The sequence below is a fragment of the Camellia sinensis genome, chromosome 7 (assembly GCF_055761805.1).
Source record: "Camellia sinensis isolate YWXY chromosome 7, ASM5576180v1, whole genome shotgun sequence".
Lineage (NCBI taxonomy): Eukaryota > Viridiplantae > Streptophyta > Magnoliopsida > Ericales > Theaceae > Camellia > Camellia sinensis.
In genome coordinates this window covers 114,093,850-114,165,938 of record NC_138967.1, presented here as the reverse complement: position 1 = coordinate 114,165,938, position 72,089 = coordinate 114,093,850, and the positions used below count along the sequence as shown (strand labels likewise).

The 72,089-nt window shown below is 39.2% G+C and overlaps 1 protein-coding gene, 1 long non-coding RNA gene and 1 pseudogene across 2 annotated transcripts; all 3 read left to right on the top strand.

Moving 5' to 3' along the window:
* Positions 1-22,760: 22,760 nt before the first annotated feature.
* On the top strand, positions 22,761-33,051 carry LOC114296773 (pentatricopeptide repeat-containing protein At4g35850, mitochondrial-like; annotated as a pseudogene).
* A 1,036-nt stretch (positions 33,052-34,087) lies between these two features.
* LOC114296777 (uncharacterized) lies at positions 34,088-40,785 on the top strand. The gene is made up of 5 exons (XR_003641286.2): positions 34,088-34,390; positions 36,566-36,832; positions 37,027-37,090; positions 39,715-40,269; positions 40,370-40,785. It is a non-coding gene; the product is annotated as an uncharacterized LOC114296777 (long non-coding RNA).
* Positions 40,786-60,378: 19,593 nt separating this feature from the next.
* LOC145794747 (uncharacterized) lies at positions 60,379-62,097 on the top strand. The gene is made up of 4 exons (XM_082877117.1): positions 60,379-60,486; positions 60,574-61,140; positions 61,234-61,332; positions 61,626-62,097. Exons 2-3 carry the CDS (start codon positions 60,763-60,765, stop codon positions 61,294-61,296), a joined length of 441 nt encoding a protein of 146 aa, XP_082733243.1. The 5' UTR covers positions 60,379-60,486; positions 60,574-60,762; the 3' UTR covers positions 61,297-61,332; positions 61,626-62,097.
* The last annotated feature ends 9,992 nt before the right edge of the window (positions 62,098-72,089 follow it).

Here is a 72,089-nt window from a genome sequence, read left to right as displayed (position 1 = left end):
TGATGTCCCATATAGGGTGAGCCAATGCCCAGTAGAGATATACTAAACCAAGTACGAGAAATAACTAAAACAATAGTATTTGATGTATGGTTGACACTTATGAACCGTCTTACAACACTTTTCAATTCAATATCAAGTACATCAATTTTTCATTTCAGTTTTCTTCACTTATACAGTTTCGATTCATAATTATGGCTCAGAACCTAGCCAAACAATTCAATGAGACTGTAACACATATTAAAACACTTCCATACTTCACAATTCACATGAGAATATAACTCATATTAAAACGCTTCCATACTTCAACACTTCCATATTTCAAGTGATACATAGATTTGCTGTATCAGTGGAGTCCATCCCCTATCTCCTCCCAAACAGGTTTAAGAGTCCATCCCCTATCTCCTCTCAAACTATGGAGTACATCCCCTATCTCCTTCCAAACAATATACATATACAATGTATTTAAACACATATCATATATAATGATCAATCAATATACACATTTGCTGTATTATTCCAACCGTCAAATTCAATGACATATTTAATGTGATTAGTTTCAGTTTTCCCTAATTCTCATACAATGTCTACAACAATCAAGACTATCCTCCACCGATAGCCCAAAGCAATTATCTCTAAATAGATAATAAATTTATAAACAGATAAAATATCGACATTTTCATAGGTGAGTGATTAAATTATCCAACTACACCATTTACTCCCACAATTTTCCAATTTCATGAATTTCACTTCAATTTCACATTTCCCCAAATTAATTATTCAGCATAATTAGGGCATTTTTTTCCCCTTTTCTCAATATTAGGCCAAAGGCTCAATTTCATTGATTTAACAACAACAATTTCATTTTTCAATGTCTCATACACACATAGGTTTTAACATTTTAAAACCCCCCTTTTTATAACCTCAAACCAAACCCTAACTTTCTCATAATGACTAAGCAACACCATCTAATCAAATGACCAAAATTTATGTTAAAACTCATAGAATAGAGTAGGTTATCCCTACCTTAATTTTCGGAGCTCAAAGGAGAAGAGAGGTGAAACTCAAAGTGCTCCAAATCCCCAACTTTTCAGATTAAAGCGAAGCCCTCGCGATGCTCTACCTTTCTTCCAAAGGGACTAGGGTAGAAACACACTAGAACTAGATGAATTTGTAGAGAGAAGTGGTGGTTTAGAGAGAGAGGTAGCTGTTCTAGGGTTTGAGAGAAAAAATGAGATGAAAAAGTGAAGAAGAAAAAGCTGCTGCCAACTGATATATTCGAGGCTCGCTCGAGCAAAGGAGTGGTCACCCGAGTGACCAAACACAAAGAAACATCGCTCGAGCACAGAAAGTCTCGCTCGAGCCAACAAATCAAAACTTCAGCTCTGCAACCCAGAAGCATGCTCGAGCGAAGAAAAGCATGCTCGAGCGAAGAAACCCAAAACATAGACCTTGCTAGCTCTAGCGAAGGAAAGCTAGCTTGAGCGAAGAATTGCAACCTTCAGGTCCAGAACCAGATGCAGACGTAAGCTCGAGCGCAAGACTTCTCGCTCGAGCCACCAGACACATCACCCAATTCTCGCTCGAGCGAAGGAACCCTGGCTTGAGCGACAAAAGTCTTGCTCGAGCGAAGACACCAAAATCTGGGCAGCAACCATTTGTTTCAAAACACTCCCAACTAGGTACAAACCTACCCAACACATCCTAAAATTCAAATATAAGGAATTAAAGGACGGAAATGAAACAAATGCAACAATACTCAACCGCGGAACCTAAGTCCAGAATACTGTTGTAGACGCGTCCGCGAGGGACCCCGCTACTACAGTTCGGACTCGATTTTGTTTTTGGTTCTTAATCTGAACCAAAGAGTCCAAATCCGGCAAATCGTTTTGAGAAACAGATTTTTTGAAAAGAAGTGCCAAACATGGACTGCTTTGCCAGATACAGAGTCGCCACCTAAATATTTTTAAATGGGGGAATTTAGGAAACCCTGACTCGGTGCCGAAGGCCACATGTCCGTCATCACCGGAGTTGTCTCGGCTCGGGAGCTAGGGTACGATTGGGGAAGGTCAGCTATGAGCACCCCCTCTCGCCCGATCCGAAGATCGGCCTCTACTAACCGTGATATCCGTTTTTGAAAACGTTATGTGTTCTTATTCCAGTTATTAGCCTAGAATTACTATGTTATGCGCACAGCAAACAAGTATAGACTAGATTGCCTAATTTGGAAATAAGCATTGCATATCCGTTTGTTTTGAAAAACATTTTGGAATTTGCTACTCGCAAGTAGGCTAGAATACGGATTTCAACGAGTTTTTCCAACTCAGACAAGCCAACCTTCACCCACAGGCATTCAAACAGTTTAACACATAAGCATCTAGCCACATGGTAAGCATACTGTCATGGTAGCATTCACACGCATGCGATATGCTAAAGCATTAAAATACTTACATAGTACTCCATGCCAAAACAATAAACTTGTTAGCAAATGTGCATGGTCCTAGTTCATGTCAATTTGACTAATGCAACACATACATGGTGCAATTTAGAGTAGGCTCGGCTAACCTAAACATGGCATGTGAAATGCAACCAATTGATGCACGTATTCAATTTGGAATTGAAGTACAAATGCAGTTAGCATGATGTACCGAGCCCGGTGCATGCAATACTGATGAATGATGCACGCATGCATAGCATAAGGTATGCTAAATTAAACATGGCCTATTACTAACCATCATAAGCAAGTAACTAAAAGGGAGAAAGAAGTGGGGGTTGGAAGACATGCACACACTCACCCACACTTATTACAGATTCGCCCTCGTTCGGAGGGACCAAATAAATATTACAGATAATTAACCTACAAGCTAATTAATTATTACAAATCATCTAATTAATTAATAAATTAACTAAGCATAAGAAAAGCAATAACAGGGGCCTCGGGAAGAGGGTTCGATGCGCGGATGCTCGGGTCTTGCTCGGAAGTGCACTGCCATGCATAGACTGTCTCTGTTTTCCCTGCTCTGCCTCTTTGAAGACTGCCAAAGTCTCAGAATTTCTTCCCTGGACATAGGGAGACACCACCGGCTGAGTAGAATGGCCACCGGCAGTGGTGTGTGATCACCGGCCGTTGGCGAAGCTATCGGCCCAGGAAGGATTGCCGGTCGGCACTGGACACTGCCAGTCAGCAGAAAGTTCCTGCAGAATCTGCAATTGACAGCAACAGAAGGCAAGGCACAGCATGGCAATGCAATTCAAGCAATGTATGCAGCAATCCTATCCCTTATCATGTTAGTGACTCAAAGGGATACGCTCCTTGGTTCTCGGACCATCAATTGCGCATTTCAATGCGTGATGGCCCAAAGAATCAAGTGTGCATTTTTGATATGGAATGCAATGCACATAAGCAAACCAATGGGACTCAACCTCTATCATACTCAAGTCAAGAGGCCAAGCATGCATGCCAATGCAATGCATCCTAGGCATGTGAGATAGTATGCAACATGGCAATGCAAACAAGCAAACAACGAACAAGCATGCAAGCTAGTGGTCATGCAAGACATGATGCAATCGAAGCATGCAAAGTGTAAGGCATGTAACAACATGTAAAGAGTGGACTTAAGCTAATTTGGGCAGCCCTATACTAGGCCTAAAATAGTGGCCAAATGCCATGGAAATGAGGGCCAAAACACATACAAGCATGCATGCACACAAGGTCCAACACTTAGGCACCAAAGAGCAACTTTTAAGCACACTTAAAAGATGATAAACATGGATACATAGCATGCATAGAAAGCTCCGAAATCATGTTATAGAAGGTGCAAAACCAAGTAAACAAGACAAGCCAAGCATGCAACAATGGTCTAAAACTCAAGGCAAGCCAAGGGGGGTTGCATGGTAGCTATACAAAGCAAAGCATGGATGATCCGAATGACCCAAAACAGACCTCAAGCACACTAAAACATGCATAAAAGCTTCACAAAGCTAAGCCAAAACAAGTAAGCATAGTGGTCTAAATGCTAGATACATGTTAAGGCAATTTCATGGCATTACAAGACAAGTATGCAAGGCAAGCATGGTGTGTCTAAACCAAGTAAAAACAGTGCTATATCATGGAAAAATAAGCACAAATAACACTTAAGCCATGGCCAACATGAACTTAAAAAATGTGCTCACACATGAGGCTAAAATGGCACTTTTTGAAGACAACAAGGAGAGGGGATGGCCCTCTCCTTCTTAAGACCTTAAACCACCATCCTCACCACTAAAATCCCTCAAGATTTCAGTGGTGAGGAGGCCCAAACAAGGTGGTTCCGAAACTCACCAAAAATAGCACAAAATGGGGCCAAACAAGGCCTGAGAGGGGGTAAACGACCCCAAACACAAAAGTGGTCTTAATGAAGTATCTTAAACAGAAAAAAACAGAACTTTTTTATGTTATACACAAAGCTCAAATCCGAAAGCAAGACAGGCTAAAAGGGTGTGCAAAAATGGGGAATAAAGAGGGTAAGAATTTACCTTTGAAAACCAGCAAGAACCAGCAGCCTTTAGGTCTCAAAAACCAGTCCTCAACCTCTGAAAACAAGCTCCAAGAACCTCCAAGTGATGATGGAGGTGTGTGGCTATGAGTTGTAGTTCAAATGGCCAAAAACTAGACCCTTTTGGACCCCCTAACCCACCCAAATGTAGAGAGAGAGGGAGATATAGAGAGGGAGTGATATATATGTGATATATATCAGATTTTTCTAACCTCAATAAGGGGAGGAGAGGCTCTCTTTTTATAGAGAAACCAAGGGGGCAAAGCTTCTCTTAGAAGCTTTGAGCAAAAAGGCCAAGCTTCTTGGAGAAGCTAAAAAGGGTCAAGCTTCTTAGAGAAGCTAAAAAAAGGTCAAGCTTCTTGGAGAAGCTAAAAAGGGTCAAGCTTCTTGGAGAAGCTAAAAAAAGGTCAAACCGGCCAGCAAAAAAAAAGGTCACCGGCCAAAACAAAGTGCCGGTCGGCAAAATATAGTGCCGACCGGCCATTGGTTTTAAGAAACCACTGCCGGTGGCACCAATAAACGACCGGTGATGTGAGGGGACAGCCGGTGGGGTGTAGGAATGGCCAACAAGCCATTCCCTGCCTTTCAAGCCAAAAAAAAAACACAAGTGTTTGGTGCAAAACCAGACACCGAAAAGTCGAGTCGAGAGATCCTGAGGCAGGGCGCGTAGCCGAGACATCCGGGAACTCACGATGAACACGAACAAGGATGATCATCGAGTGTTCAAACGATGACGTCCAAGTCTTGAGGACGGGCAAAAATGGGGTGTCTACAACTGTACATAAAGGGCAAAACCCAGGATCGTTATAATTTCAGATTTTTGTTTTTATAAGCAAACTTCTTTCAAATTCTCTACTTCTCTATACAGGTTTATATTCATAAGAGAGGTTCATAAGTTTTTTTTTTTATATGAGCTTATGATTGGCCATCGTGAATGAAGCCTGATAATCCCTCCTTCAAGTTGTGTCCTACACTATGAAGCACGGACACGAACACGCATACGGATAAAGACAGGAACACGAGACATAGCAATTTCTAAACAATAGAGACACGGACACGGCAGGGGACATGACAATTTTTTTTAATTTTCTTATAAATATTTTTATTTTACTACACATTAATTATTTTATTTATTTATTTATTATATTTTTTAAATAATGTGTTTTAATTAATTTTTTTATTTTTTTATTTTTTAATATATATAAGTATATATTATCTTATAATTATATTTATGTTCTACAATAACTATGATATAATATATAATAATAGTGTAACTATTATATAATATATAATAACAGTAGCTATTATATAATAGTTATATATATTATATATGAATTTAGAAGACAAGGACCAAGGACGAGTGTCAAAACAGAAGCGACAGAGAGGGAGACCGAAGCGAGACGAGAGAGAAGTGAGATAGAGGGAGACGAAAGTGAGAGCGATCGCGAGGGAGAGAGAGCTTTGAGAAGGTGACGGCGGGAGAGAGAGCTTTGAGAAGGCGACGGCGAGAGAGAGAGCTCTAAGAAGTCGAAGGCTCTGGATCATCGAAGTCAAAGGGGGCTGTGGATCGTCGAAGTCCGTCGAAGTCGAAGGGGGCTCTGGATCGTCAAAGTCAAACTCGAAGGGCTCTGAGAAGTCGCCGACCAGGTTTTACACCATTTCTCTCTCATATACTCTTCTCATCGTGTCCCATGGCGTGTCCGCGACGTGTCTCCGTTGTGTCCCTACAAAAAAAATAAATTAAATTAACGGGACATGCCAGATGCCGTGTCCCGTACGTGTCCCCGGCATGTCCCCGTGTCCGACACCGCCACGGCTTCCATTTTGGTGTGTCCAAGCTTCATAGATGTTTACTAAATGATGAAAACTATGGTCATTTTGATTGCTAGCTAATAATCTTGTGTGATAAATTTGTTTAATTATTTTTATCTGATTTGGATCTATATATCTGATTTTGGAGTTACTTATAGGCCTACGTCCATTATCATTTCAGATTTTTGTTTTTATAAACAAACTACTTTCTAGTTCTCTACTTCTCTATACAGGTTTATATTCTTAAGAGAGGTTCATAAGGTTTTTTTTTTGTATGAGCTTATGATTGGCCTTCGTGAATGAAGCTTGATAATTCGTCCTTCAAGTTGTGTCCTACACTATGAAGCACGGACACGGACACGGGACACGGTAATTTCTAAAAAATGGGGACACGGACACGGGAGGGGACACGGCAATTTTTTAAATTTTTTTATAAATATTTTTATTTTAATACATATTAATTATTTTATGTATTTATTAATTTTATTTTTTGAGTAATGTGTTTTAATTAATTTTTTTATTTTATTATTTTTTAATATATATAGGTATATATATTTTCTTATAATTATATTTATGTTCTATAATAACTATGATATAATATATAATAATAGTAGTTATTACATAATAGTCATATATATTATATATGAATCTAGAAGATAAGGACCAAGGACGGGTGTCAAAACAGAAGCGACAAAGAGGGTGACCGAAGCGAGATGAGAGAGAAGCAAGATAGAGGGAGATGGTAGTGAGAGCGATCGTGAGGAAGAGAGTGCTTTTAGAAGGCGAAGGGGAGAGAGAGAGCTCTGAGAAGTCGAAGGCTCTGGATCATCGAAGTCGAAGGGGGCTGTGGATCGTCAAAGTCGAAGTCGATGGGCTCTGAGAAGTCACCGACCAGGTTTGTACACCATTTCTCTCTCATTTACACTTCTCGTCGTGTCTCATGGCATGTCCCTGCAGTGTCTCCGCTGTGTCTCTGCAAAAAAAATGAATTAAATTAACGGGACACACCAGATGTCGTGTCCCGTACGTGTCCCCGGCGTGTCCCCGGCTTGTCCCCGTATCCCACACCGCCACGGCTTCCATTTTGGCATTTCCATGCTTCATAGATATTTAATATATGATGGAAACTGTGGTCATTTTCATTGCTAGCTAATAATCTTGTGTGATAAATTTGTTTAATTATTTTTGTCTGATTTGGATCTATATATCTTATTTTGAAGTTACTTATAGGCCTACGTGCATTATCATTTCAGATTTTTGTTTTTGTAAACAAACTACTTTCAAATTCTCTACTTCTCTATACAGGTTTATATTCTTAAGAGAGGTTCATAAGGTTTTTTTATTTTTATTTTTTTTTGTACGAGCTTATGATTGGCCTTCGTGAATGAAGCCTGATAATCCCACCTTCAAGTTGTGTCCTACACTATGACGCACGGACACGGACACGGGACACGGCAATTTCTAAAAAATAGGGACACAGACACGGCAGGGGGCACTGCAATTTTTTTAATTTTTTTATAAAATTTTTTATTTTTTATTTTTATACACATTAATTATTTTATTTATTTATTTATTATATTTTTTAAATAATGTGTTATAATTAATTTTTTTATTTTATTATTTTTTAATGTATATAAGTATATATTATCTTATAATTATATTTATGTTCTATAATAACTATGATATATCATAATAATGTAACTATTATATAATATATAATAATAGTTGTTATTATATAATAGTTATATGTATATTATATATGAATCTAGAAGGTAAGGACCAAGGACGGGTGTCAAAACAGAAGCGATAGAGAGGGAGACCAAAGCGAGACGAGAGAGAAGCGAGATAAAGTGAGACGGAAGTTAGAGCGATCGCGAGGGAGAGAGAGCTTTGAGAAGGCGAAGGTGAGAGAGAGAGCTCTGAGAAGTCGAAGGCTCTGGATCATCAAAGTCGAAGGGGGCTGTGGATCGTCGAAGTTTGTTGAAGTGGAAGGGGGCTCTAGATCGTCAAAGTCGAAGTCGAAGGGCTCTGAGAAGTCGCCGACCAGGTTTGTACACCATTTCTCTCATTTACTCTTCTCGTCGTGTCCCATGGAGTGTCCCTGCCGTGTCTCCGCTATGTCCCTGTAAAAAAAATATATAAAATTAAGGGGACACGCCAGATGCCTTGTCCCGTACGTGTCCCGGTATCCGACACCGCCACGGCTTCCATTATGGCGTGTCCATGTTTCATAGATGTTTACTATATGATGAAAATCGTGGTCATTTTGATTGCTAGCTAATAATCTTGTGTGATAAATTTGTTTAATTATTTTTATCTGATTGGGATCTATATATCTTATTTTGGAGTTACTTATAGGCCTACGTCCATTATCATTTCAGATTTTTGTTTTTGTAAACAAACTACTTTCAAATTCTCTACTTCTCTATACAGGTTAATATTCTTAGGAGAGGTTCATAAGGATTTTTTTGGTATGAGCTTATGATTGGCCTTCGTGAATGAAGCCTGATAATCCCTCCTTCAAGTTGTGTCCTACACTATGAAGCACGGACACGGGACACGGCAATTTCTAAAAAATAGGGGCACGGACACGGCAGGGGACGCGACAATTTTTTTTAATTTTTTTATAAATATTTGTTTTTTAATACACATTTATTATTTTATTTATTTTATTATTATATTTTTTAAATAATGTGTTTTAATTAATTTTATTATTTTATTATTTTTTAATATATATATATATATATATGTATATATTATCTTATAATTATATTTATGTTCTATAATAACTATGATATAATATATAATAATAGTGTAACTATTATATAGTATATAATAATAGTTGTTATTATATAATAGTTATATATATTATATATGAATCTAGAAGATAAGGACCAAGGACAGGTGTCAAAACTGAAGCGACAGAGAGGGTGACCGAAGCGAGACGAGACAGAAGGAAGATAGAGGGAGATGGTAGTGAGAGCGATCGCGAGGGAGAGAGAGCTTTGAGAAGGCGAAGGCGAGAGAGAGAGCTCTGAGAAGTCGAAGGCTCTGGATCATCGAAGTCGAAGGGGGCTGTGGATCGTCGAAGTTCGTCGAAGTCGAAGGGGGCTCTGGATCGTCAAAGTCGAAGTCGATGGGCACTGAGAAGTCACCGACCAGGTTTGTACACCATTTCTCTCTGATTTACACTTCTCGTCGTGTCCCATGGCGTGTCCCTGCAGTGTCTCCGCTGTGTCCCTGCAAAAAAAATAAATTAAATTAAGGGGACACATCAGATGCCGTGTCCCTTACGTGTCCCCGGCTTTTCCCCGTATCCGACACCGCCACGGCTTCCATTTTGGCATTTCCATGCTTCATAGATGTTTAATATATGATGGAAACTGTGGTCATTTTCCTTGCTAGCTAATAATCTAGTGTGATAAATTTTCTTAATTATTTTTATCTGATTTCGATCTATATTTCTTATTTTGAAGTTACTTATAGGCCTACGTACATTATCATTTTAGATTTTTGTTTTTATAAACAAACTACTTTCAAATTCTCTACTTCTCTATACAGGTTTATATTCTTAAGAGAGGTTCATAATGTTTTTTTTTTTTTTTTTTTTGTACGAGCTTATGATTGGCCTTCGTGAATGAAGCCTGATAATCCCACCTTGAAGTTGTCTCCTACACTATGAAGCACGGACACGGACACGGGCACGGGCACGGGCACGGGCACGGACACGAGACAAGGCAATTTCTAAAAAATAGGGACACGGACACGGCAGGGGGCACTGCAATTTTTTTAATTTTTTTCTAAAATTTTTTATTTTTATACACATTAATTATTTTATTTATTTATTTATTATATTTTTTTAAATAATGTGTTATAATTAATTTTTTTATTTTTTTATTTTTTAATGTATATAAGTATATATTATCTTATAATTATATTTATGTTCTATAATAACTATAATATAATATATCATAATAATGTAACTATTATATAATATATAATAATAGTTGTTATTATATGAATCTAGAAGATAAGGACCAAGGACGGGTGTCAAAACAGAAACGACAGAGAGGGAGACCGAAGCGAGACGAGAGAGAAGCGAGATAGAGTGAGACGGAAGTTAGAGCGATCGCGAGGGAGAGAGAGCTTTGAGAAGGCGAAGGCGAGAGAGAGAGCTCTGAGAAGTCGAAGGCTCTGGATTATCAAAGTCGAAGGGGGCTGTGGATCGTCGAAGTCCGTCGAAGTGGAAGGGGGCTCTAGTTCGTCAAAGTCGAAGTCGAAGGGCTCTGAGAAGTCGCCAACCAGGTTTGTACGCCATTTCTCTCATTTACTCTTCTCGTCGTGTCCCATGGAGTGTCCCCGCCGTGTCTCCGTTGTGTCCCTGTAAAAAAAATAAATTAAATTAAGGGGACACGCCAGATGCCTTGTCCCGTACGTGTCCCCATATCCGACACCGCCACGACTTCCATTATGGCGTGTCCATGTTTCATAGATGTTTACTATATGATGAAAATCATGGTCATTTTGATTGCTAGCTAATAATCTTGTGTGATAAATATGTTTAATTATTTTTGTCTGATTTGGATCTATATATCTTATATTGGAGTTACTTATAGGCCTACGTCCATTATCATTTCAGATTTTTGTTTTTATAAACAAACTACTTTCAATTTCTCTACTTCTCTATATAGGTTAATATTCTTAGGAGAGGTTCATAAGGATTTTTTTGGTATGAGCTTATGATTGGCCGTCGTGAATGAAGACTGATAATCCCTCCTTCAAGTTGTGTCCTACACTATGAAGCACGGACACGAACACGGACACGGGACACGGCAATTTCTAAAAAATAGGGGCACGGACACAGCAGGGGACACGACAATCTTTTAAAAAAAATTATAAATATTTTTATTTTAATACACATTTATTATTTTATTTATTTAATTATTATATTTTTTAAATAATGTGTTTTAATTAATTTTATTATTTTATTATTTTTTAATATATATATATGTATATATTATCTTATAACTATCTTTATGTTCTATAATAACTATGATATAATATATAATAATAGTGTAACTATTATATAGTATATAATAATAGTTGTTATTATATAATAGTTATATATATTATATATGAATCTAGAAGATAAGTACCAAGGACAGGTGTCAAAACTGAAGCGACAGAGAGGGAGACTGAAGCGAGATGAGAGAGAAGCGAAATAGAGGGAGACGGAAGTGAGAGCGATCGCGAGGGAGAGAAAACTTTGAGAAGGCGAAGGTAAGAGAGGGAGCTCTGAGAAGTCGAAGGCTCTACATCATCGAAGTCGAAGGGGGCTGTGGATCGTCGAAGTCCGTTGAAGTCAAAGGGGGCTCTGGATCCTCAAAGTCAGAGTCGAAGGGCTCTGAGTAGTCGCCGACCAGGTTTGTACACCATTTCTCTCTCATTTACTCTTCTCGTCGTCTCCGATGGCGTGTCCCCGTCGTGTCTCCACTATGTCCCTGCAAAAAAAATAAATTAAATTAAGGGGACACGCCAGATGCCGTGTCCCGTACGTGTCCCCGGCGTGTCCACGTATCCGACACCGCCACGGCTTCTATTTTGGTGTGTCCCTGCTTCATAGATGTTTACTATATGATGAAAACTGTGGTCATTTTGATTGCTAGCTAATAATCTTGTGTGATAAATTTGTTTAATTATTTTTATCTGATTCGGATCAATATATCTTATTTTTGTGTTACTTATAGGCCTACGTCCATTATCCTTTCAGATTTTTGTTTTTATAAACAAACTACTTTCAAATTCTTTACTTCTCTATATAGGTTTATATTCTTAAGAGAGGTTCATAAGGTTTTTTTTTTGTATGAGCTTATGATTGGCCTTCGTGAATGAAGCTTGATAATCTCTCCTTCAAGTTGTGTCCCACGCTATGAAGAACGGACACGGACACGCATACAGACACGGACACGGACACGGGACACGGCAATTTTTTTTTTTTTTTATTATAAATATGTTTATTTTAATAGAAATTAATTATTTTATTTATTTATTTATTTATTATATTTTTTAAATAATGTGTTTTAATTAATTTTTTATTTTATTATTTTTTAATAAATATAAGTATATATTATCTTATAATTATATTTATGTTCTATAATAACTATGATATAATATATAATAATAGTGTAACTATTATATAATAGATAACAATACTAGTTATTATATAATAGTTATATATATTATATATGAATCTAGAATATAAGGACCAAGGACGGGTGTCAAAACAGAAGCGATAGAGAGGGAGACCGAAGCGAGACGAGAGAGAAGCGAGATAGAGGGAGACGAAAGTGAGAGCAATCACGAGGGAGAGAGAGCTTTGAGAAGGCGAAGGTGAGAGAGAGAGAGCTCTGAGAAGTTGAAGGCTCTGGATCATCGAAGTCGAAGGGGGCTGTGGATCGTCGAAGTCCGTCGAAGTCGATGGGGGCTCTAGATCGTCAAAGTCGAAGTCGAAGGGCTCTGAGAAGTCGCCGACCAGGTTTGTACACCATTTCTCTCTCATTTACTCTTCTCATCGTGTCCCACAGTGTCTCCCCACCGTGTCTCCCCACCGTGTCTCCGCTATGTCCCTACAAAAAAAATAAATTAAATTAATGGGACATGCCAGATGTCGTCTCCTCGGCGTGTTCCCGTATCTGACACCGCCACGGCTTCCATTTTGGCGTGTCCATGCTTCATAGATGTTTACTATACGATGAAAACGATGGTCATTTTGATTGCTAGCTAATAATCTTGTGTGATAAATTTGTTTAATTATTTTTATCTGATTTGGATCTATATATCTTGTTTTGGAGTTACTTATAGGCCTACGTCCATTATCATTTCAAATTTTTGTTTTTATAAACAAACTACATAATTTGCAAACTGAAAACAATGTTATAAAGTTACGGAGAAAGCTAATTTCTTGAGGAAGGAATGCTCACAATTTTTCTAACTCTGCCTTATTCTTCACTGAAGAGGCCCTTTTATAATCAAAAGAGACCACTGTTAGCCTTGTGAGTGAATACTGTGAGCCTTGTGAGTGAATAGTCTTGAGTTAAAAGGATCATCAGAAGCGCATGGGAGTTGTCTGCTGCTTTCAGTGAATGACTGAAGCTTTTGCTTTGCTGAATTTGTCGGTGGGATGAATCATGATGAATGATGAATTGTAATGTTGACTTTTTGATGAATAGTGAACAGTAAAGTTGACTTTTTTTCTATTCATTGCTTGGAGGCATGTGACTGAGGGAATCAATATAGATATATATATCAGCAACTTTTCTCAAAACACGAGTATTGATTGAAGCTGATAGTTATAGCTATATAGAATCCAATGACTAAATTAAGCATATGGGTCCTGAGCATGTTGAAACTCGGGTCCATATGAATTTTGAGTAGTTGATTCTTCAGAAGAGTTTGAACTGTCTGAACCATCTTCTGAACTGCTGTTATCCGAGTCTGACTTGGCTTGGGCCATGAGGAGATGAGCCATTTGGAGAAGCTCATCTTTGGATGACTTGGACTTGGGCTTAACCTTTGATTTAGACTTATCCTTTGACTTGGGCTGGTTAGTACTGGGCTTTGCTGACTTGGATTTAATCTTTGATTTGGATGACTTGGGCTTGGAAGAATTGGATGATGGGCTTCCACGATTGACTGGAGGAAGTTGGCTTTCTTGTGTTAATGGAGCAGTTGGGTTCTGCTGAGCTTTAATCATGGTAGGTGTAGGGGCATGAATGTTGATTGGAAATTCAGTTTGAACAATTTCAACAATTCATGGAATCTTGAAATTATCCACCACTTAACCATGTGTTGCTGGTAAATAACATCATCAGAAATACCATATTGCCATTTGAATATCCAAGGGATTTTATATTTGGATATAAAAATAAGTAATGGAGGGAATTTCCTTTGCTGAGGAGTGAATGAGAAAATAGTGGAAAAATAGTTGACTTGATCCATAATGACTGATGGGAAGATTGCTGAAATGGCGCCATACTGAGTCCACCATCGCAGAAACCAGGTAGGTAATTTGGATTTGAACTTTTGATCAAATTGAAGAAACCAAGAGTGATTGTTTGACTCATTTTGATACAAGAGGACTTTGAACCAAGCATCAATGTAATCATAGTAATTGTATTGAATAGAATGATCAGGCAGATCTCGTAGTTGATAAGGAGAACCCCAATCAACCAAAGAAACAAAGTTGTGAATATAAAATGAATGGTACACAATTTTACTTGTATAAGTGCGATCATAAATGGGTTTAATCACAATTGACTGATGGCTGAACAAGATGTCTTTGTACAAAGTAATTGTTTTTTCTGGATGGAAAGGAATAAAATGCCATCCAGGAGGAAAATAAGATTTAATCAAATCATGAACAATATGACTCATTGGGTGACTAGGTTCTTTGAAAAAGATGTTAGTAGTGGTGGATTTAACATAATCAGATCGGGCTGATTTAATAGGATTAGGAGGGTATGGAGTAATTGCTTGACTAGATGAAGCAAAAGGATCAGTAGCCAATGAAGATGTATAACTAGGTTTAGGAATGTTACCAAGAATTTGGTAACAGTTAACCAATTCAGCAGGATGGTACTTCGTTACTAACTCCATGGGAGGCGGAACAAAAGGATGACTAGAAGGGACCAAGGCTTTGGAAGGAGGCCGTGGACGAGACATCTGTGAAATAGAGGAGATAAATTAGCATCCACTGAGGATATCTAATTGATCAGTATGTTCATGTAAACAGTTAATATAATGAGAAAGTTGTTGTTTCTGAGCTTTAATCCGATGAAATTGTATGTACTAGGCTCTTTTAGTAGATAAATGGGTTAATTTGAGAAAGGCAAGGCGACGAGCAGTACGTCTGACTAAGGTTTTATAGTGTTTAATCTTGGTGTTTATGGTAAGGAATAGAGGGAATGGACATGATGTAACTCACTATCCACCCTGTAAAAATTCTTGGGTAAGAAAATCAAGAATAGAATTTTGACAACCAGGTATATATTCAATTTCAAAATCAAAAATACTTAAAATAGATTGCCAACGAGCAAAAAATTGCTTACTAGTTAGATTTTGAACATCTTTTTCTAAAACATATTTAGTAGATTTGCAATCAACACGAAGTAAAATTTTTTGATTTAAAATATCATCTTGAAATTTACTAATACATAAAATAGTAGATAAAATTTCTTGTTTAATAGTACTATTATTCTTTTGTGCTTTATTCCAAACACCAGAATGATAACGAACAATTTGTTCAGATGACTGAGGAGTAATTTTTTGGAGAAGGATGCCACAATAACCAATATCAGAGGCATCAGTTTGAATAATTTTGAATGAATTTTCAGTAGAAATACCAAGACAAGGAAGAGTCTTGACATAGTCTTGACAAATCAGGAATAAAATTTTGACAAAGAAGTATATATTCAATTTCAAAATAAAAAATACTTAAAATAGATTGCCAACGATCAAAAATTTGCTTACTAGCAAGATTTTGAACATCTTTTTCTAAAACGTATTTAGCAGATTTGCAATCAACACGAAGTAAAAAATTTTGATTTAAAATATTATCTTGAAATTTACTAATACATAAAATAGTAGATAAAATTTCTTGTTTAATAGTACTATAATTCTTTTGTGCTTTATTCCAGACACCAGAATGATAACGAACAATTTGTTCAGATGACTGAGGAGTAATTTTCTGGAGAACGATTCCACCATAACCAATATCAGAGGCATCAGTTTGAATAATTTTGAATGAATTTTCAGTAGGAATACCAAGACAAGGAAGAGTCTTGACATATTGTTTAACATGTTTAACAATAGTAGTATGAGTAGAAGACCAAGGAGGAGGATTGTCTTTTAACTGATCAAACAGAGGTTGACAAGTTTTCCTAAGGTCTTTGTAAAATTCAACAATATAATTCAGTGATCCTAAAAAACGTTGTAGTTGAGTTTTATCTAAGATTTCATCAGGAAATTTAGACGCAAATTCAATGGAACGACTAATAGGTAAAATAGTATTCTGGTGAATATCATAACCTAAAAATCTAACTTTGGTTTGAAACAATTTAATCTTAGGAGCAGAAATGACTAAACCATGACTCTTAATGGTATAAAAGAATGTAGTAAGATGTTTCCAGTGTTCACTAATTGATTTTGAAAAAATATGAATATCATCTATATAAACTATGGGAAAATGACTAAATGGATTGAAAATATCATTCATTATACTTTGAAATTCACTAGGAGCATTTTTTAACCCAAATGGCATAACATTCCATTCACAGTGACCAAAAGGTGTAGTAAAAGCAGTTTTATATCTATCTTTAGGATGAATTTATATTTGCCAAAAACCACTTTTTAAATCAAACTTACTAAAAATAACAGCTTGACTAAGTCTTTTAATCAAATCTTTTTTATTGGGAATAGGATATCAAATCCATTCTAAAACTTTATTTAATGGTTTATAATTGATGACTAAGCGAGGGACACCTCGTTCTAATTCAGCATTTTTATTCACATAAAAAGTTGGACATGACCAAGGTGATTTACTTGGACTACTTATTCAATTTTTTAATAATTCATTGATTTCTTTTTTACACATTTCAAGTAATTCATGATTCATTTGAATAGGTTTAGATTTAGTAGGAGTTTGATTTTCATGAAAATTCTTAATATATGGTAATGTGACTAATGTGACTACAGTAGGTAAAGTAGAACAAACAGTAGTTTCTAATTTTAATTTAAATTCATTAATTTGAGAAATAATAACTGGATTAGTTAATTGTTGATCAATTCTTTTGTAATTAATTTCTTCTTTAAGATATCTTAAATGACGGGTTAATCGATTAATTGTTTGAGAAATAGAACAATCTTTTAATTGATTTAATTCTAATATTTCAGGAGGAGATAAGAATTTAAAAGTAACAAGTTGACCTAAAACATGAGTAGTTATTCCTTCACTAGAGGTGGTAAATGGGTATAGTAAAAATATAAATGGTGTTCCTAAAATAACTTTATCAGTCATATTTTTAAGCAAAACAAAGGAAGTTTTAAAGCAAACATTATTTTGACATATATGAACTTTAGGTATTTTATATTTAATATGCATTTTACTACCATTAGCAGAAGTTAATATTTCACGACATTTTTCATAATATTTAGTAGGGAGTAATCCTTCTTGAATACAATTACGATCGGCACCAGTATCAATTAAAGCGATAACATCTAATTCAAAATCATTAATAACTATTTTAATTTTAGAATACCATTTTTGAATATGGATTTTATTAAGGAGATTTAATCTATTATCTTCATGATTATGAGATTGAGATTGATGTGATCGATTATCAAATAAAAGATTATCAGGGTTCGTAGGTTCATCAGATTCATGTTCAGATTCATTATTGGTTTGGAAAATATCTAAACTTTTATTAAGTTTTAATGTAATAATTTCATCTTCTAAATGTTGATCTTTATTTTGTAAATCTTTAATGGTTTGTTTAATTTGATTGATTTCTTGCTGTAAATCTTGTAAGGTAACTTCTATGTGTTTATTTTTCAATCTTTCTAAGGTTTCAGATAGACTAATAATGGGCTTATCAAACTTAGGTTTATGATTAGTATTGATTAACAAAGACTTTAATTTATCAATATATTTCTTTTTTAATTCAGAATCTTCAAGTCTACTAATTAATTCAATAAGAGCAGTTTCTTTTTGATTTTGGAGTAACTTATAGGCCTACGTCCATTATCATTTCAATTTTTTATTTTTATAAACAAACTATTTTCAAATTCTCTACTTCTCTATATAGGTTTATATTCTTAAGAGAGATTCATAAGGTTTTTTTTTGTATGAGCTTACGATTGGCCTTCGTGGATGAAGCCTGATAATCCCTCATTCAAGTTGTGTCCTACACTATGAAGCACGGACACAGACACAGACACAGACACGCATACGGACACGGACACAGACACAGACACGGATACGGGACACGACAATTTCTAAAAAATAGGGACACGGACACGGACACGGACACGGCAGGGGACACGACAATTTTTTTAATTTTTTTATAAATATTTTTATTTTAATACACATTAATTATTTTGTTTATTTATTTATTATATTTTCTGAAAAATGTGTTTTAATTAATTTTATTATTTTATTATTTTTGAATATATATAAGTATATATTATCTTATAATTATATTTATGTTCTATAATAACTATGATATAATATATAATAATAGTGTAACTATTATATAATATATAATAATGGTAGTTATTATATAATAGTTATACATATTCTATATGAATCTAGAAGATAAGGACCAAGGATGGGTGTCAAAACAGAAGCGACAGAGAGGGAGACCGAAGCGAGACGAGAGAGAAGCGAGATAGAGGGAGACGGAAGTGAGAGCGATCGCGAGGAAGAGAGAGCTTTGAGAAGGCGAAGGCGAGAGAGAGAGCTCTGAGAAGTCGAAGGCTCTGGATCATCGAAGTCGAAGGGGGCCGTGGATCGTCGAAGTCGAAGGGGGCTCTAGATCGTCAAAGTCGAAGTCGAAGGGCTCTGAGAAGTCGCCAGCCAGGTTTGTACACCATTTCTCTCTCATTTACTCTTCTCGTCGTGTCCCATGGCGTGTCCTCGCCGTGTCTCCGCTGTGTCCCTGCAAAAAAAATAAATTAAATTATGGGGACACGCCAGATGCCGTGTCCCGTACGTGTCCCCGGCGTGTCTCCGTATCCGACACCGTCACGGCTTCCATTTTGGCGTGTCCATGCTTCATAGATGTTTACTATATGACAAAAACTGTGTTAATTTTGATTGCTAGCTAATAATCTTGTGTGATAAATTTGTTTAATTAATTTTATCTAATTTGGATCTATATATATTATTTTGGAGTTACTTATAGGCCTACGTCCATTATCATTTCAGATTTTTGTTTTTATAAACAAACTACTTTCAAATTCTCTACTTCTCTATACAGGTTTATATTCTTAAGAGAGGTTCATAAGGTTTTTTTTTTTTTGTATGAGCTTATGATTGGCCTTCGTGAATGAAGCCTGATAATCCCTCCTTCAAGTTGTGTCCTACACTATGAAGCACGGACACAGACATGGACACGCATACGGACACGGACACGGACACGGACACGGGACACGGCAATTTCTAAAAAATAGGGACACGGGCACGACAAGGGACACGACAATTTTTTTAATTTTTTTATAATTGTTTTTATTTTAATACACGTTATTTATTTTATTTATTTATTTAATATATTTTTTAAATAATGAATTTTAATTAATTTTTTTATTTTATTATTTTTCAATATATATAAGTATATATTATCTTATAATTATATTTATGTTCTATAGTAACAATCATATAATATATAATAATAGTGTAACTATTATATAATATATAATAATGGTAGTTATCATATAATAGTTATATATATTATATATGAATCTAGAAGATAAGGACCAAGGACGGGTGTCAAAACAGAAGCGACAGAGCGGGAGACCGAAGCGAGACGAGAGAGGAGCGAGATAGAGGGAGACGGAAGTGAGAGCGATTGCGGGGGAGAGAGAGCTTTGAGACGGCGAAGGCGAGAAGGAGAGCTCTGAGAAGTCGAAGGCTCTGGGTCATCGAAGTCAAAGGGGGCTATGGATCGTCGAAGTCCGTCGACGTTGAAGGGGGCTCTAGATCCTCAAAGTCGAAGTCAAAGGGCTCTGAGAAGTCGCCAACCATATTTGTACACCATTTCTCTCTCATTTACTCTTCTCGTCATGTCCCATGTCGTGTCTCTGCCGTGTCTCCGCTGTGTCCCGGCAAAAAAAATAAATTAAATTAAGGGGACACACCAGATGCCGTGTCCTGTACGTGTTCCGAGCTTGTCCCCGTGTCCCCGGCGTGTCCCCTTATCCGACACCACCACGACTTCCATTTTGGCATGTCCATGCTTCATAGATGGTTACTATATGATGAAAACTGTCGTCATTTTGATTGCTAGCTAATAATCTTGAGTGATAAATTTGTTTAATTATTTTTATCTGATTTGGATCTATATATCTTATTTTGGTGTTACTTATAGGCCTATGTCCATTATCATTTCAAATTTTTGTTTTTATAAACAAACTTCTTTCAAATTCTCTACTTCTCTATACAGGTTTATATTCTTAAGAGAGGTTCATAAGGTTTTTTTTTTGTACGCGCTTATGATTGGCCTTCATGAATGAAGCCTGATAATCCCTCCTTCAAGTTGTGTCCTACACTATGAAGCACGGACACGGACACGGACACGGGACACGAGACACGGCAATTTCTAAAAAGTAGGGACACGGACACGGCAAGGGACACGACAATTTTTTCAATTTTTTATTAATATTTTTATTTTAATACACATTAATTATTTTATTTATTTATTATTTTATTTTTTTTAAATAATGTGTTTTAATTTATTTTTTTATTTTATTATTTTTTAATATATATAAGTATATATTATCTTATAATTATATTTATGTGCTATATTAACTATGATATAATATATAATAATAGTGTAACTATTATGTAATATATAATAATAGTAGTTCTAATATAATAGTTATGTATATTATATATGAATCTAGAAGATAAGGACCAAGTACGGGTGTCAAAACAGAAGCGATAGAGAGGGAGACCGAAGCGATACAAGAGAGAAGCGGGATAGAGGGTGATGGAAGTGAGAGCGATCGCGAGGGAGAGAGAGCTTGGAGAAGGCGCAGGCGAGAGAGGGAGCTCTGAGAAGTCGAAGGCTCTAGATCATCAAAGTCGAAGGGGGCTATGGATCGTCGAAGTCTGTCGAAGTCGAAGGGGGCTCTGGATCGTCAAAGTTGAAGTCGAATGGCTCTAAGAAGTCGCTGACCAGGTTTGTACACCATTTCTCTCTCATTTACTCTTCTTGTCGTGTCCCGTGGCGTGTCCTCGCCGTGTCTTCGCTGTGTCCCTGCAAAAAAAATAAATTAAATTAAGGGGACACGCCAGATGTTGTGTCCCGTACGTTTCCCTGGCGTGTCCCCGTATCCGACACCGCCATGGCTTCCATTTTGGCGTGTCCATGCTTCATAGATGTTTACTATATGATGAAAATTGTGGTCATTTTGATTGCTAGCAAATAATCTTGTGTGATAAATTTGTTTAATTATTTTTATCTGATTTGGATCTATATATCCTATTTTGGAGTTACTTATTGGCCTACGTCCATTATCATTTCAGATTTTTTTTTTTTTTATAAACAAACTACTTTCAAATTCTCTACTTCTCTATACATGTTTATATTCTTAAGAGAGGTTCATAAGGTTTTTTTTTTGTATGAGCTAATGATTGGCCTTCGTGAATGAAGCCTGATAATCCCTCCTTCAAGTTGTGTCCTACACTATGAAGCACGGTCACGGACACGGACACGCATACGGACACAGACACGGACACGGACACGGGATACGGCAATTTCTAAAAAATAGGGACATGGACACAGCACGGGACACGGCAATTTTTTTAATTTTTTTGTAAATATTTTTATTTTAATACACATTAATTATTTTATTTCTTTATTTATTATATTTTTTTAAATAATGTGTTTTAATTAATTTTTTTATTTTATTATTTTTTTAATATGTATAAGTATATATTATCGTATAATTATATTTATGTTCTATAATAACTATGTTATAATATATAATAATAGTGTGACTATTATATAATATGTAATAATAGTAGTTATTATATAATAGTTATATATATTATATATGAATCTAAAAGATAAGGACCAAGGGCGGGTGTCAAAACAGAAGCGACAGAGAGGGAGACCGAAGCGAGACGAGAGAGAAACGAGATAGAGGGAGACGGAAGTGAGAGCGATCGCGAGGGAGAGAGAGCTTTGAGAAGGCGAAGGCGAGAGAGAGAGCTCTGAGAAGGCGAAGGCGAGAGAGAGAGCTCTGAGAAGTCGAAGGGGGCTGTGGATCATCGAAGTCCGTCGAAGTCGAAGGGGGCTCTGGATCGTCAAATTCGAAGTCGAAGGGCTCTAAGAAGTCGCTGACCAGGTTTGTACACCATTTCTCTCTCATTTACTCTTCTCGCCGTGACCCATGGCGTGTCCCCACCGTGTTTCCGCTGTGTCCCTGCAAAAAAAATAAATTAAATTGAGGGGACACGCCTGATGCCTTGTCCCGTACGTGTCCCCGGCGTGTCATCGTATCCGACCCCGCCACGGCTTCCATTTTGGCATGTCCATGCTTCATAGGTCCTACATATAATTTGGCCTGTGGACAGTGGATTTTCCCTAAGTTTATCCTGCCTTAAATAGTAGCCAGATTGACCTATCTTGATATTACATGTATGCAATTGTTCGTGATATGATTGCAGCTGGTCTTGGTTTAAATAAGTTTTGCTATGCTGGACTTATTGCTGCACATAAGAATAAGACTCCAATAACTGATGATACAGCTACCAAAGTAATTACCAATTTTATTTTCGTATATATATATGTATATATTTTTGTGTCCGTTAGATAATTATTTCTTTAGTTCCTAAATCATTTATTGTTTTCCCCTTTCTGGAAAAGATTATCGAGCTTGTTGAGCAATCCAAGGGGTGGTCTTCAGTTGAAGGATCAAGAGACAATGCTGAAAACTTTATGATGGGTATTTCTGAAGAAGAGTTATATAATACCCCCACTGCTGAATACGTCCATAGGCGTTCTGGATTCCTGCATAGGGAGTTAACTGTTTATCATGTTGCATTTTATGCCTGCGCAAACCTCAGAAATGTAGAGGTACCATCTCAAATTTTATGCTCTTGAATTGAGACTTTATTACATCATCACCAAATGATTTTTAGCCCTGTTAGAAATTGGGCGCCCATGTGGCTTGACCCTTCTTTGAACCTTTTGAACCTTATCCAAATAAGTTTAATTTGAATTCAAAACCTATTTGGATAACCACTAAGGATATCCATATCTATCATATCAGCTGATATGGATAAATGTGATATTATCCTATATATCTTATATGATATGGGATATGGGTGATTAAGAGAAAAATAACGTATGTCGTAGGTTTTACCCATATACTGACTCTCTCCCAAAATACAACGATCAAGAGCCATTTTGCACTCTGACTTGTGTGGGTGATACTCATTCTATAATATCACTCCATTGCTGGGTTGATTGATCAAATTCAGGAAGCACGTGATTTACCCACGAGATCCTTCAATTCAAACTCTGCAGATAAAGGTATGACCATAATTTTTCATCCGCAGCGTTTACCTTTGATTTACATTGGTATCAGAGCATGAATTGGTATTTTCGTGTTTTCTCTAATCATGTGTATATTTTATATATATATATATATATATATGTACACATTATATATCAACTTCCATTAGATTGAGAGCGTGGTACACCTCATTTTTATGTTCATTAAATGTGATTTTTGATGTCATAAATGTTTTTGTTGTGAAAAATGGAGTTTGGGAGTACCGAAATCGGACAAGAAAACACCCCGGAAGGCAGCGCGTGTGCCTCACGCGCCAAAAGACGCCGTCAGCGGCGGGCACGCGCTGCCACGCGCTCTCATGCGTTGCCACGCGCTTCCACACACCAAGCGCACAATACACGGGCCTAGATGCGCGTCAGTCGGGCTGTCCACTCGCGTGCCATCCGCGCCACACACGCACGCCGTGCGCTAAGCCGCTCGCTGGGCCGTTCTTTGAGCCGCCCACTGAGCCGGCTTCTGAGCCGCCTGCTGGGCCTCGCGCTGAGCTGCAGATGAGCCGCGCACTGAGCCGCACCGCGCCGTTTTTCTCCACCAGCTTGGCTGCTGAAGTTAAGGCTTTGTTTGTTTTGTTTTTAATTCTAAATCGCGTTAAATGGTCATAATTAATTCATTATAGCTTTGTTTTAAGAGTGGTTGGGACCATTAGACTCAAAATTAAATTTTCTATATTCTGTAAAATTTTCAAAATTTTATGAAAATAAAAAATATTTTTCTGAAATAATAATTCATTATTTCTGCTTTAAAATACATCTGATGTTGCATGATTAAGTTTCTGGGGATGAATCTTTTATTGTAGACTATTATTGTAGTTTACTATTTATTGGTACGGTTATTTCATTTTACCAAATTCTAAAATATTTATTTCTAATTTTATGTGTGTTTATTAGTTATTTAAAATTCCAGAAAATACTAGAAAATTCCAAAAATTTTCAAAAGTGATATAGTTTCTGTTATGGCATAATTTGAATATTAAATACAGCATATTTTTTGGGTTTGTAATATGTTGCAATTAAAGAAGCATGATTAGTTTTTTTTTATATTTATTCATTTGAATTCCATTATTAAATGAATATAGCATGAGTTATTTGTAAATTTACATTAAGATGCTATTGTATGGAATTTATCATGCTTTGACATGCCATAGTCAGTGCGAGGTTGTTCGGTTAAGAGAAATCTTTGTAGATTTACTCCCGAAAACCAATATTTTGCGCATAAATTAAATTAAATTTTGGATAATTGTCACCTGTGACGCAAGAGATGATTACGAGCATAGCGGATTTTCGATCTTGCGACTTGTGTAATATTGTCACTATTTAATTTAAATTTTTGCGGCAAAATTATATTATGCTAATCAAAATTAATCCCAATACAAATTTCTCTCTAAATTGACTTAGCTTATGGAAGTTAATTTGGTTGACCTAGACTTCGTAGAGATGTTCAAATGTGAACAATGTAATCCTATTCTTTAGATGAGCAAAAGTCTTGGAGACTTAAAGTCAGACCTTAATTGAGCCAAAGTAAGGAAACATGACTCAAAGTCGCCTTGGTTTTGTTGCCTTGCTTGGCACAACAAAATTTGATGTGTGCGCTATGGTTAGCGACACACTACGTAGTATTGATTGGCGAGTTTTGGAGTTATGAAATTAGTAAGCCCTCAATAGATCTGTATATGATCTTGACTATTAAGCTGCGCGGATTGACTTTGTAATTTGACTTGTAAATAATGTTACATCATTGGATGAAGTAACATTCAAGAGTCACGTCATCCAAGTAATGCGAGCTTAAATAAATTAGTCATTAAGCGTAAGACGAGTAGCCAGTATGAGCAGTGTTTTGCTCTCTACCCAATTATTGGGAGTGGATGGAGCAAAATTTCATGCACTATAATAGTGTGCGTTGAAATATCACGTGAAGTTAAAAGATTAGCGCTTAGAAGCTGCAAAAGCTATTAACACTAAGTGAAAAGATTAGCACTTAGAAGCTGCAAAATCAATTAACACTAAGTGAAAAGATTAGCGCTTAGTGGCTACAAAATCTATTAGCATTGCCGACTTGTCTTAGTCTGGACACTTACTTTTTCCACACTTGTGTGTGAGACATGAGGAGGGGCTTCTTTGTATGATTCCTTAGCTAGGCTAATGTTTTTTGAATAACGTTTACCACTAAGCGCAAACATTGCAGCATAGTAATGAAAAGGTCAAGGCTGACAAGGTTGTTATGACTCTAAGAATTTGATGCATCGCTTGTAAAAGCATTGTGTTGAATTAGACTTTTTAGCCTAATTCGCGCTTAAATTACTTCAGGAGCTGTCATAGTTGATAGCTTATTCTCTCCTTCTTGTGGATAGTAGAATTAATTGCAAGTAACTATGAAGCGAGAAATAGCTATGGCAGGAGGAGTATCATCTTCTTTCAACTAGATACATTAAAGTGTATGGAGAATAAAATTGACTTGAAGGTGCAAGGGATTAGCACTTACTAGTTAAATTTGCAGCTTAGGCGCACTTAATATCTCCATGACATCCTTTTATGATCTAGTAAATATGAATTAGTTGTGAGTCATTACCTAGTTGGGCCTAAACCTTTAAAACTTGTCTTCGAGAACTCACACATTAAGATGATTGGAATTAGTTTATGACATTGGTCATGAACCTGTGGCTTATTATACTTAATCACATTAATGAGATGATGACACGATGGTTTGAGTAGGCCTTCTTGGGCCCACTCGCTTATGACATCCTGTTCTCATTTGAATGTGTAACTTTGTTCGCAATGGTTGCGCACAGGTAAGTATGATTTTTGTGACTAGATATGTGTAAGGGTATGATAGCTACGCCTCAATCTCGACACATTTATAGATTACGATACGCATCTGAGTAAAGACTATTTGATCTCCCATAAGTCAAAAGTTTTGAGATGATTTTTGACATTGCACATATGAGGTCGAGATCAATTAGATAAGAGCTTTTGTGTTTTTAGTTTTGACCAAGGTGGCGAGTATCTATTTGTGTTATTTTTTAGAAAGCTCTGTGAAGAGAAATGGATGCTTAGAAAATTGATTATTCCTAGTACTCAACAACACAAATGGTGTAGTAGAGATAAGGAATTAGTATTGTTAATGTTAGGTGAATGATGGCGCAAAATGTTTCCTAATTGGGAATTGCACTAGTTTGTTGCCTATATCCCTAACTAAGTGCCCTTCATATCAGATTTTACACTCCATTTGAGTAATGGGTTAGCGGAGAGTCATCTATGGGCGATCTGTAACTGTTAAGCAGCTTCTCTTTATTTTACTTCTCATAAGTTTGCGAAGTTAAGACCTAGGGTTCTATAGCGCATTATTGTATGCTGTCATGTAAACCCTCTGGGTCATGTGTATATAGCTAAGTAGCTTTGTGGGAGTGTAACTAAGTCACATAAAGTTTTATTAGTAAAGGTGACGTGAATAGAGTTTTTGGAACTTTATAAGATAGAGAATTCTAAGCATAGCGCTCTATGTAGCCTAGTTGAGAATGGAAACAAATTTCCAATATCCTAGGGACAGTGGGAGCGATGTGCCTACTAATAGATTACTCCATTAGAGAAGAATACTCTACATTCTTAGTTGCATGGTAGCAAATGTGAAAATTTTTCACGTCATCACTGGGTGATTGAGAGGGAAACATTCATGATTGCTCCACAAGATGATAAAGAGCCTAGGATAATGCCAAAGACTCTAGTCCCCTGTTTTTAGAAAGTGGATTAATGTTGCGCAGTTTAAGACAAAGTCTTTGAGGATTAACCATTTCTATAATTTGGTTGACTTTCCATTATGACGCAAAACTGTTCTAAAGTTATGCGTAATTTGGATAGTCATTGTTGAGGCATAAGGCTCGCTAGATACCGAAAAGTCGCACCATTGAGGAAAATGTAGACCATGAGAAGACTTCCTCCTAGGGAGTGAAGTTATTTTGACTTAGGCTATGATTGACATAAGTTCGGAACATTGATTTGTGGACATTATGACCCAACTTTCTCGTTAGAGAATTGGATAAATAGATCCGTAGGGATTTACCTTCTGCTTTTATGGTAAAAAGTTAGGAGCGCAAAAAGGTTGCTTGTTCCAATAAATCTTTTACAGCCTAAAACAGTTATCCAAATAGTGGTTCTTAGATTTCATCAAGCCATGATAGGCCAACGATGATCGATGAAGATCACTGAGGCATAATTAATGGTCCAAAAGAAGTTTTTCCTTACTTAGTCATTATAAGCCAAGAATTTATAAGGTTGTCGACACCTAGGGTGGGCAGTCCTCTGTTTTAGATGTGATGGACATGGGTGATGTAATTTATATGCTTGGATGTACGATCCTTAGGGATTGTTTTAGGAGAATTCATGTTTTGTCTTCGATGACTTACATAAGGAATATCCTAGAACGATTCTAGATGCAAAATTGCAAACCCATTGACTTACCTATCGGTAAAAGCCAGAGCCTTAGCTATTGAGTGAATCCTCGGATTGTCTTTGGGAGAAACAGATGACCTATATTCCTTGATCTTTTCTTTGTTGTGGGAGCCTAAAGTACACTATGTGGGCGTATTCGGCATGATAAGTGTTATCTTTGATAAATGGTCAACTGCGTTGTTTCGACATTGACCTTGCTTATTAGACTATGGATAAAATGCTTTACTAGTAGTATATTAATTTGCTCCTTGTAAGATTCAATGCGCTAGTTGGGCGCATCTTTGCTAGTTGGGCGCATTAAGAATGAACACAAATTGGTCACCAAAATATCTTTAGAGAGGTTATTGCGCAAGAGGTAGTGATCTTAAATCACTTCATGTGAGGCGCACATGGTTGATTCCGTTGTATATACTTATCGCAAGAGGTGTTGATAAAGTTTATGTTTGGAATCTAGAATTGCGCAAGCTGTGGTCAAATTTTTTTTAGAATCGATCACTTATTTTGAGATGATGGGATGTTGACACTATTATGGTTTGTGTCATAATGATTAGCAGATGATGATGTCAGCAGGCAAGATTGGCTCACTCACACGAGCAATCGCCCTTGGCGCTTGGGAACGAGCAAGGATGAGACTAGTGGTTTATTTTTATATGGAGCCAAGAGAGGCTTAAATAATCCACTATGTATGTCGCCTTGGTTACAACCAAGATGAGGTCGTGTTAAGGATCAAACATGGATATTAGTACCCACTTTCCATGTTGTACCTATTATGATTAGCCAGATGCGAGATCTCATTTGGCGCCCAGAGGGCGAGCAAATAGAGAATTCGGGTTAGGCGCTAGAAAGCGACTAGACTAATATCTGTACGGTGTATCGAGTATGACGTCACTCTTTTGGAAGAGTTACTCCACCGTAGCATGTATTCATATTATATGTGCTTGGCAACTGAGTAATGAGGTGAGAGAATGGATCCCTGTTTCCTCACCGTGTGAGTCTTATGTGTCATTACTGATATGACTTTCATTTATGTACCATTTTGTGACTTTTGACTATGTCAGAAGGTAAGGGGTTAATGTTCTGCTACTTTGGTATGTTACCTGCGGTCATGTATGATTCGGCTTTAAGGGACATTACTGGGAAAGCGGTCAATCCTAAACTAAATGACATGAGGGCAAAGGGAAGATCATCTAGTATTACACCACTATTGTATATTCACTGTCGGCAACTCACATCGCTCTGTATGAGAGGCGGATTGAGTGTGAATATATTGCAAAAATTGAAAGGGTCAAACATGCTCTTTTTGAGGGATTAGAGATGTTTTTTGGACCGGTGTAATTAGATGGGTCTGGGGTATATGAGACACTATTTCTATTCTTTTTGGGTTGATGTCTCTATGCTGGCTCATTTTGAGTTTCTAGTATAGAGCTCCCACATTCAGGTGTTCTCAGTAGTCGCACGGTGCATTGGCTAGTATGAGATTGTTCATTTTTGGGGAGATTGAGATAGAGATGTGGCAGTGTCATGCCAACTCATGTGCGAGTGGGAGATGTTAGAAATTGGGCGCCCATGTGGCTTGACCCTTCTTTGAACCTTTTGAACCTTATCCAAATAAGTTTGAATTTGAATTCAAAACCTATTTGGATAACCACTTAGGATATCCATATCTATCATATTAGCTGATATGGATAGATGTGATATTATCCTATATATCTGATATGATATGGGATATGGGTGATTAAGAGAAAAACAACGTATGTCGTAGGTTTTACCCATATACTGACTCTCTCCGAAAATACAACGATCAAGAGCCATTTTGCATTGTGACTTGTGTGGGTGATATTCATTCGGTAATAGGTTGATTGATCAGATTCAGGTAGCACGTGATTTACCCACAAGATCCTTCAATTCAGACTCTGCAGATAAAGGTATGACCATAATTTTTCATCCGTTGCGTTTACCTTTGATTTACAAGCCCAAACTAAGAAACCCCAAACGTGGGGACAAATGTAGGGCTAGAGTCCCAGATATAGTTCCCTGTGCTTTCAATCTGTTCAGAAATATGCGGTGGCATGGCTCAACTAGATGCAGGAGATATGGGTAGACTGTGAAGCACCATGGTTCACTACCTTACTTAGAACCCGTTCCATGTTTGACTCTAGAACAACCCCTTTTATGCCGTCAGGCTGGGTTAACTTCATGCCTTGAAAGATAGCTGACCACTCCCCAAGGTCACTGATACCATTTTGAAGTCTAGCACAGCATGTTCAAAGAATTAGATGAAATGGAAGAATCACATCTAGAAAGTTGGCTGAGGATGCTGAATGTTTAATTTTTTGAACATTGATTATTGAAATGGGACTTATTTTAAACTATCTATTGTAGCATTTGTTGTCTCCTTTTCTGATTTTAGATTTATAATTTGACGAAACAATCGAATCATCATTTTTGTTTTAATTTTTTCTCCATTAATTATGTGCTAACTTTTGATATTTGTTCATCATAATAGGTAATGGAAACAATTTTGGAGATGGTCAGAAGGGACAATAAAACTCCTGATGTCTTTATTCTGATGCAAGTTATAAGGTACATATTGTTAATCATTATTTTCAGCATTTTGATTAATATGTATCTTTTATGCTTGCTTGTTTTCAAGCGTAGTTCGGTTGCCAATGTTATTTGTGAACCTATGTTGTGTGCTCTATCTAGTGCTTTTGTTCTATACTTCCTCTGTGAAAGTTTTCTATATTTTCCTGTGAGTAATATGATCATTCACCGGAAGAATACTGAACCTCATGAGTGTCAACTGCCATTTTCCACAGGTGTTATCTACATTCTGGAGATATTGAACGTGCCCAGAAAATTTTTGAAGAATACATGAAATTAGTCAGGGAAGCAAGCTATGGTGGAACTATATGTGGTGAGTTCTATATTATCTGATATGCCAACTCATAATTAATTGTCATTGCCTTGTGTTTGTGCAATTTGAGGATTATCAATGCACCTCTTTCACAGAGGCTGAATGTGCTATCGTATTGCTTTTCCATAGGAGCCATCATCGAAGCTTGTTTACAAATCAGATTTGGTTTTTAAAATTACAGAAGGGTCTCCCTAAACCTTTCCTGCCTTTAGAACGAACTTACTTTTGTTGTTTAATAAGCTCAGTACATTGGCTAGATATGCATGTACCTGGAACCACTACCAATCTGTAAGTGCCTGTAAATAGAAATTATTAGTTACCCTTTAAAATGTCTTGCTAACCGCTTGTGTTGTGTTCCTCAACTTCATTTTTACTTATTTTATTACTCTGTAAGCTATGTTTTTTTATTGTTGTTATTTGGACTTCAACACTTCATAAAAACAAGATTTGGTTGTGGACTTTAACTTGCATGGCTGTAGACTCTCGCATAGGGTGCAATGGTGGGGTATATTCCCAAGGGAATGCAACTTGCTCTTGAGACGCTGGTAAGTTTGGGTTTGCTATTGATTTGGTATGAACTACTCAATATTTTGATTATTTTTTTGATCTACACTCATGATATGATACCCCTGCCTTCTCCAGGAAAATATGACCTCGAGGGACTTTTTTTTTAGCCCCAAAATGGGAAATGATCTCCTGCTTGTAGCTGCCGGTGAAAAGGTAGTTTTTCAAAAGAAAAAGCATTAATTTCTTGCAGTGCTATGTATTCAAACTTGTTTTTATTATCCCTAATAGGTTGGTCAGTTTATTTGAGATTTACATATTTGTTGTAGACTGGTGGATATACCATGGCCAATTATGTATAGGACCTGATGCAAGCTCGTAAAATTATCCCTTCACCCCCTGCTGTTGAAGCATACTACAATGGCTTAAAAGTGAGTCTCCTTGCCTTATTAATAAACTTATTTTATTTTAATCTTGTAAATTTTCAATTTGTAATATACCGGAAAAGAAAACATCGTTCACAAGATTTTCAATTTAGCCAAATGCTTCCGTATCCACAGAGTGGGGATCTTTCCGGAAAATCATTATCATTAAACATGTCTGAATAGGGATTTGGATAAGGTTGAGAACTTTATTTAGTATTTCATCATAGAATTAACATTTTTTTTAGTTGTGCATGAGGAGCACACAATAGGGCAAAGATGAGCATTAAGTTAGAACCCTTGTCAAGCCTAGGAAACTAAAGCTGGAGATGCTACTTGGGAAATGAGATATAATCACCAGAAATCTTTTTAGACAACTTAGAAATTGGGTGCTTATTTCTCGGTGGCAATCAAGGATGGATTTTTTATTTTGAAATCCATCATAGAGGGAGAAACTAAACCTATTCTTTTGCATGAAGGCCAGTCATAGACCTAACATTCCATGACGTGCACACTTGTAGTCTCTGGAGGATGAGAATAACTATGTAGCATCTACATCGAGAATTCATGTTTATGTTACGTCATTAGCCCAATCCTTTGTAGGAACTAATCGAATTTTAACGAACGTGCAAAATAGATGTGTATATCATAAAGTGATTTATTATTCCTGACCTTGCTTCACTGTAGTTATTTGAACAAGAATTTTGTGCCTTAGATGCATTTTGTGCACAAGCAACATGAATTGAACTCTAAATAGGAGGAACACACATTTATTTGTCTTTGAAACTCTGAATATGATTTAACAAAGTCTATGCTCTGCCTCTTAGGAATGTGGCGAAATTCTTAAATCAAATTGTACATTATGGAAAGTTTGTCCTTAAGTTGACATCTCGATTATTGACTGATTTGTCCATTTGTCTTTACATCATCGGTATTTTTTTCTCTCTCTTTCTTTCTAGGAGCATGATATACCTGAAGACGATCAACGAATGATCATAGTCACCCGAACTTACAACAATTTTTGCCAAAAAATAGGATCGGGACCTGGCCGTGGACAATCATAGTTGGAAAGAAAGTTGTCTGATGGCATGACCCATCAATTCTTTTTCAGTTGTACCCTTTGTTATTGCTGCTTTGAACAATGTATTACTCAAATAATTAATTGCATGATAGATTTTTGTATTAGTTTAATCTTGATTTTTTTAGAGATGATGTCTTATTATGAGTCAGAATTCTCAATAGATCCAAATTTATCCATCTTTGGTCCAGATGTCGTATGAATCATGTTAGGAAAAGGTTTTTGCATAATATTATCCTTAAATTTTTGAATCAAATTTGAAAAAATATTATTAAGACAAATAGATGAATTTTTCTCACGTCTAAGCCCAACTAGCCTTAAAATAATTGCTCATAGTTGTACTTTTTAATTTTATTTTTGACTAATATATATTTGAAAAAGGAAAATGTAAAAATTCACTATATCAAAACTGCAAATTTAAGATTTTTAATCTTTATTGTTATCAAATTAGCCCCTCAGTAGGTCCAAAATGAAATATTAGTCTTTTATTAATTGATGATTAATATTACTCAAATCTAGAGGTGGGCATAGGGTTATCCGACCCGCCCAACCCGTCCTACCCTACCCTACCCGACCTCCAGACCTTTGGGCAGTTTCGCAAACATGTTAGGGTCAGATGCGGTTTGGATTATGGCTGAATTTTGAGTTGCAGGCGGATTGCGGGTTTGAACCGAACCTGTCCAACCCGCCCGCTTAAACAGAATTTTTTTTTAAAAAAAATTATTTTATATGTAAAATCTGGACCGTTGATCTTCGTCTCTTTTTTTTTGTTACAGATCTTCATCTTTAGTAAAACAAACAAAAGTAAAAAAAAAAAAAACCCTCATCTCTCACAATCAAGGTGATTATTCAGTACTCCCGGAGTATGGACACATGGTGCTCCATAAGGTTTTGATTGGTGGAGAGACACAAGGGCCCACGATTTATGTTGGAAATAAAGAGACAACATGGGGGTAACTAATTGGTGATTAGTTTGGAGTATGGACATCTGGTGCTATAGGAGTATTGAATAATTTCGCCACAATCAAACACATTACATTTGCGCAGTTGGAGAGAGCTCCTTTTCTCTCATCTCATATTAGTCAATCTCTCTCTCTCTCTCTCTCTCTCTCTCTCTCTCTCTCATCGCACCGATCGCGACTCTGCTTTCAACTTTGCTTTCTCATCGCACCGATCGACCTCTAGTTTGTCATCGCACCAATCGACCTCTGATTTCTCATCGCACCAATCGATCTCTGTTTTCTCATCGCAACTCTGTGCGCAGCTTCACTTCGAATCTCACTCTCTGGTGCTTCGCAAGATCGACTCTGCTCTGCAATTCACAGGTAAGACTCTGCTCTGCTCTTCAGATCCGTCTATCTGTTTCTCTCCCCGATCTCTTTTGTTTTTATTTTTTTTTTAATTTTTTTTTATGCAATCAGATGTGTAAGCAATAGATCTGTGTTAAATCTGTTAAATTTGTATTAAATCTGTGTTAAATCAGATGTTTTTATGCAATCAGATGTGTATGCAATCAGATGTTTTTTTTTAATTTGTTTATTTGTTAAATCTGTTAAATCTATGTTAATCTGTGTTAAATCTGTTATTCAATTTGTGCGATATGTGTTCGAATCTGTTATTCAATCTGTTATTAATCATTAATTATTAATTATGTTGAATTTGTAATTATTAATTATTAATTATATATGTTATTGTATTTGTAATTAGATATGCTATTCATTCTGTTATTCAATGTGTTATTCAATTTGTTGAATCTGTAATTATTTAAATTATGTTGAATCTGTAATTATTAATTATGTTGAATTTGTAATTAGATCTGTTTATGCAATCAGATTTTTTTTTTAACGTAAATTATGTAATCAGATAATGTAAATTTCGTAATGGAATTTGCAATGTAAATTATGTAATCAGATTTTTTTGAAATGTAAATTATGTTAGGCAGTCAGATTTGTTTAGTGTTTATGCAATCAGAAATTTTTTTCTTTTTTTGTAGCAACAGATCTTTGAGATTGAGATTAAATCTGTTCTTGTGTGACTAAGATTCTGTTTGTGTGACTAAGATTTGTTTCAATGGTGATTGGAATTAAATCTGTGATTGGAATTAAATCTATTCATTTTTAAAGTAGTTGAAGAATGAGATTGATGATTTACTTTAATTGTATTATTGGTTAGTAGATTAATTTTGAATAATTTTAGGATTTTGAATGATTTTGAATGATTTTAGGATTTTAAATGATTTGTTTGTGTTAGGAATTGATTTTGAAGCATTTTAGAAAATTGATTTTGAATGATTTGTAAGTTAATGATTTAATTATTAATATTGAAGCATTTTAGAAAATTAGAAGAAAATGACCCAAAATAAATATTTATAAAATGGTGGAAAAAATTCAAAAATTAATTTTTAAAGGGAAAAATTCAAACCGCCGGCACATCCGCAAACCTTATCCGCATTGCGGGGGGTTGTGGTTTGACTTTATCCCAAACCGCAGAGGTGCGAGCGGGTCAAAATCGAACCGCAAACCGCACAAAACCAATCCTAGGCTGAACTTCACAAATAATCTTTTGGGGAGGTCAATGTGTTGATTGTATGTTCAAAGATACTATACGCTCTATGAAACTAAATAAACTGGATCTCTTTGGCATATAATAAGTTTCACATTTTTGAAATAATTACATTGAACTCCCATAAAGTTTAAATTTACATAATATTGAGCTCTTTTTCATTAGTAATTCATTAGTCAAATAAATAAAAAATAGATTTTGTTATCTTTTATACATTGAAATATATATTTTACTTTATTTACTTTTATGTCTTCACACTATTTGTATTAATTTTGGCTTCTTAAATCTTTAGGTAAATTATAAATATACCTCCTGAAATTTATTTAAAATACAAAATTTCTCCTGTGATTTTAGAAATTATTAATTTTTTATTTAACAAAAAAAAAATCTTAACTACCCTTTTACACAATAATAAAATTACCTGAATTGTTAATTGAGATATATTTATAACATCATTAAAAACTATTAGACATTTCCAAATAAACTCATCTCAACTCCCTAGATTGTAACAACAATTATGTGGGGTTGGCTAGATCAATCCACTTTCTTGATTCGGCTTTTTGAAAGGAAACATGTAATTTAAATGGGTTCATATGTTTGTCTTTGAATTTTATTTCCATATGTACTTGGGTTGATACTGGCTTTATAAAATTATTTTGGTTTTGTTTCTCAGTTTTTATTTAGCTTTTGAGCTATATGCTTCAAAAGAAAACTTTTTTTTTTTTTCTCTTTTTTTCTTTGGGTTCTGTGAATGCTTGCTTGGCCTACGTAAAATTCTAGATGTTTCTGTAATTGGCATCTCTTTTATGTTAATATATGAATTTGTACATTTTACAGTGTAGTTATTTGATACTTTTAAAGGTTAGTATCCTTGAATTGTTAGAGGCATCATTTTGTGGTTTTTCAAAAGGGCTTAGTGCAGTTGTTTTTTTACTCAGGTTGTTTGTATCAAATTAGAATGCTTGAGGTAGAACAAGAGGCAAATAAAACCACTCTGCTAGAGGAAGCAAACCCGAAATCCAGCGATGAAAGGACAGAAAATAGGAAGAAGAAAAGGAAGAGATAGTTATCAAAGGAAGCTGCAACGGCTGACAAACGCGGGGTTTGCTACTTAAGTCGGATTCCTCCACACATGGATCCTTTGAAGCTATGACAGATTCTCTCTTAGTATGGAGAAATTCAAAGAATTTACCTTACACCCGAAGGTTCACACAAGTACCTTTTTTTTGAAAAAACCAAATGATGCAAACTTTGCAAGAGATCATCAAGCATTTAATTGTTCATGTGTCTTTGTTGTACAACTTTTATTTTAGATTTGAAGTCATACAATATCATGTAGCTATCTTGCTTGTACTTTAACAATTGAAGTACTCAACTCCTCACATTGGTTTATGTACAGATCTTGTGGCTCAGGTGCATCGTAAACGAGCTGGTGGATTTCAAGGAATAGAATTTTCGAAAGGGTATGTGATTAACTTTCTTAATGGCTTAATGCTATATGCCGAACAGATCCAGTTTACTTAGTTTCATAGAGCATATAGTATCTTCGAACATACAATCAATACATTGACCTCCCCAAAAGATTATTTGTGAAGTGTTTTTCTCCAAAAGGAGAAATATTTTGGCATTGTCTTTACTTTTTTTGTTCTAGTTTTATATCAATGTGGCGCATAGTTATTACGAATGTACAATCATATAATAGCCTTTGGTGTGTGACGCCCCAAATTTTGATAACATAATACAACGATACAACGGGGCTTAACTAGTGGATCCACATCATTTTTAAGCACAAAATACAAATAATTGTACTAAAAGAAAATATTAGTAATAGTTACAGATAAAATTCTTCAAGTCTTTAAATACAGATCGGTTTCTTGATACAAAAAGATTATCCAAAATACAGGAAATACACAGCCATGGGTCCTCAAAGCTTTTAGGGATTCTGCTCTCAGTGTAAAACTCGCCTTCACCTGGCATAAAACGCCATGAGCTTGGAATGCCCAGTAAACACACACACCCCAACCCTTTTCCCATTCCAAATACACAATTAACATAACGGCATGGTCATAACATACAACGAAAGTAATAATCAAGCAGAGATTATAATTAAATTTCAGTTCTCATGAATAATAGTCAATTTTAGTTAGTTCTAGGCAATTCCCCGCGGAATGTCGTTCCTACCCAACCACTAACTCTAGCTACGGGCAATTCTGACTCACAGATTTCCAGATTTGAACCAGTTCGAAAATAACTATGCAAAAAATAGTTTTATTGGCCCTAAAGACCTGGCCTCATGTGAGTTTGTAGATAAACAAGTCTAGTTTCAAACTCAATTTACAAAAGTAGGATAGGTATTTTATATTTTAAGATAATTCAAAATTACCAAGATCTGTCCAGGTTCGTTGATCGTTATGCAAATCAGTTTTTCTCTCAAACCCCTCACTCTCTTGAGTTCAAACAAATTTTAGTTAAAATATAACACCAAGATTAAGATTTTGACATAAAATTGGGCTCAAGATTATTTTTTTGAAATTTTCGAAAAATAAATAAAGTTGACTGTTTTTCTGGTTCTGTGAGTAACAAACTTAGAAAAATTGTTTAGATTATAAAAACGCATCCTTAGGACCTACAAAAATTACCACATACTCTAGACATACCAAATATTGTACCATAAAAACAGATTTTGAGTTTATGGAGTTTTGATAGGAAAATAAATTCAAGAGAGGGAAAAGATTTGCTGCTGGAAAATTAAGAAAGAAAGAGAAGCACACCATTTCTTGATTAATACACCTTTATACAAGAGTGTAGGCCTAGAATACAACAAATATATACAAATAGCATGTATTAGGAGGGGAAAAACAAGTGGTAAGAGAACTTGAGAGAAGAGATGTTGTATGTTTATCTTTGTTGTACAAGACTAACACTATTCTTCCTTTTCTTCTCCTCTTCTCTCTCACTCTCTCCCTCTCTCTTTTTTTTTCCAAGGTCACTCTCTCTCACTCCTCTAGTGAATGGCTGAAAATCTATATAATGAGGGGGGAGAAGTGTGCATAGATATATATATATAGAGAGAGAGAGAGAGAAAAGATTGGAAAGGTTTCTTAGGGACCAAGTTTTATAAGTGCAAATTGTCAAAGTTGCCATTATGGCCCTTTTCATCCATCACATGGTCAACAACTTGGGCTCCAAGACATATATATATATATATATATATGATGTTTTTATTTATAAACATAATATAATAGTCACAAGTACATTAATTAATAAAATATTACAATTAAGGGTTGGAATGAAATAAAATAAAAGTCTATAGGGATCAAGTCTAAATTTATGAAACCTTGATGTATGTTATTAATATACTAACATTAAAAAATAGTTAAAATAATAAATTCGGGTCCCGTTAAATTAAAGCGCAAACAAATGCGAGAAACCGAGCAAAAACGGCATTACCGGGAATTAAAATTTGAGAGTGATTAATATATAATGATAGGGTCTAATAACTAATAATATTGTTTTAAAGGTGATTATTAATCTACGGGATTGATTAGGGTTTACTCGAATTAATCCGCGATGCTTCCCGATTCTAGGGTTTAAAATGCAATTAAGCGAAAATTCAAGGACTTTATTGAAATAAACTCAAGGTTAGGGATTTAATGGTAATTACAAAAATTAGGGTCTCTACATGGTGTGTACAGGTTGGTTGAATTTTCTAAAAGAAGTATTGCCAAGAAGGTTGCAAAGATGTTAAATGGTGAACAAATAGGTATATTGTAGATTATTTTTTCATCCGAGCTTAATTAGCTTATTTTTTTTCCTGGATTTTATACTTATGATGAATTTCTAGCTACTTTATTAAGTGAAACAGGCAAAGTGGGCTATGCTTAGGGTCTAAAATTGATTCTGTGTTGGCTCATGTTTTTTGGTGCCTTGTGTCCTTTATTTTGTGAGCTTGATAACATTTTTTGGGGTTAAACATGCGAAGTGATTGTAGGCTTGTAGCAAGTACATTATTCGTTATGGAATGAAGTTCTTTTTTTTTTTTTTTTTGGGTTTCAAATTTTTTTATTATTATTTTTTTCATGTTTAGGTGGGAGGAAAAGGTCAGCGTTCTTTTATGATCTTTGGAATATCAAGTACTTGAGTAAATTCAAATGGGATGATCTTACTGAGGAGATTGGTACGGAGGTTTTTAACCATTTGCAGCCTGTTGGGATTTGGCTAACTCCAGGGCCAATTCCTTACGTAAGCGCTCCTTCTCAGCCATCATATCTTCCAGACGCTGTTCGTTTCATTTTGCTTGATCCATGATCGTCTGCACAGTCTCCTGCACAGAAGTTGAGAGTGAGGTTTGAGCTACTGGGTCAAAGTTTAGGGCCCTTCGTGCAATGATATTCTCCTGTCCAAGCATGTTTCTTGGAGTAATGTCATCTCTTGGTGTAATATCGTTAGCAACTATCGAAGGATCATCTCTCCCGCCTGCCATGAACGTACTTGAGTATTCCCACAAACGGCACCAACTGTGGTAAAGTGGTTTGGAAATACTCTTGGATCCAGTTAGATGCTCTTGATCCTCTGATTGCTACCTGAAAAAAGGGATGAACACTACAGTCGAGGGTGCCAGAATTAACATTCCGACGAACAAGTCAGTATCCTCTCTACTTTACTTCTATCTCAAGTTATCTTGTGTATTCTCACATACCTCTCTTTGACTGACGCTTCTCCTTTTTATATTGTTCTCCAAGGGCCCACCTTCTCATCATCATCTTTCGCCATCATATCTGGGACCCCCAGGTACGTTAGAAGCTTTTCGGCATACTCAGCCTGCAGGCTGGATTCTACTTGGCCTTGCTCTTGTTCAAATGGGTTTGGCCATGCCAAGTTAGCCTCACCAGCATTCTCGGCGTCCTGTTTGAATCTCTTCTGAGCGCACATTTATTCGGCCCCGACAAATGTATATACCAAATAATTATGCAGTCAAAGTATAGAATTACTTTCAATATTTATAAATAAAAAAAATACTTGTCAAAAAAGAAAAACTTATCAACACCTTTTTTATTATCTCAAATTAAAATTAATAAAATAAATCATAGTGATTTTAAGATAGATTTTATAAACTAAATTTATTTTAGTGTAAATATATTAATTTGTTTGATTGCAATCATTGTATTTTTTTTTTTTTTTAATTCAGAACATTTTAAATGTCATAGAGACGTTTAACCATGACAAAAACATTATGAGATGAGAATATTTGTTAGAAAATATTTTCAAATAAATCAAAACATAATGTAGTATCTTATAAAATGACTTACTAAATAAAATTTTGTAAATTATTTTACATGATCCAATATAAAATAATTTGTTAAAAATTATTTTATTAACATATTATGTGGTCAAATATCACAAAATGCAAAAACTATTTTTAATGAAAATAATTTACAACAAATAATATGAGTCTAAATGTTATGATGTCTACAATATCAATTTAGTAATTTTTTGTTTTTTGTTTTTAATGCGATATTATTGTAAATAGGGCTGCAAACGAGCCGAGCTGAATTTGAGTATGTTTGGGTTGTTTATTAAGCTTTTAACAAGTTCAAACTCAAATTTGAGCTCAATAAAAATTTAACGAATTGAGCTCGAGCCAAGCTGGCTTATACTTCACTCAAACTCAAGCATGTTCACGAGTTTTAACAAGACAAAAAAAAAATTATAAATTCATACTTGTGTATGAAACTAAAGTGACAACTGAAACTTTGATTATGTAATTATATATACAATATATATAATACTAAAAAAAATTTGATATTTTACCAAAACAATAATATCTACCACCACTATTATATAAATGTATTATCTATAGTTAGCTATTATTTACGTTTACATTTTTTAAATATATAAATAACATATTTATCTTTATTTTTTTATATATTTTTATATTATGTAATATATAAATAATAAATATTAAACGAGCAAGCTAATAAGTCGAGATTTAATATGTTTGGCTTGTTTATTAAAATTTTAATGAGTTTGAGCTTGAACTTGAACCTAAAAGAAAAAAAAATAATTTAACAAACTGAGTTCAAATGAGCTCTTACCGAGTTGAGTTCAAGCATGTTTCACGAACGCCTCTATTCATTTGCAGTTCTAATTTTAAAACTAATAAAACTAACAAAATTGATGATGAAAGTCATTGATATTTTCTTTTTTACTGAAATGTCTTTGAAAAAAATAGACTTTTTTTTTTTAAAAAAAAATTTATATATACATCATTCACTAACCTTATTCATGTACTCCTATAAGTAGACTGTTAAATTCCCTCTCCTTTCCTATTTTTTTTTTTTTTATATAACAGCCTTGCATTTACTTTATCATATTTTTGTAAAACTATTTTAAAATTATAATTTTCTTTTACATATTAAAATTAATAAACATAAACATATAGGGTGGAATTATTTCAAAACATATATAAAAAATAATGCATTTATAGATGAAATAAGAAAAATCATTAGAGGAATAAAAAATTTAAAAAAAAAAGAGAGAGATCATAAAAAAAATGCCAAAGAAAGAGGAGATTTTTTTTAAAATAGAAAGCCATCTTTCTAAGTACAAGGACACTTGACAAAATTCTAAGCACTACAACAAAACTGACTTTTTACAACACCACATCAACGGTATACAATAAATGCAAGCTGAAATTTCTCACTTTTACGACTTGTTTTTTTTGCACGTCGTAAATACTTTTCCAACCACGGCATGTTTATTGCATAGGCCGTGAATGGTAATAACGACGATTTTTTTACGGCTTGCAATGTACACCGTAAATAATAAAATTTTCTACGATGCGCATATGGTGTGCCATTAATACATCAATTATACAGGACGCACATACGCTAGCCACGAAAAGTGAATACCTTTCACGGCGTACACAACATCCGCCGTTAAAAGTATTGCATTTTTTATGACGCACACATCACCTGTCGTTAAAAGTATTGCCTTTTTATAATGCGCAATGCATGTCGTGAATTATATGTTTAAAAAAAAAAAAAAGGCCAAAATGAAATTTGAGGCGCCAATCACCAAAAAATAACTATTTTGCCTTCCTCTAATCAGAATGGAACATGTTTCAATCTCTCTCTCTGATGATGATGAAGGCTAAATCAATTGCTAGGGTTACCAAGATCATCTCATCTACTCTCTGTGGTTGTGTATCCGAAATCAAAGGTATCTATCATCGTCTCATGCTTCTCTTCTCTTCTCTTCTTGGTTGTGTATCTAAAATCCCTAATTCATTCTCAATCCCAGCCAAGTCCTACCCTAGTCTCTTTCGCTCCTCTCTCTCTTTCAGCGGTCACAACACCGTGTCCAGTACCCCATACAGCTACGTGGTGGTGCCGCCCTGTTTCAACCGCAACAATAGAGTCTCTCACCCCTAGCATCCTCTCCAAACTTCTCCAAAATCTCAACAACACTATCGCTGAAGGGTATTGAGAAGAAAGTGGGTGTGAAATGAGAGATTGAGGGTTTGGAGAGTCTTCGATCTTCGAAGCCATTGATTAGCCCCCAATCACATTGTGGGCCGAATACAAAACCTAATTTGGGGGTTTTTGAGAAGGTCTATGTAAAAAAAAAAAAAAAAAAAAGAGAGAGAGAAGATTTTATTGATGGGTTTGATGAGTTTAAGATCGTAGAGAGATGGGGTGGAGAGAGAATGTGCTCCTTCATTGGGGAAGTAGCAATCTTCGAGAGTCACAGCAACAATGGCCGCAATGGCTGTTCTTCCAAGCTCCTTCACTTCTATTTCTCTCTTCTCAAATTCCTTCTTAGGCCAATGCTTCTCGTCCCCCTCCTTGGTATTTGCTCTGCTCTCTCAAATTTTGTTTCTCTTTAGCTTTTAAACCGATATTCTCATGGAACTTGAATTACCCATATTAATTTAATTTCAATTTTTTTGTGATTTTCATTCAAATTATGATTTTTTGTTGATAATGTCATATGAGTTTATCACAATTTGGAGTAATTGTTCTTTACCTGGTCATATATCAATTATTAACCCTCAAGTACTTTGGCTTCAGTGTTTAATTTGAGCTCTTGTTCATAATTTTTGAATACGTATGATGAGTAGATAGTTGGTTAATCAACCTTGTTTTTTTTCCTTTTTACTTCTCAAATCCATATGTTTTTTTTCTTCTTCTTGATTTGAGCAATAATACCTAGAATCTATTGTTCAAATTGATTGTCGATGAAGACAATGTGCTCGAAATTCTCAACTGGGTATCTCTGTTTTTGGTTTGCCTTTTGTTGTATGTTTTGGGTTTTCTTTTTTGCTTTTTGATTGGTAGGGTTTAAATTTGCTGAATATATATATACTGTGTGGGTGATTTTCCGACCACACTGCCCGCCTAGTAATCAGCTGGAGAGTACCGGCAGAATAGATAGCATCAGCAAACCTATAACAGAAAGAAAAGGCTCCGGCGGTGGCTCTTCCACCCGGGGGCACTCCGACGATCAAGTCAGTATATCTCTCAAAGATAATCAAGTGCTGAACTCACTATTCAAAGCATAAAACTGCGTACCTTAGACCCACGGGGGTGCCTCTCTTTTATAGTTTACTCAATCCTAGTCCCACTAGAAGTCTAACTTCTATGGACTCCAATTCAATACTGACTTTGGACTCTTTAAACTCCCAAAGAGTTTTATCCTTATCTTGGCTAAGTCTTCTCTTTCTCTAGGACTCTTGCCCCTTATCCATTATCCGCTTATCTCGGATTCCGATATCTTCGGAGATAACCTCGGCCTCGCCAAGATAACCTCGGCGTCACAACCAGGACACGTGGTACCTCGGCTGACACGTCGGCGTCACCTTGCCACGTGTTAGTATTCAGAAAATACATCCCCACAACTGCCCCCTAGGTTCTATTACCTCGGCATTTTGAGGTGATGGAACCTATATCTGTATTGTCTTCTAGTACCTCGGCGTAAGAACTCTTCAGCCGAGATCATTCATGTCAAGCCGATATGTCTTGTTTTCAAAAACAAGAATAAGAACTCAAATGAACTTTCCCACGCGCATGAGCTGTCATGCATCACTTCTCAACCGATTCCTGCACACGTTTCATCTTTATTGGCCCGTGCCTATGACGCGCTTGTAAGCCGTCTTAATCTATCTGCGCCGTCTGACGCATGTGGTTTTCCAGGCGCAATAAATGCCTTATTTTACCGCCGTTTCACGTTTTCAACAAAGACACTATCTTTGCTTTCGTCTTTTCACTTTATGCTTTGATTCACTTGCTTTCTTCTCTCTCTAAAAACTCTTTCTTTCAAATCCGCCATTGCTGAAGCTCCAAGCTTTGTATTTGTCTTCCTGGTGGAACTTTTGTCGTTCTGCCACATCTGTAACTACCGACTGACTTCGGCAGTCCTCACATCGGCTTCATTTTTTCTGGTAAGCAACTGTTCCTTCTGATTTCAATTCTTGACCATTTCTGGAATCTCCTGTTATTACTGCCTTGCTCAAATATCTATTTTGTGAATCATACATCTGAATGTGTTTATTCCTTGATTTAGCCTTTGCCTATATCTTGAACACACGCACCGTTGCACCACTTTACTGTATTTTTGCCACTGATCTTTGGTCCTTTATTTCTCGTATTCTTCATGTTCTTGATAGCCCATCCCTGTTCTTGTTTCTGAAACTTCGCCTTTGTTTTCTATTTTTTGTGCCTTTGCCAGATCTCTTCCTTCAGTTTTTGCTTTCAATCTTTGCCTTCATAGATTTAGGTTTGGGATTTGTCTATAGAACCTATCAATTCTTAGGAAAAAACTGAAACAATCCTTACCAACATATACCTAAGGTTTCGCTGAGGTCCCGATAACCCCTTAAAAGCATCTTCTTTCTGAAACCAAGCCCTCTGACTTTAGGTCGACGTTATGGGTATGTGGAGACATAGAGTAGACACCCCGACCAAACTTGAGTACTTTAGGCAAGAGTTCTCTATTCCTGCCGATGTCCATCTGAGGCTGGCTGAAGATAACGACTCCATCATGCCCACAGATGATTTAATGCCCTTTCCCATAATAGCTTTTACTGAGTGCGGACTCCGGCTCCCACTTAACATTCTCTTTCGCGAAATTCTTCACTTTTACAAGTTGAACCCCATGCAACTGGCCATAAACTCTTATCGAGTGATCAATGGCATCATAGTTTTAGCTAGGCAGGAGAACGCTAGGATCACCCTTGCCGACATCCAGTACTGTTATACCATGTGCCCCCTTAACCTGAAGGAAAAAGGCTACGTCTATTACCTCAAACCGAGGTCCACTAAATTCAAAATCGTAGCCGACCTTCCAGACTCCAACAAGGGGGCTGGAGATGATTATGTTATTGCTTTGAGAAATTGGGAGTTTGGCGCAGACGAGGACACCCATCTCTACCCTCTTCCCCGATCAATTAAAGAGGGCAAGGGTAAGAGTCCAGCGTCAATACTTTAGTTGTTTCTGTTCAAGTCTTCAATATTTTATCTGTTTCTAATGTCTGTTTCTTCTTGCAGATGTTCGTAAGCCACCAAAAGACTTTCACCAATCCTACGTTCCCAATAAAGACTTAAAGAGGCTCCTAGATCTGTCGATCCAAAAGCGCAAGGCTCCACTGGTACTGAATTTTATTCCGACGTACAAGTCAACACTGCCCGACGTCCCGAAAAGAAAGAAGAAGAGCTTATCTCCTCCCTCTGCTACTACTCTACAAACCGCATCAACATCTCGGGCTGATCAAGGGTCAACCTCTGATCCAGCCGATCAACCATCAACTTCAGCCCTATACTTAATCCCAATACCAGAAAGAAAACGTCAGCGACGACTTGTCAAAACTGCTGAGATGGGTCACCCGAAGCTTGTTGCCCAAGATCTCTTAGCCGACCTTCCTACGGATGTTGACGCTCAGCCGACACAAACCATGCTCCCACCAAAGCCGAAGAAAGCCCAGCCAAAGGCTAAAGTGACTCAGGTTGAATCTGAGGACACTTTACCTATATCCAAACTGGCTGAGAGTGGGAAGACCACTTCTATTCCCACAAAAATGTCTGCTGAGACACAGCCATCAGAGTCCACTCAATCAAAGAAGCCGAGGTCATCGTCTGCGACGACCTCGGGTTCCAAAATACCAAGAGTCCCCTAGGTGCCTAAAATCACCCTGGAAGATAAGCCTGTTCTAGCCTATGACAGTGCCGATGACATCAATGTCGGCATGGCACTTAGTACTGTTGTTCTCCTTCCTGGCGATCTTGAGCGGAATGCCAAGATGAGCAAGTACGAGAACTACGCCCTCATGCTCCAACGTTCTGTTCAAGTAAGTTCCCCCATTTGGCAACTTGTCTTTCTGCCTCTTTTTCTATATTTGTAAAGTTTGTGTAATAACTTTTCCCTTGGGTTCTTTCAGGCCATTCAACATGCCCATTCTCTCTCCATGCAAGCTTTTGAAACAAGGGAGAAGTTAGCCGATATGAGGCGGGAGGTTTCTGCCCTAAAAAAGGAAAACAAAACTTTTCTGACAAAGATGAAGAAGCTTGAAGACCAGGCTGAGGCTGCCACCAAAGCCCAAACCCTAGCCGAAGAAAAGGCCGAATCTGCCGAGGCTATTAAGAAGGTCGCCGAGGCCAAAAAGAGAGAGACCGAGGACAAAAAGGCCCAAGCCGAAAAGGAACTTCAAGAAGCCTTATCTACTAAAGACGCCGAAATCAAAGAGGCCGACGAAAAGGCCTATGCTCAAGGAATGGCCGACGTTATAGAGGAATACAAACTACAAGTTAGGCAGGCGTGCAATAGGGGCTTCTCCCTTGGTTGGATGGACCTTGCAAAGAAACTTAATCTTCCTGACAATTCACCACTGCGCCAAGCCGACGCTATTCCTCTTCCATTTCCTCCACCTCCACCGCCAAGCCAAGCTGAAGATGAATCTGAGTCTGAATCTGAGGATGAGGATAAGGATGATGATGAGGCTTTGGTAAGGAAGCCCAAAGATGCTAGTGAGACCAAGTCCCCTCCTCAAGATGATCAAGTCCTAGACTTGACTCATGAGGAGGATGAGGAGGTTATCAAGGAGACCACTCATGAGCAAGCATCATCTGATGTTCCTCTAGTCGATAGAAGTCTTGATCAAACACTTGCCGAAATTAACGCCGAGTTGGCGGCGGAAAAGATTGCCGAGGTGGTTCAACCAGAATCCTCCGAGGTTCCAGCCCATCCAGCTGTTGATGCTGAAGGAGCCTGACTCCGATGTCTTTCTTTGTTTGAACTTTTTTACGTTTCTGTTTTCTGGACAATGTAAGCTTCCTTTTATGGCCAATGTGCCTATCTTTGTCACTGCCGAGCAATTTGCTTTTGGTTAGGCCGTGGTGCCTTCTTTGTACACAACTGCAACTGTTTTTCTCTGAATGCTTTAGTCTTTTTTTTTTCTTGATTGCTTCTGGATGGTTCTATACTTAGAATATTTGGCATGCCTTTCATACTTTGCCTCCTTTGTGCAATCTTCGCGGGGTTAAAGACCTCGAGTATAGTAACTACACGCTTTACTTCAGCAAGATACTGACCTGCAAACTTTTTATGAATTTCAAACAAGTATATACTATTCAATGCTATCTTTGCAAACATTTCTCAAGTTATAACAAGTGCTAATCAATGATCTACTTGTAAGTTGCTACAAATTTCAACAAGTGTTTAAATAGTATACTTAGCTTTTATTTTAACCTGTAAATTGCTGCAAATTTCAACAGATGATCATATGTCGGCTTAACGTCATCTTGTAAATTGCTACAAATTTCAACAAGTGTTAAGCATCTTCTTTAGGTTTAGCCAACCTTAGATTGCTATAAGGGTTTATGCAATAACCTTGGCTTCACTTCAACTTGTAAATTGCAGCTTAATTTCAACTTGTAAATTGCTTCAAATTTTAACAAGTGAAGATAAGGAATAAGCTTAACTTCAACTTGTAAATTGCTACAAATTTCAACAAGTGAAGATAAGGAATCAACTTAACTTCAACTTGTAAATTGCTACAAATTTCAACAAGTGAAGATAAGGAACCATCTCAGCTTAGCTTCAACTTATAAATTGCTACAAATTTCAACAAGTAAATATAAGGAACCATCTCGGCTTAACTTCAACTTGTAAATTGCTACAAATTTCAACAAGTGAAGATAAGGAATCAGCTTAACTTCAACTTGTAAATTGCTACAAATTTCAAAAAGTGAAGATAAGGAACCATCTCAGCTTAACTTCAACTTGTAAATTGCTATAAATTTCAACAAGTGAATTAAGTGCCTCTGTCTTCTCTCTGCCCCCAATGTGAACCTAAGTTCTACATGGGTTCTCATTATTCATGTCTCCAAAAACACCAATATGTAACTTTGTCAATCATATGTGTTTAAAGAAAAGGGAAAGATTTTATTGATGACTTCGGCCAAAAATAATGTACATCTAATGATAGAAGAATTTCAAATTACAAGTGTTCCAAGGTCTTGGCAATGCTTTGCCCTCGTTATCTTCAAGCCGATAAGCTCCATTGCCTGATACCGAAGTAATTCTGTAGGGTCCTTCCCAGTTTGGGCCAAGCTTGCCTTCTCTAGGATCCTTCTTGTTGCCGACGACTTTTCTCAGGACTAAGTCGCCGATTTGAAAATCTCTTGGATTGACCTTCTTGTTGTAAGCTCTTTCAAGCTGTTGCTGGTATGCTGCGAGCTGAATTGCAGCTTTCTCCCTTCTTTCTTCTAAGAGATCCAGATCTCAGGCTAGAAATATATCATTTGTGCCATTCTCTACTCCGTCGGTTCTGATCCCTGGGATGCCGATCTCCAGAGGGATGACTGCTTCTGTGCCATAAGCCATGGCAAAGGGAGTTTCCCTTGTTGATCTTCTCGGCGTAGTCCGATATGCCCAAAGCACGTTGGCAATTTGTCTACCCACTTTCCTTTTGCTGCCTGCAGCCTCTTCTTTATTCCATCCAAAATTACTTTGTTAGATGCTTCTGCTTGCCCATTGCTTTGGGGAAAACTTGGTGTTGAAAAGTAATTCTTTATCTTGAATTTTGCGCAGAAGTTTTTGATGAGCTTGCTGTCAAACTGCGTTCCGTTGTCGGCAACTATTGCTCTTGGAATGCCAAATCTGGTGATGATGTTTCTCCATATTAAGTTCTTGACATCCACATCTCGGATTTTGGCAAGAGGTTCTGCCTCTATCCACTTCGTAAAGTAATCTGTGGCTACCAGCAAGTATTTTCTCTGCCCAGTTGCCTGGGGAAGTTGCCCAACAAGATCCATGCCCCATTGGGCAAACGGCCAAGGGCTGGATACTGGGTTTAGGTCAGCAGCTGGCTGATGTATCAAAGGTGCAAACTTTTGGCATTGTTCACACTTCTTCACGTAGGCTTCAGCATCCTTTTGCATGTAGGGCCACCAATACCCCTGGGTAAAGGCCCTGTGGGCTAATGATCTGCCCCTAGCATGGCTTCCACAAATTCCTTCATGAATTTCATATAGGAAATCTTCAACCTGCAAAGGGTGTACGCACCTTAAATGTGGTCCAGTGAAAGATCTTCTGTAGAGGTGTTCATCTGCTGTCAGACAGAATCTTGCCGATTTTAATCTGACTTTGTGTGCCTCCTTTCGATCTTCTGGCAGCTTTCCTTCTTTCAGGAATGCAACAATTGCATCCATCCAGCTTGGCCCCATGTCCACGCGCATTGCTTCCTTTTCTGTGCTCCGTGGTTCTATGCTCGTGTAGAAACGCGCCCGCGAGGGACCCCGCGCTACAGTTCGGACTCGATTTTGTTTGCGGTTCTAAATCTGAACCAAAGAGTCCAAATCCGGCAAATCGTTTTGAGAAAAACAGATTTTTTTGAAAGAAGTGCCAAACATGAACTGCTTTGCCAGATACAGAGTCGCCACCTAAATATTTTATTTTGGGAAATTTAAGAAACCCTGACTCGTTGCCTAAGGCCACGTGTCCGTCATCACCAAAGTTACCTCGGCTCGGGAACTTGGGTACGATTGGGGAAGGTCAGCTATGAGCACCCCCTCTCGCCCGATCCGAAGATCGGCCTCTACTAACCATGATATCCGTTTTTGAAAACGTTATGTGTTCTTATTCCGGTTATTAGCCTAGAATTACTATGTTATGCGCACAGCAAACAAGTATAGACTAGATTGCCTAATTTGGGAATAAGCATTGCATATCCAATTTGTTTTGGAAAAATGTTTTGGAATTTGCTACTCGCAAGTAGGCTAAAACACGGATTTCAATGAGCTATTCCAACTCAGACAATCCAACCTTCACCCACAGGCATTCAAGCAGTTATATCACATAAGCAGCTAGCCTCATGGTAATCATGCTATCATGGCAACACTCACACGCATGTAAGGATGCTAAAGCATAAATACTTACATCGTACTCCGTGCCAAAACAAAGAACTCGTTAGCAATCAATGTATGATCCAAGTCCATGTTCAAATGCCTAATGCAACGCATACGAAATGTCACTAGAGTAGGCTCGGCTAGTCTATGAATGACATGTGAAAATGCACAAGTAGCATGTATTCAAGTGAGATTTGAAATACTAGTGCAGTTAGCATGATGCGCCGAGCCCGGTGCATGCAATACTGATGAATGATGCACGCATGCATGGCATAAGATATGCTAAATTAAACATGACCTATTACTAACCATCAAAGCAGGTAAGTAAAAGGAAGAAAAAAGTGGGGGTTAGAAGACATGCACACACGCACCCACACTTAATACAAGTTCGCCCTCGCTCGGAGGAACCGAAAGAATAATACAAATCAACTAACTCGCAAGATAATTTAATTATTACAAATTACCTAATTAATTAACAAATTAACTAAGCATAAGAAAAGCAATAAAAGGGGCTTCGGGAAGAGGGTTCGATGCGCGCGTGCTCGGGTCTTGCTCGGAAGTGCACTGCCATGCATAGGCTGCCTCTGTTTTCCCTGCTCTGCCTCTTTGAAGACTGCCAAAGTCTCAGAATTGCTTCCCTGGACATTAGGAGACACCACCGGCTGAGTAGAATGGCCACCGGCAGTAGTATGTGATCATCGGCTGTTGGTGAAGCTATCGGCCACCAATGGATTGCCGGTCAGCACTGAACACTGCCGGTCGGCAAAAAATGTCTGCAGAATCTGCAATCAACAGTAGCAGAGGGCAAGGCATAGCATGGCAATGCAATTCAAGCAATGTATGCACCAATCCTATCCCTTATCATGTGTATGACTCAAAGGGACATGGTCCTTGGTTCTCGGACCATCAATCGCGCATTTCAATGTGTGATGGCCCAAGAGACCAAGTTGTGCATTTTCATGTCAAATGAAATGCAAACCAAATAAGCACATAAAGGCCCAACCTCTATCACTTTACTTCAAGAGGCAAGGCATGCATGTTCAATGCGATGCAACCTAAGCATGTTAGCTAATATGCAACATGGCATAAAGAGAGCATACAAACATGCAATGCACATTAGGTACACAAACTAAGCAACAAAGCAAACAAGCATGCCACGATTATGCAAACCATTAGAGCATGCAAGATGTAATCCAATCACGCAACATGCTAGCAACTTGACCAGTGGAATGCAAGGCGAATGCAAGTGATTTCAAGCATGTAACATGTGCAACCAAAGCATGCAAACATGGGATGATGTAACAACACTTGAATGGCATGCAAGGGATGGACTCACACTAATTGGACAGCTCTAAGTTAGGTCCAAAACAGTGGCCAAAAGCTTAAGAAAATGGGACCAAACACGCATACACACATGCACATGTTAAGGCCTAACGCTTAAGCATCAAAGGACAACTTTTAAGCACACTTAAAAGGGAATAATCATGGACGTATGGCATGCATTATAAGCCTTGAAAATCATGCTATAAGAGGTGCCAAACCAACTTAAACAAGACAAACATTAGCAAGCAAATGGTCCAAGCATTTAAAGCAAGTCAAAGGGGACTTAAACCATGGCTAAGCCAACCAAGCCTCACAAGGCCAAGAAGGCTTAAAACAGGTCCAAGGCAGACCTAGACCATGCAAAGGGACCCCCTAGATGGCATCTAAGTGGCTCAAATTTGAAAGCATGCACAAAGGCCAAAACATGGAGCATACGACATAAGCTTTCAAAGCATTAAAGAGGTGTCCAAGGCAAGCATACAAGCATATCAAAGGGACTGAAATAACATGGAAAATGATCCCAACCCACTAAATCGAAGCAAGTGATGCATGCAACACACTCATACACTTAAGGCCAACAAACTAAAAATGCAAAGGGGCAATATAATGCATGCCATGGTCGACCAAAATGGCTAAGGACAAACCTTAAACATGACGAAATAAGCATGAAAGCTTCACAAAGCTAAGCCTAAAGCATGCTAGAACAACGGTTTACAACCTAAGGCATGTTAAGGCAACAAAATGGCATTACAAGGCATGTATGCTAAGCAAGCATGGTGTACCAAAACCAACTAAAAACAGAGGCATATTATGACATAATAAGCACAAAAATCAGCTAAGGCATGGTCAACATGAACCTAAACATGGTGCTCCCTCAAGAGGCCAAAAATAGTCCTTTTCAAGGACAACAAGGAGAGGGGGTGGCCCTCTCCTTCTTGGGACCTCAAGGCACCATCCTCACCTCTGAAATCCCTCAAGATTTCAGTGATGAAGAGGCCCAAACACCAAGGTCTCGGATCTCACACAAAATGGCACAAAATGGAGCCTTACAAGGCTTAAGAGGGGTCAAACAACCTCAAACCAAAAAACACTCTAAACAAACTATTTAGAGGGCCTAAAAATAGAACTTTTATGTGTTATATGCAAAGCCAAAAAATAGTTGCAAGGTAGGTAAAAATACAATGCAAAAATGAGGAATAAATGGACAAACTTCTTACCCTTGAAGACCTTCTTCACAAATGGTGGACCAGCTGCTTCCTTGAGCTTAAACCAGCCCCAAAACTCCAAGAACAGACCTCTGGTCCTTCAGAACCAAGAAAAGGTGTAACACTATGTGTTTATGTGCAATGGTGAGCCTAAACACACACACTAAACACAAGAGGAAGAGAGATATAGAGCTAGGATATAGACAAACCCTAACCCTAGAACTCAAGCCCTAAAATGGCTGTCTAAAATGTCTAACTCTTTCAACAAGAGAGAAGACCTCTCTTTATAGAGCTTTTTGTCTTGTAAGGCTTACAAGACAAGCTTCTAAAGAGAGAGATCCCTCCACACACGTGTATGGAGGGGAGCCAAATGCAAGACATCTGTATTAAAATATCTGCAAAGGCAGATGAACAGTAGTCGGTTGCTCAAAATTGCCATTTTGACAAAATGGACTGCCGACCGGCAATATACATTGCCGATGGCAACAAAACACCAGCCGGTGGCCTCTGGCCATGGCCGGTGATGTGTGGGGATGCCTCACAAGGTATTCCCTGCCCCTCCAAGGCAAAACATAAGTGTTTGGTGCAAAACCAGACACTAAACAATCAAGTTCGGAGATCCTAAGGCAAGGCACGTAGCCGAGACCTCCGGGAACTCCAAACGAACACAAACATGGATGATCACCGGGTGTTCGAACGGTGACGTCCAAGTCTTGAGGACGGTCAAAAATGCGGTGTCTACAGTTGCCCCTCTTTGACAGAACTCGAAAGTCATAACAATGACGGGAGTGAATGTCAAAGCCCAGAGACGACCTATTTTTGACAAGGCTGAAGACTTAGACAAACATGCAAGACAAACAAGGTATGCGCCCGAAGACAGGGGCAAAAAGCAAGACAATGCACGAAGCCGAGCATAACTTATGATCATGCAAAGAAAAACTGTAACGAAGCACACATGCAACAGTTTTAAGCTGGCATACACCGAACTACACTACAATGCAGAAAGGATGTAAGAGAATCATGCAATTCTCGATACGTCTCACTCGGAGGATACAATACCTGTGCGGCTCGTCTGGTTGCACCAGTCTCAAATGAACCGTACATACAATATCGTGCCTGTAAAGAAAACAACTCATCAGGTACGATGTTATTAGCAACATGCATAACATGCAAAATGAATACAAGATGATATGCAATATATATAAAACTATGTATAAAGAATGCAAATGAGGAAGCGATGTAATTGAAACAATGCAAACTATATGCAAAGCAATTGAATCATGATCCAATCATGAGCAGTTCGAAACCACACCTATGTCAAATAAATTGATGGAGGTAACAAGTCTGTCTACCATAGAACAGCCAACTGAACTATGAGTAATGTAGACGGACACAAGAACAAGTATTGGGGGGGTGACAAAGGTGGGGAAGCGACCCGCTGGGGAAAGGACTACGATCCTAATGCTGGATGCAACAATTACACTACAATGTAATATATAATGAAAATGCTGGGGAAATGGCAATGGATATGGCACGCGGGCCAAACCAAATCTTGCCTAGGCAAAGCATGTACGCATACAAGCCACGTCTAACATAGAACGGTCCACTGAACTATGCTTCGACACAAGAAGTATGGGCACATACCGGACCAAGCTCAACATGGAAAGGTGCAAGCCATAGATGAAAGGCGATGCAGTGAATGCATGCAAATTATAATGCAATGTGCACTGGAATGGAAAAGATACGATGGATAAGGCACGCAGGCCAAACCAAATCTTTGCCTAGGAAGGGCATGTACACGTACAAGTCGCGTCTAACATAGAACGGTCCACTGAACTATGCTTCGACACGAGAAGTATGGGCACATACCGGACCAAGCTCAATCATGGAAAGGCGCGAGCCATAGATGGAAGTGATGCAGTGAATGCATGCAAATTACAATACAATATCTACAAATATGCAATGGAATGGAAATAGATACAATGGATATGGCCTGCGGGCCAAACCAAATCTTGCCTAGGAAAGGCATGTACACATACAAGCCGTGTCTAACATAGAACGGTCTACTGAACTATGTTTCGACGTAAAAAGTATGGGCACATACCAGACCAAGCTCAACATGGAAAGGCGCAAGCCATAGATGGAAGTGATGCAGTGAATGCATGCAAATTACAATGCAATATCTACAAATATGCAATGGAATGGAAATAGATACAATGGATATGGCCTGCGAGCCAAACCAAATCTTGCCTAGGAAAGGCATGTACACATACAAGCCGTGTCTAACATAGAACGGTCTACTGAACTATGTTTCGACGTAAAAAGTATGGGCACATACCAGACCAAGCTCAACATGGAAATGCGCAAGCCATAGATGGAAGTGATGCAGTGAATGCATGCAAATTACAATGCAATATCTACAAATATGCAATGGAATGGAAATAGATACAATGGATATGGCCTACGGGCCAAACCAAATCTTGCCTAGGAAAGGTATGTACACATACAAGCGGTGTCTAACATAGAACGGTCTACTGAACTATGTTTCGACGTAAAAAGTATGGGCACATACCAGACCAAGCTCAACATGGAAAGGCGCAAGCCATAGGCGGAGGTGATGCAGTGAATGCATGCAAGCTACAATGCAATGTACACTATATCACAATGATGCATGACAATGCAACTATTTACGATGGTGCATGACAATGCAACTATTTACGATGATGCATGACAATGCAATTATATTTTTTTGTTTTATTTTTGTTTTTTGAAATGCAAATGCATGATGATGCATGACTTCGAAGTGAGCGACAACGCGTGACTTTTAAGATGCACATGATCTTGAATATGCGACGACGCGAGTCGCTTGAAATACATGTATAATGCAACTTATCAAAAGTCGTTCGGGCACGACAAACACCGAAGGACTTGCACCTTCAGAGGATTTAAGGTCTCGTAGACCGTCAAAGGTCTTGCACCTTCCAAGGATTTAAGGTCTCCTAGACCGTCAAAGGTCTCGATATGGCTCACTCGGAGCATATCATACCTGTCCGGTTCATCTGGTTGCACCAACCTTAAATGAACCGTACATACAATATCGTGCCTACAAAGGAAACAAACTTAACAGGTACAATGTGATTAACAACATGCACATTCGTGTACTTAGAAATGCGTGACAACGCAAAGCAAGTCGGAAGCATAACAATGCTGTGAAGGCACAGACATGTAAGTGGAGCACGCGGTCTACGCAGGCAACGAAATTGATCATAAGCATGCGGTCTACGCAAGCAATGAAGTTCATTATAAGCATGCGGTCTACGCAAGCAGAATATGCAGTCTACGCAAGCAAAACATGCGGTCTACACAGGTAATGAAATTGATTGCAAACATGCGGTCTACGCAGGCAAAACATGCGGTCTATGCAAGTAATGAAATTGATTGCAAACATGTGGTCTACGCAAGCAAAACATGCGGTCTACGTAAGTAATGAAATTGATTGCAAACATGCAGTCTACGCAGGCAAAACATGCGGTCTACGCAAGTAATGAATTTGAACAAACATGCGGTCTACGCAGGCAAAACATGCGGTCTACGCAAGTAATGAATTTGAACAAACATGCGATCTACGCAGGCAAAACATGCAGTCTACGCAAGTAATGAATTTGAACAAACATGCGGTCTACGCAAGTAATGAATTTGAACAAACATGCGGTCTACGCAAGTAATGAATTTGAACAAACATGCGGTCTACGCAGGCAAAACATGCGGTCTACGCAAGTAATGAATTTGAACAAACATGCGGTCTACGCAAGCAAAACATGCAGTCTACGCAAGTAATGAAATTGAACAAACATGCGGTCTACGTAGGCAAAACATGCGGTCTACGCAAGTAATGAATTTGAACAAACATACGGTCTACGCAGGCAAAACATGCGGTCTACGCAAGTAATGAATTTGAACAAACATGCGGTCTACGCAGGCAAAACATGCGGTCTACGCAAGTAATGAATTTGAACAAACATGCGGTCTACGCAGGCAAAACATGCGGTCTACGCAAGTAATGAAATTGATTGCAAACATGCGGTCTACGCAAGCAAAACATGCGGTCTACCCAAGTAAAACATGCGGTCTACGCAAAGAAAGTATGCGGTCTACACAAATAATGAATTTAAACAAACATGCGGTCTACGCAAGAAAAACATGCGGTCCACCCAAGGAAAGTATGCGGTCTACGCAAAGAAAGTATGCGGTCTACGCAAATAAAACATGTGGTCTACGCAAGTAAGCAAGATTGAATGCATGCAAAATGCAATGAGATGCGCAAAACCGCGCGATGCGTTTAGACAACGCGAGTGCACAAGACAGTGCGATTGACATGTGATGCACATGGGGCAACTTTTGAGTTTTGTAAAAGCCAAAAGGATATGGAAAGGATACACCTTGCACGAATTCGAGTGCCACGCACAGAAGACACGACCCGAGGTCAAAACGGAGGCCGGTTGAGCATCGAAAATGCACTGTTTTGCATTGTTTTGAGCACTAAAGGCCCTGGACCCCACACATAACTCAAACAAGGGTGTAGGAGGCTCCAAAATCACTGTAGGAGACCACCGGATGTCCACCGGCCATCAAAATGCATCACCGGCCGTCCATCGGCCATCATACCATTTCCATTGGCACACTATTTTGCCGACCGGCAAAGAGTGTGGCCGACCAGCAAAAAGTCCCTGTATCGGGGCAGTTCTGTCATTTCGCTACAGGTCTTTTAAAATAGGGCTTCTAGCCCTATTTTGTTCACTTCCTTTTGCTCGAAAATCCTCTCCCTCTCTCTCTAGAGTGTTTTCCTCCTTCGATTCTCTCATTTTCGTGCGTTCTAGCCCCCGTTTCGTTGTCCGATTCGCGAATACCTTCACGTTTCGAACGTTTTCATCTGAATATTTCTTCATTTCGGTGCTTCCTTTGCCGTTTTGACCTTTTGGGTTTTATTCCCCTCGAGTTTCTCTCGACTTGCGTGCCCTTTTCACTTCCCGGCTTCTTGGGCCACTTTTCACCCTCTCGGGTTGACCTTCCGGTTGACTTTCCACATTTTCGCCCGGTTTTCCCTTTTCCGGCTATTTTCTCACCATTTTTGACATGGCCGACGATATTCCACAGGGCGGGACTTCCCCGGATCACGAGATGGATCCCGAGGTTGAGCTCCTCCCGTTGAGCGTCCGCCCGTTCGACCCGGCGACCTACCGGCCGGCGATTCATGTGCTACCTCCTGACGGACTTCGCCAGTTTCGGAGTTTTGACAGAGCGATGCCACCAGAGCTCCTCCTGCGTGAGCCTACATCTCACTTATCCTTCGGTGCTTCCGAGGTAACATTCCTTTCTCTGTTTTATTTTCTGCAATGTAGAATATAAAAACTGCCATAGCTGATTACATTCTTTAACTACTTGACTCAGATACACTGACACACTGTGCACTGTAGTTGATCGCAACCATACTGGCAACTGATATCTGTTTGAAACTTACACATGCACACACACTGCACTGACCCTGAATCACCCAAACATACCAACACAGTATACACTGCACACACTGTAGTTTATTGCAATCACACCGATACCCGATATCTGTTTGAATCTGAAAAGCTTGCACACATGCTATATTTGTACTGAACCACGCCAACACGCTGACACGTCACACGTTGTAGTTCACTATAAGCACACCAGCACCCAACGTCTGTTTGATTTTGAAAACATGCACACATGCTGTATACTTGTATGCTTCTTAAAACTGCGTTTTGAATATTGCCTCGCAATTATCTGTTTGAAAACAGGGAGATTCCCATACTGTCCGCGGGTATGGGAACATTGTCGCTCGGGACTAGTATGCTGAGCTTCCCGACGCGGTTCGCCACATTGTGGACCAGGCGGGCTTCGGCGCTTTCTGCAGGGGATTATCCAGACTCACCGCGAGCAGGCCTCTCCTTGCTGCTCTAGCGGAGAGATGGTGGGACACCACCGACTCGTTCCATCTATCTGCGACGGGAGACATGACGATGACTCCCTATGATTTCTCGATGCTCACAGGCATCAGGGTAGGGGGTGATCCGATCCCCTTCGACACTGATATGGACGAGTGGACTGCCGCTCAGATCCATCTGCTTGGCGAGGTGCCACCTCTCGCCCGTCCAGGCTTTGTTTGTTACTCCTGGTTCAAGGTGCAGTTCAGGGTCCAGCCCGCGTTGGTGGAGGGGACTCCGATGACTCAGGAGGCCGTGGAGAGATATGCGCGCGGCTTTCTCATGTTCCTGCTGGGGACGACCATTTTTGCCGACCGGGCGAACACCATGCCCCTCTGCCTGCTTAGTGCACTGGTGGATGTCAGACAGATCTTGCACTATGATTGGGGTGGCGCCGCTCTGGCCACACTCTACGGGTATATGAGCTCGGCTTCCCATGGCAGCGGACAGTTGCTCGGGGGCTACTAGCGTGCTTGGGAGGTACATTTCTTTCCTGCTTTTCATTTCTGCTTTTCTATCTTCTGTACTCTGTACTGTATTCTGTATTGCACACACTGTAGTCTACTTTTCACTAATTGTATACTGCACACACGGCACACACATCCACCTGCTTTACACTGACTGTACACTGCTCACATTGTACACTGTACACAATACACTGTCTGCGCAACACACTGCACAATATGTGGCCCTATTATTCCTGTTTTATTTTGCATTCCGCTCTTATCTGATAATCATATTGATGTTTTCTCTGCAGTTGTGGGTCTATGCCTACTTTCCCAGGCTTGCACCCGTGCCAGACACGGAGACCCCCCTCGTCATCCTGTTCTCGCGACGCTTCGACGGAAGATGCGTGCGGAGGCCACGAGAGACATTTAGCTTCTTTCGCCGCTACTTCGACACTATCACCCCTGCCGAGGTATGTTTTATTTCAGAATTTATCTGAGCTTTGCTTTTCACTGCATATTTCAATAACGATAGATAACAAATTGCATGTCACTTTCAGATCACTTGGCAGCCTTGGGCTCCGTTGCCGGCCGTGGTGAGGGATCATTATGAGGGCGCAAGGGAGACTGCCCGTTGCCGGATTCTGTTGGAGGGCCCGGTCTGTCGAGTTTGGTACCTGGGCGAGCGTTTCTTGCGTCAGACCCTGGGTTTATCGGAGCAGATAGTGCCGGGTCCACCTCCCGCCCATATGAGAGATACTGAGAGGTTCGTCGCCCAAGAGATGAGGGATTACACCGTCGGCTGGGGTGCAGAGCATCACAGAGGCGAGGGCGACTACACAGAGTACGTCCGGACCTACATTATGCGACCCTTGAGTGGTGGCCATCGAGTTGAGGGAGAGAGGCCAGCGGCGCCGGTAGCTGGAGTGGGAGCGGAGGCTGGAGTAGGAGCGTTGAGGAGAGCTCGAGTCCGCGGCAGGGGTGGAGTTCAGAGAGGGCGGGGGACCAGCTGGCCTGCTCTGCCCACTTTACTAACATACAGAGGGCAGGATGGGGCGACCTACCAGATCCCCTTTGCTCCTCCTCCGGCTGGTCATGAGTTAGCCGGTATCCCCAACTTGCCTCCGGTATGTATTACTTCATTTTGCATCTTGCATTGGTATTTCATTTCAGTTTATTTGATATTCCGCAGAATACTGATGCATCTTGTACTCTTGCAGGCGTCCTCTGAGTACACCCAGCAGTCCGTGGAGTTGAATGCCTCCATGATGGGGATGCTATAGCGGACCTTCGACCTCCTGGCCCTCTACAGTATTTCGGTATGTTCTTCTGACGACGGTCTCAAACCATTCATAAGCTAATTCACGTAGTCTGATGCACGACACAACACCTGACACATTGATCTCACAGCATCTGATACACTGCATACACTGCATTTATACACTGCACTCTGTACTGATAAACTGCTCACGGCATTCATACAATGTACCCATACACTGCATTCTGCACTGATAAACTGCCCACGGCATTCACACACTGTACTCATACACTGCATTCTGCACTGATACACTGCTCACAGTATTATGATGTATTTGCCTTTTGTGCTTTTCAGCCTCCCTTCCAGATTCCTCCGGTGGGTGGTGCTCCGGTTGGGCCCTCTATTCCTGCTCGAGGAGGGCGTGGAGACACTGTACGTCCCCGTACCAGGGGGGGCGTGTTCATGTTGGGAGTAGCTCTCGGGCGCCGACCCCTGACGATGACGACGATGATGATGACGAGTCCGAGGCAGAGGCAGAGGCCGGGTCATCTGAGGAGGTTGGAGACGACTCAGACTCAGGCTCAAACGACGGTGCTGATGACGATGCCCCTAGACCTTCGTCCAGGAAGAGGGTGAGGACAGATCCCCAGGCCCGAGACTACTGATAATGATCCAGATTGCTGTTTTTCTTCTTTTTTGCACTTTTTCTTTTTCCTTTTTTCTTTGCTGGTAGTTAGATTACCCTGTACTGCCGCAGGCAGATTTTTGTTTTCAAAGCTATGTACTCGAAAAAGATAATGAAATGAACAACCTTTTTGCTTAAAAAGTGTTACATTTACATATCTCATGTATTGCATTGCATCACGTTACACCTCAATGTAAATAGAATTGACCTGTTGTCTGAAAAAAATGAGCATTTGTACGGTAATGATCAGATAACCAAACGACTTCATAACCAAAACAACCCAAGCAACACACTGCTCAAACTGAACGTACAGCCCATACTCTGTTGGGGATTAGTCTGCATACAGCCCCTAACTCTACACTCTGTTCATTCTGCACACAGCAAATCCTGAACAAACGGCCCAATCTGACAAGACAGAACACAAAGATGGAACCAGTTGGAGTTAAAGCACGCTCAGATGCCCCGAATTTTTCTTCTTCTTCTGTTTCGCACAGATGTAGAGAATGGCACAGCATTCTGAGCATAAACGATTTTCGAAATAAAAAGGGATTTTCAACCGGGGTATCGAGCCTACAACCGAACACAGCGGGGAGGACTCAAACAAAAGGGTACACAACCTAACCACAACGAGACACGCTCGGAAAAGACCTAAAACAAAGGTTGAGGTAAACAAAACAAAAGACACGACATACAGACGCGTTAACGAAAACGGGGGACCTCAGATCACGAGGAGCCAGTTTCTCTAGGTATTGTTTCCCACCCTTTTCTCACTTGTGATTCTCACATCACTCTGGCACTCAAGCTCAGTTTTTCTCTCAAAACCCTTTGGCTCACTTTTTCTCTCAACTTACACCTCTCTATTCTTTATTCTCTCATTTTTCGTCCCTCCCCAAGGTGATTAATGAATGAATAGGAAGTTGCGGGTTCATGCCCAATGCCGTTAGCTCACAGCTATTTCTTCTAGTGGGTAGAGTGCCCTCCTGGCAAGTATGTTGACGACGGGGGAAAGACAGAACGCCTGACTCAACTGTGCCCCTAGTTCATCATTTTGACCATTTTTGTTTTGGTTTTCTACTAAAACAGTTTTGATCAAGATGAGAGTCGGATTAACGTACTTGTTCGATTTTTGATTTGAAAACCATGCAAGTCAGGCTATAAGCACTGAAAATTTTCCTTTTTGGGTCCAAGAAAATGGTCCAGTTTTGGAAAATGGAATAGTTTTCGAGAAAATAGTCAACCTCAGTAAAAATTTTCAAAAACTATTTTGCAAACAGTCAATGCTCAACGAGCATGGAACTTACTCTTTGAGATGCGCAACCTCGGATCGGAGGCAATGGAAAATTGCCCCTGGCTTGAAAGGGGTGGATGGCAATGGAAAGTTGCCCCTGGTTTGAACGGCGACATCATGGCAACGGAAAGCTGCCCCTTGTTTGGATGATGCCGCAGCAGTCCACAAACAGTCTTCGTTGGTGGTGGTCGAACTCTTGGACACGGAGATGACGAAGACAGTCGTAATCAATATATGGACACAGTCACTTTGAAAGTGTTGGCGACTGGACTTTGGGATGAAATCGAAACCATTGTATGGACTGAGATGCTATGAAAGCGTTGGGGGCTGGACTTCATGATGAAGTTGCCTACGTATCCCAAACATGGGAATCAAGTCTTACGTAGTTCCGGTTAAGGTACACTCGGGTATTTTAACCTTCACTTTTCAGGCTCTAACTTTTGCCAAGGTGCCCGATGCGGGTTTTCGACCTTGCGAGCTTCTTTTCATTTCTTTTTTTTTGATTTTTTTTTTATTATTATTTTATTTATTCTCTTTTTTTGCATTTTTTGTATTTTTCTCTTGCTCTAACTTTTGCCTGGGTCGCCCTTCCGGGTTTTCGGCCCAGCGAGCCTCTCAAAAGGGTAAAAGTGTAACAAGTCCATGCCAAATGGTTTTTGAAGTTGAAGCCTCTCTGTGTCTAGGAGAACGGCTATTGTAATGATTTGCAGAAGAATCCACCATGGCTGCTCCACGAGCTTCTTCTGGTGAGATCTCATCTTTTGATTCGACTTTGGTGCCTCTTGTTCGAGGGCTACTTCAAAACTGGCCACACGGGCCTCCTCTGACAGTTGACTTTTGAATGTTCCGAATGAGTTCAAGGTTCAACACAAACAGGTCGAATCTTGAGGCTGACAGCGATCCTAGGCTGCACAATCTCAAGAGCGATCCCACACAGGTCTTCACAGGGCCGCGTAAAACATTTGTTTTTGAAAGTTTTTAAGAAAGCGACAAATTGCTAGCACCGAAGATAGTGTGGAACTAATCTGGATCAAGCCAGGGTCCTTCTCAGTACTCACGCTAACAAGCATGGTTTTATTCATTAAGGGCTTAGCATGCCTCTCTTTCTCTCAATTGATCAAATTTTTGCAAAACCGGAGGAATTCCTTCCTCTTCGTTTTTTTTACCGCAGTGTTAAAGAGGTTTTGAAAAACATAGGTCAATGCAATGATTTTCAGGGCACAAGAGAACAGGTGGAATGCACGACCGTCTGATTCAAATTTTCTGGCACAACTAGCCCAAAACAAACAATAAGCACGGAAACATGATAGCCACAGATGTTTCATTCAGGTTTCTCGGATATAACTGGCTCCACGGCAGAGACAGATTCAAAAAGAAAGCAAAAAAAGTTTAAATACAAAAAACAGTGTTCGAGGCAACAGCCCCGGAATCACTCGTCATCCTATACAACGAGACCGACTCAGTACCACAAGACAGACCCAAAAACAAAAAGACTGACTCAAAGCAAAGAGGCAGACTCAAAAACAAAACAGAGAACTGACTCAAAACCCAAGCCAGAAGCTACACAACTGCATTTACAAATGCTCAAAAGTGCATGCCAGACGCCATATCTGAACTACACCGAGCGCCGCCCGCAGGTGGTCCAACCCCTGATCACATACTCGCAGTATCCTCAAAGTCCAACAGCTCGGTGGTAACAGACTTCGCCGAGGTAGGTGGAAGAATGACCTCATTATTGATCAGATCCTACACTTCATGGCGAAGGCGGAAACAGTTGTCGGTGGCGTGACCGGTCTATTGGTGGTACGCGCAGTACAAAGCAGCATCGTGTGTGAGAGGGAGATTCTTCGGGAGAGGCCGAGGTTCAAGGGGTTTGAGGTGCCCCCTTTCGGCAAGAATCTGAAGTGCCTTAGACAGAGGCATGTAGAGAGCATGAAAGGTCCTGCGCCCTCGAGACAGGTATTTTGAAGTCTGAGCATTCTTACTAGACGCACTAGCAAAAGGGTCGGCAGGCACTGCCTTAGCTTTCTGATCTTTCCCAGGTGCAAGGTTGGGAATAGGAGGAACTGTTCTGGCATGACGGGGCCTATCCCGATTTTCTGACTGACTTGAACTACCCTCAGGTGGAGTGGGGAAAGCATCCTCCACAGTTTTTGCCACAACTGCAGATATCTGTTGCTTGTTCATCCCCCCGGCTTTCAAAGCTTCGACTTCCCACAGCAGTTGTTCAATGGGATCGGCATCTGCCTTCATTTTGTTCTTGCCTCTGGCCTCGGCCTGGTCAAGGGTTTGGGTTGTTACTTCAGGGCGAAGCCCGGTTGTTGCTGACACATCGTTGCTGTAGCTGGAGGCAACCTCTGGTTGACTGAGCTCTATCACAATCCGCCCCAGTAGCGGGGGCTCCTGTGGCATGAAATTCCCAGCATACGGTACCGTTGGCGGCGAAGCCGACATTCCATAGGCCAGATCGGCCACGGATCTCTGGAGGTCACCAATCATTCCCATCAGCTCGAATGTGGTGGGCTCGCGAGCCTGATACAATTGGGGAGTCCAGATAGGGTGCGCGACAGGCGACCTGGGCAGATGCGATACATCAACATTGGTTTCATCCTGCAGGGTGATCCCTTGATCTAGCGTAGCCGTCATAATCATAATCTCTTCTGAATTCTGCGTCATCATAAGTCTGCTGTACTAAACGGTGACTGACGGATCAGATATCTGTCTTACCTCAGCAAGGGGGAACACTAGCTACTCTGTATCAACTCTCCGAACCTCTGAACCTTGAAAGGAAAAACAAACAGCATTTCAGCCCAAATAGATCAAACACAGGTGTAGCCGAACAACTGCACTCTACTACTGATCACTGTTCCCCAGAACCACTGTTCCCAAAACTGAACTTGATACCTGCAGATAACTGATCTCTCAACAATACTGATACTGGTGCCCTCGGGCCTAATACTCAATTTTGCAAACTGGTATGTACGTTCCTGTAGAGATACACTCTAAAGCACATAGCAGATAAGTGAGAGCCAAAACACCCCTATGTTGGGGTAGGGTTTCCCTGTCCTATTTTGTCAGGAGCTAGGGTTTCACTATACACGCAGCAGTTTCAAACAACCTATAATCGGGTAAGCAACCTGTCCTAATTTGGAATGGTCACTATGGGTCCGAACATGCACTAGGTCGAATGGTCAAAAAGGGTGCCCCGGTAAAACCGAGGTTTGTGTTCCCATACTGTCAGAGCCCACAACCGGTCAGCCTTATGGCATGCTTTGACAAAGTCAAGCCTCGGCCAAACCGTTCAGGAATGGCAGATGGCAAACACGGTGTCCTAGGTGCACCAATGCACATGCAATGCAAAGAAACACATAAATGAAATCAAAATAGGATATCACGAGTTCGAGTCAAGTTCTCTAAAATCCCCAGTGGAGTCGCCAGAAACTGTAGACACGCGCCCGTGAGGGACCCCGCACTACAGTTCGGACTCGATTTTGTTTGTGGTTCTAAATCTGAACCAAAGAGTCCAAATCCGGCAAATCGTTTTGAGAAAAACAGATTTTTTTGAAAGAAGTGCCAAACATGGACTGCTTTTCCAGATACAGAGTCACCACCTAAATATTTTATTTTGGGAAATTTAGGAAACCCTGACTCGTTGCCTAAGGCCACGTGTCCGTCATCACCAAAGTTGCCTCGGCTCGGGAACTTGGGTACGATTGGGGAAGGTCAGCTATGAGCACCCCCTCTCGCCCGATCCGAAGATCGGCCTCTACTAACCATGATATCCGCTTTTGAAAACGTTATGTGTTCTTATTCCGGTTATTAGCCTAGAATTCTATGTTATGCGCACCGCAAACAAGTATAGACTAGATTGCCTAATTTGGGAATAAGCATTGCATATCCGATTTGTTTTGGAAAAATGTTTTGGAATTTGCTACTCGCAAGTAGGCTAAAACACAGATTTCAATGAGCTATTCCAACTCAGACAATCCAACCTTCACCCACAGGCATTCAAGCAGTTATATCACATAAGCAGCTAGCCTCATGATAATCATGCTATCATGGCAACACTCACACGCATGCAAGGATGCTAAAGCATAAATACTTACATCGTACTCCTTGCCAAAACAAAGAACTCGTTAGCAATCAATGTATGATCCAAGTCCATGTTCAAATGCCTAATGCAACGCATACGAAATGTCACTAGAGTAGGCTGGCTAGTCTATGAATGACATGTGAAAATGCATAAGTAGCATGTATTCAAGTGAGATTTGAAATACTAGTGCAGTTAGCATGACGCGCCGAGCCCAGTGCATGCAATACTGATGAATGATGCACGCATGCATGGCATAAGATATGCTAAATTAAACATGACCTATTACTAACCATCAAAGCAAGTAAGTAAAAGGGAGAAAGAAGTGGGGGTTGGAAGACATGCACACACGCACCCACACTTAATACAAGTTCGCCCTCGCTCGGAGGGACCGAAAGAATAATACAAATCAACTAACTCGCAAGCTAATTTAATTATTACAAATTACCTAATTAATTAACAAATTAACTAAGCATAAGAAAAGCAATAAAAGGGGCTTCGGGAAGAGGGTTCGATGCGCGCGTGCTCGGGTCTTGCTCGGAAGTGCACTGCCATGCATAGGCTGCCTCTGTTTTCCCTGCTCTGCCTCTTTGAAGACTGCCAAAGTCTCAGAATTGCTTCCCTAGACATTAGGAGACACCACCGGCTGAGTAGAATGGCCACCGGCAGTAGTATGTGATCATCGGCTGTTGGTGAAGCTATCGGCCACCAATGGATTGCCGGTCGGCACTGAACACTGCCGGTCGGCAAAAAATGTCTGCAGAATCTGCAATCAACAGTAGCAGAGGGCAAGGCATAGCATGGCAATGCAATTCAAGCAATGTATGCACCAATCCTATCCCTTATCATGTGTATGACTCAAAGGGACATGGTCCTTGGTTCTCGGACCATCAATCGCGCATTTCAATGTGTGATGGCCCAAGAGACCAAGTTGTGCATTTTCATGTCAAATGAAATGCAAACCAAATAAGCACATAAAGGCCCAACCTCTATCACTTTACTTCAAGAGGCAAGGCATGCATGTTCAATGCGATGCAACCTAAGCATGTTAGCTAATATGCAACATGGCATAAAGAGAGCATACAAACATGCAATGCACATTAGGTACACAAACTAAGCAACAAAGCAAACAAGCATGCCACGATTATGCAAACCATTAAAGCATGCAAGATGTAATCCAATCACGCAACATGCTAGCAACTTGACCAGTGGAATGCAAGGCGAATGCAAGTGATTTCAAGCATGTAACATGTGCAACCAAAGCATGCAAACATGGGATGATGTAACAACACTTGAATGGCATGCAAGGGATGGACTCACACTAATTGGACAGCTCTAAGTTAGGTCCAAAACAGTGGCCAAAAGCTTAAGAAAATGGGACCAAACACACATACACACATGCACATGTTAAGGCCTAACGCTTAAGCATCAAAGGACAACTTTTAAGCACACTTAAAAGGGAATAATCATGGACGTATGGCATGCATTATAAGCCTTGAAAATCATGCTATAAGAGGTGCCAAACCAACTTAAACAAGACAAACATTAGCAAGCAAATGGTCCAAGCATTTAAAGCAAGTCAAAGGGGACTTAAACCATGGCTAAGCCAACCAAGCCTCACAAGGCCAAGAAGGCTTAAAACAGGTCCAAGGCAGACCTAGACCATGCAAAGGGACCCCCTAGATGGCATCTAAGTGGCTCAAATTCGAAAGCATGCACAAAAGCCAAAACATGGAGCACACAACATAAGCTTTCAAAGCATTAAAGAGGTTTCCAAGGCAAGCATACAAGCATATCAAAGGGATTGAAATAACATGGAAAATGATCCCAACCCACTAAATCGAAGCAAGTGATGCATGCAACACACTCATACACTTAAGGCCAACAAACCAAAAATGCAAAGGGGCTATATAATGCATGCCATGGTCGACCAAAATGGCTAAGGACAGACCTTAAACATGACGAAATAAGCATGAAAGCTTCACAAAGCTAAGCCTACAGAATGCTAGAACAACGGTTTACAACCTAAGGCATGTTAAGGCAACAAAATGGCATTACAAGGCATATATGCTAAGCAAGCATGGTGTACCAAAACCAACTAAAAACAGAGGCATATTATGACATAATAAGCACAAAAATCAGCTAAGGCATGGTCAACATGAACCTAAACATGGTGCTCCCTCAAGAGGCCAAAAATGGTCCTTTTCAAGGACAACAAGGAGAGGGGGTGGCCCTCTCCTTCTTGGGACCTCAAGGCACCATCCTCACCTTTGAAATCCCTTAAGATTTCAGTGGTGAGGAGGCCCAAACGCCAAGGTCTCGGAGCTCACACAAAATGGCACAAAATGGAGCCTTACAAGGCTTAAGAGGGGTCAAACAACCTCAAACCACAAAACACTCTAAACAAACTATTTAGAGGGCCTAAAAACAGAACTTTTATGTGTTATATGCAAAGCCGAAAAATAGTTGCAAGGTAGGTAAAAATACAATGCAAAACTGGAGAATAAAGGGACAAACTTCTTACCCTTGAAGACCTTCTTCACAAACGGTGGACCAGCTGCTTCCTTGAGCTTAAACTAGCCCCAAAACTCCAAGAACAGACCTCTGGTCCTTTAGAACCAAGAAAAGGTGTAACACTATGTGTTTGTGTGCAATAGTGAGCCTAAACACACACACTAAACACAAGAGGAAGAGAGATATAGAGCTAGGATATAGACAAACCCTAACCCTTGAACTCAAACCCTAAAATGGTTGTCTAAAATGTCTAACTCTTTTAACAAGAGAGAAGACCTCTCTTTATAGAGCTTTTTGTCTTGTAAAGCTTACAAGACAAGCTTCTAAAGAGAGAGATCCCTCCATACACGTGTATGGAGGGGAGCCAAATGCAAGACAGCTGTATTAAAATATCTGCAAAAGCAGATGAATTGTAGTCGGCTGCTCAAAATTGCCATTTTGACAAAATGGACTGCCGATCGGCAACAAAGAATGCCGACCGGCAATATACATTGCCGATGGCAACAAAACACCAGCCGATGGCCTCTGGCCATGGCCGGTGATGTGTAGGGATGCCTCACGAGGTATTCCCTGCCCCTCCAAGGCAAAACATAAGTGTTTGGTGCAAAACCAAACACTAAACAGTCGAGTTCGGAGATCCTGAGGCAAGGCGCGTAGCCGAGACCTCCGGGAACTCCAAACGAACACAAACATGGATGATCACCGGGTGTTCGAACGGTGACGTCCAAGTCTTGAGGACGGTCAAAAATGGGGTGTCTACAGCTCGGGCCCGACATATAGTCGAGCATAATTGTCCTTGTTTTTCCAGTCTGCATTGAACTTGCCAGGTTAGCCAATGCGTCGGCGTGGGTGTTGTCATCTCGACTAACTTGGAGTAGTCGGCAGTTCTGAAATAGGGCTGCCAATCTAATGACCTCTTTTGCATATGCCGACATCCTTTCATCTCTAGCTGCAAATTCTCCTGTTGACTGATTAACAATAAGCTGTGAATCACAAAAAACTATTACCTCATCTGCTTCTGCTGCTGCTGCCAGTTTTAGCCCTGCAATTAATGCTTCGTATTCCGCTTCATTGTTTGAGGCCTTGAACCCCAAACGGATGGACTGTTCTATTATTTCGCCATCTGGTGATATCAGTAGTACTCCTGCTCCCGCTCCTTGTTGGTTCGAACTTCCATTGACAAATAGTCTGAATGAGTCGCCGATGTAGATGCTGCAGGGTCTGAGTTTTTCCTTCCTTTGCTCTTTAGCCTTAGGCTGGGCTTCTCCTTGTTTGCTTGAACGTCGTTCATCTTGGCTCAACGGAGCCCGATGTTCGACGGATTCTGGCGTGAATTCGGCCACGAAGTCGGCCAAAACTTGGCCTATAATTGCTGTTCTCGGCCTGAACTCCAGGTCATACTGGCCCAGGGCTACTGCCCATATTGCTATCCTTCCTGTTAAGTCTCCTAGTTGCAATAAGGACTTCAGTGGATGCTCTGTTAGGACCACAATCTTCTGCGCCTGAAAGTAATGGTTCAACTTCTTTGAAGCCATTACTAAGGCTAGCATTAATTTCTCCAGTGGTAGATACCTTGTTTCTGCGTTGGCCAAGGTTTTGCTTACATAGTAAACAGCCTTTTGCTCCCCTTTTTCTTCTCGGATTAGTACTGCACTGACTGCGTGTTCTGAAACTGCCAAGTACAAAAACAGTTCTTCCCCTGGTTCTGGATTGGAAAGAACCGGAGTTGTGGTCAAGTACTTCTTCAGGTCGGTCAAAGCGGCTTCGCATTCTTCTGTCCACAGAAAGTCTGTGGCTTTTTTCACCAGGTTGAAGAAGGGTCTGCACTTATCTGAGCTTCTGCTGATGAATCTGTTTAGGGCTGCGGCCCTTCCAGTAAGCATCTGAACCTGTTTTGCCGACGTCGGGCTCTTCAACTCTAGGATGGCCTTGATTTGGTCTAGGCTGGCCTCAATGCCCTTTCTTGTTACCAGATACCCTAAAAACTTACCTAATCCAACTCCAAACGTGCACTTTGATGCGTTGAGTCGGAGCCGGTATGTTTTGAGTATATCAAAGACCTCTTTTAGGTCGGCAAGATGACCGTTAGATTCCTTGGTCTTCACGACCATGTCATCGATGTAGACTTCTACCGTTTTGCCAATTAGGTGCTTGAACATCTTTGTTACTAACCTTTGCTAAGTTGCTCCTGTGTTTTTCAACCCAAAAGGCATTACCTTGTAACAGTACAGGCCTTTAGGG

Excerpts from the sequence above, each read along its gene's own strand:
- LOC145794747 (XM_082877117.1), top strand. The coding sequence starts at position 60,763 with ATGAGAGATACTGAGAGGTTCGTCGCCCAAGAGATGAGGGATTACACC. Across the intron at positions 61,141-61,233 it reads GTATCCCCAACTTGCCTCCG|GCGTCCTCTGAGTACACCCA; the intron begins GTATGTATTACT and ends GTACTCTTGCAG.